Source organism: Setaria italica, chromosome II, assembly GCF_000263155.2.
Source record: "Setaria italica strain Yugu1 chromosome II, Setaria_italica_v2.0, whole genome shotgun sequence".
Lineage (NCBI taxonomy): Eukaryota > Viridiplantae > Streptophyta > Magnoliopsida > Poales > Poaceae > Setaria > Setaria italica.
In genome coordinates, this window is record NC_028451.1 from 37,327,373 (window position 1) to 37,380,146 (window position 52,774).

At 47.0% G+C, this 52,774-nt stretch overlaps 6 protein-coding genes across 9 annotated transcripts; 1 reads left to right on the forward strand and 5 right to left on the reverse strand.

Moving 5' to 3' along the window:
- Positions 1-261: 261 nt before the first annotated feature.
- Positions 262-948, reverse strand: LOC101761553. The gene has a single exon (XM_004957296.2). It carries the CDS (start codon positions 809-811, stop codon positions 557-559), a length of 255 nt encoding a protein of 84 aa, XP_004957353.1. The 5' UTR covers positions 812-948; the 3' UTR covers positions 262-556.
- Positions 949-16,729: 15,781 nt separating this feature from the next.
- LOC101761959 (transcription factor RF2a) lies at positions 16,730-21,093 on the forward strand. Of its 2 annotated transcripts, XM_004957298.3 has the most exons (5): positions 16,730-16,819; positions 16,924-17,597; positions 18,594-18,726; positions 20,246-20,330; positions 20,504-21,093. In XM_004957298.3, exons 2-5 carry the CDS (start codon positions 17,038-17,040, stop codon positions 20,860-20,862), a joined length of 1,137 nt encoding a protein of 378 aa, XP_004957355.1. In that variant the 5' UTR covers positions 16,730-16,819; positions 16,924-17,037; the 3' UTR covers positions 20,863-21,093. The 2 variants fall into 2 exon arrangements, with proteins under 2 accessions (XP_004957355.1, XP_004957354.1); XM_004957297.3 differs by lacking the exon at positions 16,730-16,819 and having other exon boundaries at positions 16,826-17,597.
- Positions 21,094-23,612: 2,519 nt separating this feature from the next.
- On the reverse strand, positions 23,613-29,681 carry LOC101762638 (flowering time control protein FPA). 2 transcript variants are annotated; one of them, XM_012844027.3, is made up of 7 exons: positions 29,222-29,679; positions 28,724-28,966; positions 28,544-28,621; positions 27,706-28,442; positions 26,980-27,613; positions 26,283-26,856; positions 23,613-24,022 (listed from the first exon to the last, which is right to left on the reverse strand). In XM_012844027.3, the coding sequence occupies exons 1-6, from the start codon at positions 29,552-29,554 to the stop codon at positions 26,302-26,304; spliced, it is 2,580 nt and encodes an 859-aa protein (XP_012699481.1). In that variant the 5' UTR covers positions 29,555-29,679; the 3' UTR covers positions 23,613-24,022; positions 26,283-26,301. The 2 variants fall into 2 exon arrangements, with proteins under 2 accessions (XP_012699481.1, XP_022679876.1); XM_022824141.1 differs by having other exon boundaries at positions 26,283-27,613; positions 29,222-29,681.
- Positions 29,682-30,863: 1,182 nt separating this feature from the next.
- Positions 30,864-35,259, reverse strand: LOC101762396 (3beta-hydroxysteroid-dehydrogenase/decarboxylase). Its single transcript, XM_004959548.2, has 10 exons — positions 34,752-35,259; positions 34,465-34,635; positions 33,570-33,686; positions 33,412-33,491; positions 33,127-33,325; positions 32,811-32,928; positions 32,433-32,607; positions 32,155-32,311; positions 31,343-31,409; positions 30,864-31,248 (listed from the first exon to the last, which is right to left on the reverse strand). The coding sequence occupies exons 1-10, from the start codon at positions 35,214-35,216 to the stop codon at positions 31,097-31,099; spliced, it is 1,701 nt and encodes a 566-aa protein (XP_004959605.1). The 5' UTR covers positions 35,217-35,259; the 3' UTR covers positions 30,864-31,096.
- A 1,267-nt stretch (positions 35,260-36,526) lies between these two features.
- LOC101763589 (probable hydroxyacylglutathione hydrolase 2, chloroplastic) lies at positions 36,527-40,513 on the reverse strand. The gene is made up of 7 exons (XM_004957302.3): positions 40,014-40,513; positions 39,157-39,360; positions 38,692-38,815; positions 37,947-38,047; positions 37,338-37,412; positions 37,162-37,260; positions 36,527-36,960 (listed from the first exon to the last, which is right to left on the reverse strand). The coding sequence occupies exons 1-7, from the start codon at positions 40,197-40,199 to the stop codon at positions 36,814-36,816; spliced, it is 936 nt and encodes a 311-aa protein (XP_004957359.1). The 5' UTR covers positions 40,200-40,513; the 3' UTR covers positions 36,527-36,813.
- Positions 40,514-42,870: 2,357 nt separating this feature from the next.
- On the reverse strand, positions 42,871-49,211 carry LOC101763990 (PHD finger protein rhinoceros). Of its 2 annotated transcripts, none has more exons than XM_004957303.4 (5): positions 48,591-49,211; positions 46,554-47,527; positions 46,016-46,288; positions 45,798-45,889; positions 42,871-44,149 (listed from the first exon to the last, which is right to left on the reverse strand). In XM_004957303.4, exons 2-5 carry the CDS (start codon positions 47,499-47,501, stop codon positions 43,225-43,227), a joined length of 2,238 nt encoding a protein of 745 aa, XP_004957360.1. In that variant the 5' UTR covers positions 47,502-47,527; positions 48,591-49,211; the 3' UTR covers positions 42,871-43,224. The 2 variants fall into 2 exon arrangements, with proteins under 2 accessions (XP_004957360.1, XP_022679893.1); XM_022824158.1 differs by lacking the exon at positions 48,591-49,211 and adding an exon at positions 48,197-48,584.
- Between the last annotated feature and the right edge of the window lie 3,563 nt (positions 49,212-52,774).

Consider the following 52,774-nt stretch of genomic DNA (forward strand, 5'->3'; position numbering starts at 1 on the left):
CAGTGTAATTGATCGTGCTTGTTTTTCTGTCTCTCTCTAAAAGATAATAGTCGTACTCGTGAGGCGCAAGGTGTTACGTTAGTGCTCAGCCTATTTCACTGACCAACTTTTGTGGCCCTTCCTTACCATGCATCAATCTCGTGGTCAGCTTTTGGTCATCGAAGTATATGTTACTCACGACTGAAAGAGACTTCTTCTGCTGATCGGATCAGCAGGTAGTTGTTGAGGAACGGAGTAGAGAAAGTTAGGCACGCCGCAGCACTTGTAACAATTCCACGTTGAATTTATAATCTCATTGGAACAGTAGTTGTGTGGTACAGAAATGGGCACTCTTCTGCAAAGCCTAATGCAATGCTAGTAATAACCAAGAAAATTAAAAGAAAGAAGTGTATGAAAGAATCTTGTAACCAAGACACCACCAAGTGCGTGCCTTGGCAGAGTATACAGTTTCGCATACCATCATCAACCTATGTGTATGCCACGCTCTCGCGTGGCCTCGATCTGTATACACGTCCTGCTTGCAATTGTAATCCACCCGGGTACGACCGTATCCGCGCTAGTGGCCGGGCCCCCTGGGGCTGGGCCCCGCCGGCAGCCTCGCCATGAGCATCTCCACCGTCTCCCTCGCCTTCTCCACCACCGCCGCCGCCGGGTCCACCACCAGGTACGCCGCCGCCGCGGCCTCCTCCCCTCCGCCCATCGCTGCCGGCGCCGGCCTCGCCGCTCCGGCGACGCCCGCGCACGCGAGGAAAACGACCGCGAGCACGGCGAGGACGACCGCGAGCAGCCGCCTCGACGACGAAGCCATCATCAGCCGGTGCCGATCGATCCCCCGAGTAGCCAAAAGCCGCCGCGAGCGCGCCTCGTCCTCAAGAGCCCAACAGCGGGTAGGTGCGTGTGATCTTTGCTGGATTGTACGCGAGTTCGCGCGGGTTTTTGCCGGTGCCCGGTCGGTGTGGCGCGCTACTTATAGAGGCCGTTGCTGGGGGCTCGGTCGGTGGCGGGGGTCGGTTGGATCGTGACGCGTTTGCTGATGCGAACTTATGCAAGCTAGCAGCTAGAGAGCGTGGGACGGTTGGTTGGTGCGGATCGGAGGCGCCCCGGTGGAAAGCGCAGGCCGGCCGTGTGAGCGCGTGGCTCTGCCGAGGCGAGACGAGCTACGAACGACGAGAGGAATGCCGCGTGGAGTAGGCTGGTCTGTGACTGTTGACCAAGGGAGGGGAGGGGAGACAGACGGCGAGCGGGTTTGGTGCGCGAGCGCGAGGAGTCAAGAACTGACGGGAGGTTGCAGTGGACTCGGCAGATACGTTCGCACGTACTCGTCGTTTCCAAATCCCAATTGGTCGGTCCCGTTCAAAATACAAAACCCAAACTAATGGTCGGGACTCGGGAGCATGCGTCTTTCGTTTCGATTTGCTAGCGAGGACGTGTCAAAATCTGGGGCTTTGCGATCGATGAATTCAAGATAGGGTCGGCGGGTTTAGCACGCAGGATGGATACTGTACGTTCGTTTTCAGTTCAGAGAATTGAATCGGAGGCTTCAACAGCTCTTTTCTTTGGCTTTGTGTGTCTTTTTTTTTGTGAGTATCTCTTTGGCTTTGTGTTTAGAATAACGTTCGTTCAGCTGGTTACTTTCCTGATTCCCCTGGAAAGACGAGGAGAAATAAAAGGGCGTGTGATCGCGCGCCTCGTCACGCGCCATTTCGTTCGGTGCTTCGGGTTTTTGCATATTCGTTATTCCTTTCTTTCTCATCGGCTCAAATTTGATCTTTGTAAAGTGGCCAGATCGGATCTAGCTAGCTTGGAACCGATTCGTTTTTACCTTTTAGCATCGACCGGTGAAGCAAGGACCGGCCGGAATGGACCAGGAAGATTTCGATGGAAATGCTTTTCTTCTGCTAAGATAGCACAGCACTCTTGCTGTCCTGCAGTTGCATATTCTAAGCTTACATAGAAGGTCTCTCGTAGAAGCCACTAGCCACGTCATCTGAAACAGGTCCGGTTGGCATTCGTTGAATTTCATCTTAGCGCACATTCCCGCAAAACAGACATATCGGGGATACCGGCATTCGGTTCAAAAACGCATCTCCTTGTAAACGTGGCCGCATGACTTATCTAGGCTGTCCATTCTTTTCACATAAAATTCATAATTCATCCAACCGTTGAATTTCTCACCTACCCAATATTCTATTACCTACTCATAATTCATCTGATTATTGATGTTAAGATGAATAGTCCAGGTAGATCATGTGATCACAAGTATATGTGAAAAAAAATCCATGTTTAGTTGGGTTCAGACAAACTTTATTCGAATTTGAAGAGATATAACTTTTTTTTGGGGGGGGGGGGTGTCAGGGTAAAATAGCATTTGTAGCACCTGCAATTACCGCTACTATAAGGTAGTGGACCCAAGATAGCATGTTTGGATTTAGCGGTCACTATTATCCATTGTTATTGCTCAAGTTTGCCTGCTGTTCTATATATCTATAATTCAAGTGACTTATGAATATGGAACAAATGACAATAGTAATGTTGAAAATGATTATTTAGCTATGAGGAAGAATGATGGAATGACAAATGATGTATTTATTTATTGATATAAGAATTTAATGTTAATATGTATCCATACATCTTCTATGTACATATTGATAGGTAATATCACATAGGGAGGGATGACCAAATAAGCTTCTTTGTGACTCTCACCACAAAATGTAATGGCTAACTTAAAATTTTTTAAAAAAATAAGTAAACTTGACGTTAGTATTTATATATGTTCTAAACTTTTGACTATTTTTTGAATTATGCTATTTGAACTTAACGTCAGCTATCCGTTATCCGCTACACCGAAACTAATCCGCTAGCATGCCACTAAACGCTATTTATTAGTTTGCAGGGGGTCTACTCTGCCACTAAACGCTATTTATTAGTTTGCAAGGGGTCTACTCATAGAGCATGCCCTGCTACGTACCGGAATTTCTAAATAAATAAATTCCTAAAATGTTTTAAATATTTTTGGATCAAATTCATATACTCCCTCCATCCCGTGAAAAATGCAATTCTAGCATTTGAAAAAAAATCCCACAAAAGAGTGGAATCTTAGGAATTGGATCTAACTAACTACCTAATTAAGTGGTCATATTGATTTGCAAACCAAAACTAACAACATGTGGACAACAAGTAAGAGTATGAGAGTCTTTTCATACCATTACTAATCTGTCTAAAAAATTAGGATTGCACTTTTCATAGGATGGAGTAAGTAGATAAAGTGGGACATTCAGAAACACTTTAAAAACATATATCTCATAACCACATATCTTACTCAAACTTAAATAGCTTACATTGTATAGAATAATACATAAATGTCATGACTAATTAAAGCATACAAAAGAGAAGAGCAAGTGCAATTACTTGCATTCTACTATTTCAAGATTGTGCAAAGGTGAAACCAAGTTACAAATTTGATATCTTAACATAGCCAATTTACACTTCTAAAAATCAATACCCCCTAAGGAAATTTCTAGAATGTAAATTGAATCAAATAGATATATAATTCTTATAGGATATATAAAGATCTTGCAGTGGTTGTTACTTTTAAAGATGCCTTTAGATAAAAAAAATAGTATACAAAGGTATCTTTATTGCTATATAAAAATGGTAGTGCATATGCTTTAAATTCAATTATACAAGGGCATTGCTAAATTTTGATACTTTTTGTGAGGACAACTACAATGTGACTGATTATATACTACAAAAATTAACAGGCTAACAAATTCCTCACCACTAAAATATCAACGACATATGTTAAGATGTTAAAATGATAACCTAAACTCTCACAACTTGCAACATGCTTGTATATGTTTAGAATTGCTAATTTATCTATGGATATTTAATAAAATTTAGTTTTATTTGAAAAACTTACAAGTTTAATTAAATAATATAGTGATATATAATTAGGAACAAAATATGATTATTATGTACAACTATTTCGAAAATATTAGGTTCACCACCTTGTCCGTGGCTGGCCACGCAGCTGACTCCCACAAGGTGCCCACGTCGTCGAGCACTCGCGGGTGGCTTCTTCGCTGACACCTGTGGAGGTCGTGGATGATGTGCAAGCGAAGGTTGATGGTTGTATATCTCTTCATCCAGCGAAAAATGAACTCGGAGCACAAATATTTTATCGTCGGGACGTGAACGCAGACTACTTCTGGAGGAGATTTGTGTGATCAGAGCTGCAGCGCGTATACCATTAGGTCATTAGCCGCTGCCATGATCGTCCGAGAGGTATTCTCGATGCTGACTTGTACAGGGAGATTTTCGCTACGACACCCAAGAATGAGGATTGTGGTGATGAGTAGTTCAGACAAACTCAACTTATTGTATGTATTTATTCCGTAGACTCCATATTATGCAAATTACGAGAGGAAATACTATGTGCGCAGGTAGCTAGAGATTCAGTTTTGTGTCATGCATAATGAGACTTAATTGGAGAGCCTCTCTACGACGTCTGCCCCGTCACGCAACGAGACTTGCTTTGACTGCTTCCATTTTTCATCTTGTGGAGTCTCTGGCTGAGTTTTTGTACCAACATTGCTCTTGCATCTCGTTGCTTTGACTGCTTCCATTTTTAATCTTGTCGAGTCTCTGGCTGAGTTTTTGTACCAACATTGCTCTTGCATGCTTCAAGAGGTAGTACTACTCCATATTGAGCTTTCAGTTCCGCTATTGTTTACAAGAAGTGGCCAAGACGATATATATAGTAGATGAATATCATTGTAATATATAATGCCTGCGCGTTCTCACATATCATGCAGAGGATGGTGGAGAACCATGCTCTAGCAGTCGTGCACTTGTACGTACGAGGTACTCTTGCACTTCTACGAGGTTCTCTCATCCGGCGAGCAAGCCGTTGATCTGAAGGAGACCAAGCAGATGCTGATGCGCTACGATTTTCTCTTTGTGCAAGATCTCGATCCTCGATCAGGTTCGTTACACGCAATACACCAACAGTACAATTTTCCAATTCATCCAGGTGAGCTAACTAAGGTCTCCGCGTCCGGGCAGGAGCTGCTGATGCCGCCGACCTGTTGCTGCTGCTGGAGACGCTGAAGCCTGAGGTCCGAGCCTTCGGCGGCGCATGGAACTAGGTGTTAGAGCCTAGCCTATGATCACTAGAGCACATCTAGTCGGGTTCAAGAGAGACATGAGAGGGCAAGGAGTTCCTGGTGAGTGCCTAGGGTGAGAGTGAGAGAATTGGGTTTACCTTCACCCCTAGAGGTGGGAGCAGCAGAGCTGCTGGCCATCGCGGGTTCTGTTGACGGAGTCTGCGCAAGGCAGCGACGCGCAGTGTCGAGCTTGGTCGCCGGCGAAGTGGCGGTGGTACTTCCCGCCGCTACTGCGCAACCTAGATCGGTAGGTGTGTCGGTGGGGGCGGCTGGCTTCGGCGAACCTCGTGAGCCGAGCCGGGTCCCCCACCCTGTTTATATAGCGCAGCGCGACAGGGGCCCACCACCCATTGATAGGGTGAGCGCCCCCGATCAGGGCGCAGATCAAGGTCCTGATTGGCCTTTGGGCCAATCGGGAAAGAGATCAATCTAACATTCTCCCCCTTGATCTCATCATTTACTTTTAGCTTTGCACTTTTCACTTTTATTCGTTTCATCGTAGATTAATATGTAGAGCATGTTTCATCGTCACAGCTTGATTGCCGATAGAATCAACAGCTACAACACACCTCTCTATTTTGAAACAATTCTGTTTCTTTTGGGCCTTATTCAATCCAGAAATCATAGGCTTTCCCTTAAACCCATGCCGGCTAAGTGTTCCCTGAACACATTGGGAGGTAAGCCTTTCGTAAGCGGATCCGCAAGCATATCTTTTGTTCTTATATGCTCGAGACTTATAGTGTGATCCTGGATTCTGTCTTTCACAACATAAAACTTTATCTCAATGGCTTTGGAAGCATTGCTTGATTTGTTGTTGTGAGCATAGAATACTGCTGGTTCATTGTCGCAGTACATCTTTAGTGGTCTGTGAATACAGTCAACCACTCTCAATCCGGGTATAAATTTCTTTAGCCACATTGCCTGCCCCGTGGCCTCATGACATGCTATGAATTCTGCGTGCATCGTCGATGACGCAGTTACTTTCTGTTTTGAGCTTCTCCATGAGATAGCTCCTCCTACGAGAGTGAATACGTATCCAGACGTGGATTTTCTATCATCTTTGTCTCCCGCAAAGTCTGCATCTGAATACCCTTTTATCTCTAGGGAATCAGATCTCTTATATGTAAGCATGAGTTCTTTTGTGCCTTGCGCGTAGCGCAACGCCTTCTTTACCATTTTCCAGTGTTCTATACCTGGATTACTTTGATATCTACCGAGAACCCCGGTGACAAAAGCTAAGTCAGGGCGAGTGCACACTTGGGCATACTGTAAGCTTCCGACAGCTGAAGCATATGGAACCGCTTTCATTTGATCGATCTCGTACTGGTTCCTGGGACATTGAAAATTCCCAAAACTGTCGCCCTTGACTATAGGAGCAGGTGTGGCCTTACTCGCATGCATATTGTACTTCTTTAGAACCTTTTCTAAATATGCCTTTTGCGATAACCCTAGGACCCCATTCAATCTATCTTGGTGAATTTCTATGCCCAAAACATATGTTGCTTCACCAAGATCCTTCATATCGAAGTTTGAGGACAAGAACTTCTTTGTCTCTTGCAGTAGACTGATATCACTGCTTGCAAGCAAAATATCATCCACATACAGAATTAGGAAAATGTATTTCCCATTTTTGAACTTTGCATAGACACAATTGTCCTCTATATTCTCTTGAAACCCAAATTTCTTTATTATATCATTAAACTTTAGATACCACTGTCTAGAGGCTTGCTTTAATCCGTAAATGGATTTCTTTAGACGACATCCCATATTCTCTTTGTCTTCCATGACAAAACCCTTTGGTTGTTTCATGTAGACATTTTCTTCCAAATCCCCATTTAGAAATGCCGTCTTTACATCCATCTAATGTAACTCTAAATCGAAATGCGCAACTAGTGCCATTATGATTCTGAAGGAGTCTTTACATGAGACAGGAGAAAAAGTCTCATTATAATCTATTCCTTCTCTTTGTGTAAAACCTTTTGCCACAAGTCTTGCCTTATACCTTTCTATGTTCCCTTTGGAGTCACGTTTAGTCTTGTAGACCCATTTACAGCCTACTGTTTTGGCTCTTTTAGGAATTTCCTCAAGTTCCCAAACATTGTTGGAACTCATCGATTTCATCTCATCTTCCATAGCTTCTAGCCACTTCGATGAGTGAACACTTTTCATGGCTTCTTCATATGAAGTGGGATCACCTTCTATATGAACTTCTTCTGTATTATAAACTTTATAACAATCAGGGATGGCTGATTTTCTGACCCTTTGAGACCTTCTAGGCCCCTCACTTTCAGGCATATTCTGTGCCTCTGCTTGTGGCACACTATTCTGAGGTGGCTGCTGCAACTCTTCCTCGTGTGCAATGATGGGTTCAGTTGGCTCCTGAAGGACAGGTTCCAAAACTTCACTCATCGTTTCCACGGGTGGAATCACAGCAGGTGCCTGCACCACAATATCAGGGACTGTAGCAGGTGCTTGCACCACGACCTCAGGAACTATCGGTGCGGGAATAATAGGTAGTGAGAAGTATGGTTCCTGAATCATCGGATTAGGTCCACACACCCGCTTCTCCTCAAGATCAATTTCTCGAGCTACCATGCTCCCCCTCACCATCTCATCCTCTAAGAAAATCGCCTGTCTCGTTTCTACAAACTTTGTGAATCTGTCTGGACAGTAGAAACGAAAACCCTTTGATTTTTCCGGGTAGCCAATGAAGTGGCAACTTACTGTTTTGGGATCTAGTTTCCCGATGTTTGGGTTAAACACTTTGGCCTCAGCTGGGCTCCCCCACACACGTAAGTGGTTTAGTGAGGGTACTCTTCCTGTCCATAGTTCGTACGGTGTTTTGGGCACCGACTTGCTTGGTACTCTATTAAGAATGTGAATGGCGGTCTTCAGCGCCTCCATCCACAGTCCCAATGGTAAGGTGGAATAGCTCATCATGCTGCGCACCATATCCATCAGTGTACGGTTACGCCTTTCAGCTACTCCATTTTGCTGAGGTTCGCCCGACATTGAATACTGGGCTACTATGCCATTTTCCTGCAAGAACCTTGCAAAAGGTCCAGGAACTTGGCCGAATGGGGTATGCCGACCATAGTACTCCCCCCCACGGTCGGATCTTACTATTTTGATTCTTTTGTTATGCTGATTTTCAACTTCAGCTTTAAATATCTTAAATTTATCCAACGCTTCTGATCTTTCTTTGATCGGATAAATATAACCATAACGGGAGTAATCATCTGTGAATGTTATGAACAAGTCATCGCCATCCACACTTTTCACAGGAAAAGGTCCACAAATATCAGTGTGGATTATCTCTAAAATTCCTGTGCTACGTTTAGCGCCTTTTTTAATTTGCTTTACAAATTTTCCTTTAATGCAATCAACGCATTGTTCTAAGTCTGAGAACTCTAATTGAGGAAGAATTTCATTCTTAACTAATCTTTCTATTCTCCCCCTCGAAATATGGCCTAAACGACAGTGCCATAATTTCGACGATATTTCATGAGTTCTCTTTCTTTTCTTTGTTTCTTTCTCTGACGAGGATACATTCATATTCACATCACACACAGAATTGACTTTTTCACGCAATGTTAATAAATACAACTCATTGTGAAGGATGGCAACACCAACACATACATTATCGAACCAAATGGCACACTTTCCATTACCAAAATGACATTCATAACCATCATGGTCCAAACGTGAAATACTTATTAAGTTTCTGTGTAATGAGGGAACATAAAGCACATCTTTAAGTACAAGCATGAAACCATCAACTAGCTCTAAAGAGACATCGCCAACAGCTTCAACTTCTGCTTGGACTCCATTTGCAACTTCAACGCATCTTTCGCTTCTTTGCGTAGTCCTCGTCGAATGGAATCCCTGTAAAGAGTTTGCAACATGAACAGTTGCACCTGAGTCAATCCACCAAGTAGATTTCGAATACTGTGTATACAAGGATTCATTTACAAAAGAAATAGTATTCTCACCTCTTTTTGCCATTATTGACTTTAACCAGTCGGGGCAGTCTTTCTTGAAGTGCCCCTTTTTCTTGCAATGTAGACATTGGTCTTTGTCTACTGGGAGAAGCTTTTGGTGATTCTGCTGCATAGGAGTTTTTCCACGTGCCTTGAAAGAGGGGTTAGCAATCTTTTTTCTGTTATCCTTCACATAGTGCAATGAGCCACCATGTGAGGATCTAAGTCTGTCCTCTTCCTGCACGCACATGGCGATCATTTTCTCCATGTCCCACTGTTCTGGCTGCATGTTGTAATTGACAACAAAAGTGTCAAACTCTTTAGGCAGAGAAGCAAAAACCAAATGCATAATGTGCCCAGGCTTGAGCTCAAGATCCATAGGCTTCAGCTGCGCTGCCAAGTTATACATCCTCATGATGTGATCTCTTATGCCAGTCCCTCCGCCATTGTACCTCTCTGTGGCCAGCTGCTTGAACAGCTGGGTAGCATATATCTTTGAGAAACCAGTGAACTGATTCCTTATCTTGTCGAGGTACTCTGAAACGGAGTCACACTCTGCGATCGAGCCCAAAATGGCAGGCTCAATCGTATTCTTTACCAAAGCCATACATTTCTTGTTGGCAGTGGTCCACTGTTTGTTTTCAAGGGTGTATGCCAACTCCAGTGGAGCATAGTCCCTTTCCTTTTGCTGCCATGCAGCATCATCATCACCATCAGCCCTCACTGGCTTCTGTGGGGCTTGTGGCTGCGGTGTGGTCAGCACCCAGTCAACTTCTCCACAAACGAAGGAGAACTCAATCTTCTTCCTCCATTCTGTGTAGTTGTTGCCTTTGAGAATGGGTATCTCTTTGAGACACGCCATTAAGTTGAATGATCCTGAAATTCACAATCCATAAGTGAGATCATAACGACAATTGCATGATTTATTTCCAACGTTGGTCAAAAAATAAAACATACAACTGTTGATGCAATTTAAAACTATATCACCGTTGGGCAGAGATAGAAATAAAAGCATCAAAATAACTTTTTAAATCATGATACAGTTATTAACAACGTTGGTCAGAAAATAACAGCACCATGACCTAATTAACTTTACCATGCTCTCACACAAATTTAATTATCCCGTTGGTTCAAAATTAAATTTAAATGGAGCAATAAATATGACTTTTGCAGCGGAAACTGTGAAATAAATCTATTTTCAGAAGCAAAACACTGTACAAAACTTTATTAATCTCTAATACAAATTATCCCGTTGGTTCAAATTAGATTAGAGACTAAAACTATGCACAAAACATCAATTAAATGCTTCTGGAAATAGAAAAAACAAAAAAAACCAGAAGTTACTGTGCAAATCGAAAAAACCGGCCCACGCGCGAAAACGGCCCACAGCCCGTTCCCGCGCGCGGCCCGCTCGCGCTACGCAGGCGGCCCGCTAACGCGCGACGCAGCCGGCCCATTAACGCGCGACGCAGCCGGCCCGCGAAAAACGGCCCGGCGCTCAGCCTCCCGCGCGGCGCGCGCCCGCAGGCCGCAACCTGGGCCTGGGCCGCGAAAGCGGCCTGCCGCCGCGTCCCGCCTGGGCCGTTTGCGGCCCAGTCTACCGCGGATCCCCGCCGGCCGCTGTGAGCCGTTGATTTTGATCGAACGGCCACGAGTGAAAATCGGCGGAACAAAAACCCGGCGGAGCGCCGGCTCCCCCGGAACCCTAGCCACTTTCCATCTTTCCTCCCGCGCGCTATCTCCTCGCGCTCTCGCCGCGGCGGCGGCGGCGGGGCTTTCTCTCCCGCGCCCGGCGATGGCCGGCGGCGGCGGTGGAGGGATGGCCCCGCCGGCGCACGGCCGCGGCAGCCCCCTCCTCCCCCTTTTGCTAGCCTCCCCCCTTCCTCCCTCCAGACCTCCAAGAAGTCGAGATCCAGAGGGCCATGGCGACCATGGAGAGGGGCCGGCGCCACCGCGGATCCCCTCGCCGGCGCGCGCGTCCACCCGAGGGTTGGGCGCGCCGCCGTCGAGCGGTTCTGTGGTGGTGCCTTTGCGCCCCCGGGCCCCGAGCAGATGCTCCGGCGGCTCGGGTGAGCCTTTTCTCCGGCGAGCCCGAGGCTCGTCCGGCCTTTGCCACTCGCCGGCGATGGCCGGCGGCGGTGAAGGCGACAGCAGGTAAGTGTTCCCGCGTCCCCCTTTCTTTAGATCTAGGGTTAGGGTTAGGGTTTCCAATTTCTGTTGCTTTTCTTTCTTCTTCTTTTTCTCGATCTGAGTCTTTTCCCGATCTAGAGTAGCTTCTAGGAGGTGTCTGATACCATTGTTAGAGCCTAGCCTAGGATCACTAGAGCACATCTAGTCGGGTTCAAGAGAGACATGAGAGGGCAAGGAGTTCCTGGTGAGTGCCTAGGGTGAGAGTGAGAGAATTGGGTTTACCTTCACCCCTAGAGGTGGGAGCAGCAGAGCTGCTGGCCATCGCGGGTTCTGTTGACGGAGTCTGCGCAAGGCAGCGACGCGCAGTGTCGAGCTTGGTCGCCGGCGAAGTGGCGGTGGTACTTCCCGCCGCTACTGCGCAACCTAGATCGGTAGGTGTGTCGGTGGGGGCGGCTGGCTTCGGCGAACCTCGTGAGCCGAGCCGGGTCCCCCACCCTGTTTATATAGCGCAGCGCGACAGGGGCCCACCACCCATTGATAGGGTGAGCGCCCCCGATCAGGGCGCAGATCAAGGTCCTGATTGGCCTTTGGGCCAATTGGGAAAGAGATCAATCTAACACTAGGATGTGGGCAGCGTCAGCGGACTCATTTTGGTCATGTTACCAGTTATCAGTAGTACTCTTATCTAAATGTCTGATCCCAAACTATCTGTCGTAGTACGTTCATGAATGGTTGATGAGACACATGGAACCAAGCTCTTGCATCGTTAGTGATGTTCGTTGATCTCCACTGTCAGAAATCTTTTTTGGTTACCACGTTCTTCAATTCCCTGCATAGTGAGCTAATCCCTCACAGCTTCGAGGAACAGCAACAGCAGCACACCAGCGTCAGTAGCAGCTCCAAACTGCAGCACACCGGCCTGAACCAATCAGTAATTTGGACACAAGAAGAATAGGACGTGGTGTTCACTGCTTGTTTAGTTTACCACGTCCCGAGATCAAGCCGCTTCGTAGGCGGCCGTCGAGGCGCCGGTTGTTGTTGTTGTCGGTGAATCTTGTCCACGGACAGGGCCGAGTGCAGCAGATTCGTGGGCTCCGAGCGCACCACCCGCAGCAGCAGCGGCGAGGAGCCGCCGGGCGGGGAGAAGGGCGGCGAGGGTGACGGGGACGGCGTGAAGGCGTACCTCTGGAGCCCCGGGCCGACGCTGACCGGCAGCGGCGACGGCGGCGTCGGGGGAGAGGAGGAAGCGGAGGCCGCGCTGCTGCTCACCATGATCAGTTGATCGCACCACGGTTCGTGTCGTGCACCGGTCGTGGCCGCGCGCGCAGATCGCAGGCTGACTCCGCGTGGTGCGCGTGGGAGTTGGGACGCTAGTGCGTTGGCAGGTCAAGAGTTTTTGGTGGTGCCGTGGTGGTTGTGTACGTGCACGTACTGCGAAACTGTAAGGCGTGTGTGCCTGCTGAGTTTGGCCAGCTACGAGTCAAGATCGCTCCTAGGCACGAGCTGCCACACGTGTAGAGCTAACTTTCTGACGCCCAAACTGACAGTGCTGGTTTCCTTGCTATCCTGGTCATGAAAACCTTGTTTGGTGGCAGTGTTCGCTCAGTGTAGCTGTGCGTTATCTGCAATGAGGTACGTACTGAGCAGTAGTATAGCAACAAGCTAAAGATGAGGTTGTCGTGTGGATTATGGCGGAAGCGAAACATCTTTTCGCTTTACTGGCGCGATGCTGATAGCGACTGAGCTCATAGGGTTGTTTTGTTTTCCTGGTTCAGTTTTTGCCTTATTTCATTTTTGATCAATTGTATTTATCCAGTCTGGATTTCTTCTTTTTAATATAATAGGCAGCTTTCTGTCAGGTTCGTTTAAAAAAATATGTCAAAGGGAAAGTGGTGCTCAATTTGTTTCAGTATGTGTGGTGGTTCTAATCGAAGGTGCGCTGCCTCCGCTCGATGCTGTGAAAGACGTCAGATAATTCTGCCGCTCCGGTCTCCAGTAGGCGTGGTAACATGCGTGCCGTGTGAATCCAGAGTGGCGTTCGATTTGGTTGATGGATTCCGTGACTCTGCATTAGTGTACGAATTGATGTGACGGGAGCATTATTTGAAGTATCGCACGGCAATGCATGGCAATGTGCCGGTTCGGCAACGAGCACTTCCAGTAGGTGGGTCGTAGCACAAGCTAGGTAAGAAACCAGTGCGACACCAAGACCTCTTACATCGTATACGTACAGTGGCACCGTCGCTGACAAATATATACTCAAACGTGATGCACTCATGTGCTACCACAAGGACACAGCGTATGTACACCACGCGTCCGCTCGATCGTATAGGTCGCCACTTAACGGGCCGTCACGCTGTTTAACTTCTCGCGGCATGGCGTAATCCATCACGCGTAGCCGCGCAGGTGGTACTTGTGGTGGTGCCCGGGTCCGAAGCAGCCGAGCAGGGGGTGATCAGCGCGCGGCCTCCACCACCCGCGCCACGCCCTGGCCAGCCCGGCGCCCACGCACCAGCGCGCGCGCCCGGCCGCCCGCGCCACGGCCCCGCCCGCCTCCCGCAGCCTCCGCAGCAGCCGCCCGCGCAGCCCCTCCGCCGTCGCCCGGCCACCGCCGTCGTCCACCGAGAACCGGTAGCTCTGCAGGAACAGCGCCCGCCGCTGCCGCTCCGCCGCGCCCAGCGCCACGTACCGCGCCGCCGCGGCGCCCTCCGCCGCAGGCATCGATCGTATCGAGAGGTCGTGCGCGCGCCGCGCCCGGTGAGCTAGGTAGGTGTGCGGGTGCACGAGTGGGTGGTGAGGTAAATGAGCGCGCGGTTATATGCTGGGTCGGGGGCCTCGGTGGACGGTGTGACAGGCTGATAGGACTAGTGGTTGAACCAGAAACGGTAAACAAGGGCTTGTTTGGTGCCGATGGGTGCACCCGGCCGCACCAACCCGCGCCAGGATATTCCGGCCGGTTGGTTGGTTCAGTTTGGTCGGCATCGGCAGCGAAGTGGTCCGGACCTTTTTTATTTTTGAACTTAAGTGGTCCGGACTTTGGGCTACCTGGGAACGTAGACACTAGACACGTCGTGGTTAGCACAGAGCAGGACGCGTCTCAGTGACTGGACCTATGTGTGTAGGTAGCGATGACTACACACTTAGCACAGCATCGTGCCAAAAAACTCAGCTCAGCTACCGCTGCTCCCGGACTTCCCACCGGCCCCACTGGCCCTGCTGAGCGCCCAGATGCATGCCCCCACTGGCCGCTTGCTGGTTGCTGGCGCCGCATCGAGTGCAGTGGCTGCTGGTACCGAGGCTGGGAGTGGAGGTGGAGCTGTTGTTGATGACTTATTGGGAGAGTGCAGTGGCTACTGTGTTTCGCGCGACGGAAGAAGGAAACCTTGCTCATAGTTGAATCATCGAAGGAACAATCGCATCTCACCCCATAGGTTGACTTGAAAACTTGGCATCTCAAACTATCACAAGGTCTGCATAAACAGATGAGGGGGCGTGATGGGGCAGCATGTCTAGTCGCGAGTGGTACCAGAAAATGACCACAATAACGTTCTCCATTCTTTTTCCCCATTCAATCCTCTCTGTCTCCCTCCCGCTGTCCCCCCTTCTCGCTCTCCCTCTCTCTCTGGAACCTTCAATCCTTTCTCAACTCAACTAGGAAGTTTTTCCTTTTCAGATTACATATATAATAGGAAGTTTGCTGACAGCTAAGAAACATGCTAATGCACCCCAACTGGAAATTTTGCTAATACAGCCTTTGAGTTGCTAACGATGAAATGTACACAGGCCCAGCCCTGGGGGGGGGTGGTCGAGCTGTGCAGGCGCCCTGGGCCTCGAAAACAAAGGGGCCCATCCCAATAAGTAGTATAGTAGGCAGCAGACTGTATGTAGATGTATTTGGGCAAGGCCTAAAGAACGATCGTTGCAGAGCAGGCCGCAAGCCACGTAACGTAAGTCCCCCTACTGAACCAACAAAGCGAATCGCCGATTCGCTTTGCCCTCTCTGTCCGAGTTGCGCACGTGTTGCGCACGTGCGACGTGTCGAGACGGACACCTCCTCTCCTCGTGGCGTGACGCCCTAATCCGATCGCACGAGGGACGCGCCGAAACGGCGGAAAACTCCGTTTTCCCGATACTGACGAACTTGCTGAGTTTATGATGTTGGTTTTGGATCCACTTTAAGTGTTTATAAATTATAAGTGCATTTCATACTTATATTGTTGCTGATAACCATTATTTTGATGTTCATATTAAGTGCCTCGGCTCGTTTTTTAGTCTCGATCAGGCCACGAAAACCTCAGGATCTAGAACTGTATGCCAAATAAAGAAAAAATTTGCTAAACTTTTATGAAGGAAGAATTTTTAAGATCAAAACCTGATAGTACCTTAATTTTTTTTGGCTTCCTTTAATCTCTTTCTTTAGTTCAAAATAGTCCCGAGCATTTTTAGCCCGGCCTGCGGGCCCGATCTGAGCGCGCTGGGATTTAGCCTGCCAATGCTTGCTATAGGGCTAGGCGTGATCAGTGAGAACCAAGTCTAAAAAAATTCAGGCCGATCCAAGCCCATCAGACAATTTATTTAATTTATTTTTCAACTGAAAAGATCGGGAAGCTCAAGCCCCATCCAAGCCTGGCCCAAAAAATCAGCACAACAACTCCTATAGGATGGTCGTGGGCACAAATTTTCGATCCGAAATGGATCATGCTTTTTTGACCCGAAATGAATCGAGCCTGGCTCAACCCGAAAAATGCTTAGGTTTAGTTGTCTTGTGCAACCCAAGCCGTGGTCTTCTTTCTCACTGATAATCATATTGTTACCAACCTTTTGTCATATATACTACCATGTATAAGTTCAAAGGCAAGTACACCTAGAATAAAAATCGTTGTTACCAAGCTCGTTATTTTTGCCGCAACATGCTCTCTCTATTAGATTTAACATTAAAACCTTTCATCCTAGAGCGTGTTCATCGTGTTTATTGCTTGAGCCATGTGGAACTATTTGGCCTATTCGGCTGGACTTATAAGCCGGCTGAAAGGCTGAAACGGCTGATTTATTGTGAGAAATAAATATTGTTCAGTGGCTGATAAGCTGAAGTGAACAGAGCAATTGTTATCATTATGACCATTATGGAGATCAAACTCAAGTGAGAAAAAAACATTGGATCAACATGCTCATTTTTTCATTTGAGAAAAAAACTAAAACGAAGAATATTTCGTGGACTTTTACTTTCTGACTTCTTATTTTGCGCCCATGTCCGATGGCTAAATACTCAATTATCATGCGGTTGCCTCAAAATCTGTTACAATTGCATTGGCATATTGCTTTTGAAAAAAAAATCGGCGTATCCTCATTCACACGAAATAAATGACCCAAATCTTTTCCCTTTTATCCTTTTCCCTAGAAGAAAACATGATATAAACTCTTCCTTTTTCATGTGTAGAGTTCTTCGCTTTGTTGCATTCCAGCATTCCATGTACATGTACCTCACGCAAAATTGCCGAAGGGATAAACTGACAGACTGGGGTCAGTGAAGCAGATCAACAAGAGGTAAGCAGTGCTCAAATCTCAGGCCAACGAGACCGGACCCTTGCTCTCCAATCCTTTCCTCATTTCCTCTTGCTTATACTCCGTTTCGTGTTCTGGCAACCCAGCGCGTAGATCTTGGACGAGAATTTCTCCGCAAGCTCTCTGATTTTTGTTCTCGCGCCGCTTAGCGCTTCAACCCCAAAATTCTTGCCTCCGAAACTTGGGCTGTAGCCAAGAAGATGAACAAGGACAAGGCTCCGATGCCGGGAGACGGCGGCTCCGGCGACGGCTTGCCGCCTCAGGCCGTGCGCCGTGCCGGAGCGCCGCCCTCGTCGTCGACCCCGCCGCCGGAGTACGACATCAGCCGCATGTCGGACTTCCCTACCCGGAACGCCGGCCACCGGCGCGCGCACTCCGAGATCCTGAGCCTGCCCGACGACCTCGACCTCAGCGCCCCCCGAGGCGGCGACGGGCCGTCTCTGTCGGACGAGAACGACGAGGAGCTCCTCTCCATGTTCCTTGACGTGGACAAGCTGAACTCGTCGTGCGGGGCGTCGTCGGAGGCCGAGGCTGAGTCGTCATCTGCCGCAGGTGGCGGGGGTGAGGGGGCTGAGCTGAGCCCCGCGCCGAGGCCAAGGCATCAGCACAGCCAGTCCATGGACGAGTCCATGTCGATCAAGGCGGAGCAGCTGGTGGGGGCGCCGGGGATGGAGGGGATGTCGTCCGCAGAGGCCAAGAAGGCAGTGTCTGCGGCGAAGCTGGCTGAGCTTGCTCTTGTTGACCCAAAGAGGGCAAAAAGGTCTGTTTTCTCAAAGAACACTATACTTGTTCTTGTGACATTTCATCTGTTATGTAAGCTTTTTTACATGCTACTTAGTTTGGTTGGGCAGGTTTATTTTTTGAAACAGGATTGGGTAGCTTTACTTGGAATTGACTTCATTGTTTGTTGCTAATTTTATAGTAAATGCTTGCATCTGTAAATTTGCCATTGGGAGGTTCTTAGCTAAATGGTGCAGTTGCTCTAGGTTTCAGGTTTGCTTCATAGAGTAGGCCGGGTGAGAGGCAAGATAGGTCCGTAGGTGAGACTGAGGGAAAAATTACACAGTGAACCTAAGAATCTGATTATTAGGTGCAAAGACAAATAGTATTGAGGGGCAAAAATGTCTGATTCTCAGACTTCTTGTGAAATATTTTCTATATATAGTCTTTTTACATACAAATCAGTTCAGTTGGCCAGGCTTACTTTGATTGACTGTATTATCTGTTGATCATTTCACATCAAATGGTTGCATCTGAAAGTTTTCCTGAGGAATATTTGGCCAAGGGAAAATTTACTACATCCTGTGGTATGGTGTGGAACTATGAATGAAGATAAATGATATAATTCTTCAAGGTTTGCTTCATAGAGTATTAGATCAGGGCACTTTAGGAGATACTCTCTCCGTCCCAAATTACTATTCGTTTTGGGTTTTCTAAATACGTAGTTTTTGCTATGCACCTAGATATATATTATGTATAGATACGTAGCAAAAGCTATGTATCTACAAAAAGCAAAACGAATAGTAATTTGGGACGGAGGGAGTAGATAGGTAATGGGCAGGTGAGACCATGAGAGTAAAAAGAAATAACATATGTGGTGAAACACCAAAAAGGTGCAAGTGGGATCTGTTCCCTCAGTTTCCATATCTTTCTATTGCCTTCTTTCAGGATTCATCATTCTTCAAGATAAAGTGAATTTTGCGTTGTGAATAAGCATGCTTACTCTGATTTATTGTTGTTATCTATCATTTGATAGGATTTGGGCTAATAGACAATCTGCTGCAAGATCGAAGGAAAGGAAGATGCGCTATATAGCTGAACTCGAGCGCAAGGTGCAAACCCTGCAAACAGAAGCCACAACATTGTCAGCTCAGCTGGCATTGCTGCAGGTGGGCGCTATTACTCTGGAACTCCCTTATGGATTTTGCTGGTTTGAAGTTAGACCTATCTGCTTGGCATATATGTGTTAGTCCAGCTATTGGGGTCCATCCTGAGATCATCAAGGTTTAGGAACTGATAGACAATTAATCCATATCGAAGAAGAATGATTTTAAAAAACTAAACTGGTCACGAGCTGCTCACACTCACAGGCAATTTTGTGGTTGAGCCACAGATAAAAATCGTGAGATGCCCTAATATATTTCCATACAATGCAGCCTAGCTCTCCCTCCCTGCAGCTGTGTGCTCGGGAACCCAGGACCCGCATTCTACTCCCATCAACACGTGTTTTTAGGGATCTTTTGACTGCAATCCACGTGAATGGTGTTTAGTCTATACTATATATTGCCTTGTCATAAGCATGATAAGCATATTCTGGGCTCTAGGCATGATCACTTGACTGCAAAATAATTAAATGGCATTCAACCCAAGGTGAAGTTTTAGCCTTTTCCTTGTCATAACCATAGTAAATGTTTCTTAGGTAGCAACTTGGGGGTTTTGGAGGAGAGGTCAGGGTTCGATCCACCAATCGTGCTTACCTGATGATTAGCAAAATAATAAGTACTGGCCAGTATATTTTCCTTTATGATGTAGGTGTCATTCCGGCTACCAGTTCCTTTTGGGTGTGCCAAGGTATAACCATCTATAAGTGCCTTTTGGTCTGCCTCATATACTGACCATGGTCATTTGCAGATGCTGTAGCAGTTTTTTGAGATCTTGTTTAATATCAAAGTAGTATTGAGTAAATTTGCTTTCGTTTTGAAACATAAAGGAAAGTCATTCCAGAAATGAATGATGCCTTATATTTGTGCAGTTTTGATTGAGATATGTCCGTGCATTTCAGAAGACAATATTACGTAAATGTAGTTTGAATACAGTACAGCCAAATGTGGTGATGCATTTCTTGGAACCATCATATTACAAGATGCAATATCTTATATTCCTATGGTGTGAAACTGTTGATCAAATTCAACTCCAATGCTATATCATCCTATTACCTCCCCTGTTGCCAGGGGTATAACCTTCTTCAACAAGTTGTTACACATTTATTAGGTCTTTATTCTATTGACATACTTAGAGAAGTAATAGGATGTGCTGTTTGGTGTCCCCTAGGTGGGGATAATGTTGAAAAAGAAAAATATTGCTAGAGTGGAAATATTGTATACTTTCTTATGTCACACACACAGTGACCTGTCATATGCTATGCGCAGAATGCATGCCATCATGGTTTCATACAAAAGATTTAGTGAACTGCTCGGTCCTTAATTTTAGTAATTTCTCAAATCAGCAGGAGCACTATCCCTCTTTGGATTTACCAATGAATTTGCAGAATCCTTGTGGAAGGCACCCTGATACTTGCATTTCACTATGACCATTTGATTACTTTTGTGTTAACAGTTATTCTGCTCATTTGCCTTGAATTGCTTCAGATAACTAATGGTTATTCTGTTCATTACATTGCTATTTTAGAGAGACACCACTGGGCTAACAACTGAGAATAGCGAATTGAAGATACGCCTGCAGACCATGGAGCAGCAAGTCCACTTACAAGATGGTAATATTCATTTTACCCTTGTCCATATTGTCATAGTTAGGTCTACTGCATTAAAAGTAGAACTTCTGTGCTAAGACATTCTCCTCTTCCTTGCACGCCAGATGCCACTGTGTGCAATCGAAGTATATATATATTGCTATCTCATTACTAATGTCTGGTTGTTCTTGGTGTAGCTTTGAATGACACTTTGAAAGCGGAGGTCCAGCGGCTGAAGGTAGCGACAGGACAGGTGGGCAATGGTGGTGGAGGGATGATGATGAACTTCGGCACCATGCCACGCCAGTTTGGAGGGAACCAGCAGATGTTCCACAACAACCAAGCGATGCAATCCATGATGGCGACACACCAGCTCCAGCAGCTCCAGCTCCATTCCCAGCCTCAGCAACAGACGCTGCACCCTCAGCACCAGCAGCCATTGCACTCGCTGCAGACGCAGCAGCTCCAGCAGGCGGCAAGGGACCTCAAGATGAAAGGGCATCTGGGTGCCCAGGGCCAGTGGGGCGATGGAAAGTCCGGCAGCAGCGGCAGCTGAACCCACTGGCACTGAAAGTTTGGTGTAAGCGGCGGTTAGCAGTGGGGATTGCTTGTTTTGGGGATGTCGCTGTGCAGGTGTAGTTATCGTTAGCTCAGTTGTTTTATCTATAGGCTCAACTTCAGTTTATCGTTAACTGCACACTTTTGTTTGTATCTCTTTGTGAGTTTAAGGGTTAAAAAATGGTTGGAATTAAGGGCTTCAGATGAAATCTCCCGTTTTGGTCGTGTACAGGTATCACAACACTAGATGTACGACATATTGACATTTAGATATGCCGTTTAATCACTCTTTCACATGCATGTAGAATTGTAGATCACCCGTGAACCCTACCATTATCTTGCAATCTTAGGAAGTGTGCAGAAAAGCACCCACGAACGGCTTGAGACCCATCTTCTCATTCGAAAATAGAACAGGTGGCCATGAAGATCTAGCAACGTAGCCTAAGTTTTACGCTTTCCTTCACGAAGATAACAACATAAGCATGGTTGACTCTGTATATTCAGATTAATCAACAATCAATTTATCCATTACCTAATTTGTTCACTCACAATAATTCCCCCAAATCTCAAGTGGGTAATTTGTCACGACCGAGTAATTAATGGGTGCTTCAGTCCACAGCCACTCCCACATTTCAAAGTATTCCATCGGCCGGCAGTGGCAAAGCCAAAAACTCAAATCTTATCTTGTTAGAGGACCAACATTATTTATATTTTCAAAATTTAGTTACAATTTAAATTTTTTTAAGGAAATTTTGCATTGCTCGGGGGCCTTGGCCCCCTAGCTGCCGGCGATGTTGGAGCGATCACTGCCACTGACCACGAGATGAAGATGCGGGAATATGTGACCTCGGTGAGTGACCACATGGGGTGCCTCGACGCAGAGGCAGCATCAACAGCCACCGCCGGAGGCGCCGCGACCATTGGCTGGGCCCCGACTGCCAGCAGCGCCGCCGGCCACATGCCGCTGCTAATGATGCGCCGCGAGCGTCGCGTGTTGCCGCTGATGCTGATGCTAATACACCCCGAGTGTCGTCGTCGCGTGCTGCTCATGCATCACGGCGGCCACTTGTTGCAAAAGCACCCCAAGGGCCGCCTGCACGCCGAGCACCACCCTGAGCGACGCATGCTGTTGATGCCCGGCATACCTAGTAAGTTGGGATCAAAAAAAGGAAAAATAGGTTCCCAGATCGCATGCTATGCTGCAAACAATAGGACACAATTGGAACAAAGAAAGAAGATGAGAAGAGAAAAACTAGGAAGGAAACAAGGAAGAATGGAAAAGAGGTCCACCTTAGGCCTGTTTGGATACAGGCTCATAAAGGTACCTGTCACATCGGATGTTTGATACTAATTAGGAGTATTAAATATAGTCTAATTACAAAACTAATTACGCGAATGGAGTCTAATTCGCGAGACGAATCTATTAAGCCTAATTAGTCCATGATTTGACAATGTGGTGCTACAGTAACCATTTGCTAATGATGGATTAATTAGGCTTAATAGATTCGTCTCGCGAATTAGTATAGGGGTTCTGCAGTTAGTTTTATAATTAGCTCATATTTAGTCCTCCTAATTAGCGTCCGAACATCCGATGTGACTCCTCCTAAAATTTATACCTCGTATCAGTGACAAGGCCCCGTTCTAAGGCTCGCTTGATGTGCAGTATGCGCGTAGCATAAGTGTCGGGTCAGGCCCATTTATTTCCTCGTAAAAAACGTGATTGCAAAAATAGTATCACCAAATTGACCGAACGGACGCGCACAAATTTGTTGGGATCGGAGTGCTTTTCCACGGTTGGGAATCTTGGGATAGTCACATCAAGACGTTCTCTTTTATCGGTAGATTTTATACGGTTGGGAATCTGCGAACGTATAAAGACACAAAATCTGAGATCCATGTGTTGTTATTCAAAATGTATTGTATTTTATGTTGGGTTCGAGAATTCAAATTGTTTTTGAAAACTAAAAATGTTTTGTACTCAAATTGTTTTGTGTGAAATTTTGTAGTGTTATGTAGTAAGTCCAAGGTATGTTTGTTTTTTTATTTGTTTGTATGTATCTGTTCGAAATGCAGTTGCAAGAACCACTTTCTTATGTGTTATTTGTCGTTATTTAAGACCTGACCGTTCTTGTAATACCTTTTTTTTATCTTCCTCTATCATATTTCTTATTAAGTGACGATCTTTCCTCTATTGTTGTTGTTAGGTAGTTTTCCTTCTGTTTGCTATTTACCATGAAAAAAAATGTGTTTTGTGCGCCAGTTGATTTTCCAAATAGCAAATCTTCTCTTTCAGGTGGCGCAGCTTGTCAATCAGTTTTCCTCGTGCGTGTGTGGATGATGAGCAAGCCCGGCTCAGTTCGCTACCCGCTGGTCATCTGCAGCTCCTGCCGTGCGTGGACGCTGCACCGAGGCCACAGCCACCAAGAGGACTGATCAAAGCCTTTGATATGTACTGAGCCGAGCCGAGCCTCACCGCGTCACATTTGTTCGGTTAATCCAATTTCACGTTTTCAGTCGAATTTTTCTTAGCAAGTTTGATGGGAAAATCGGTGTATTTTTGGATTCCTGTCACTCGATTTTCCCAACCGGCAATACTACGTGGCTTCATCCTATTGGCGTGAAAATTGATTGACGCCATCACACAGATTTCATCCTCTTTATTGAAGGCAAGCTCTAAGCCAACCTATCCAGCGACGCGAATGTTTCTTCGATGGTTCAGCTACGACAATCAGAGTACACAGTGCGGTAGAACACCAGGCCAAAAGAGTACACGCATATAATGATAAAAACATATGATCTGAGATAAGCATACAAAATAACACCAGGCCAGCCCAACAAGAGGCCATGCAAACATAAGGCTAGAAAGTCCAGGCTGAAACCTCTACTTGTCAAAATAGTGCATAAAAATAGAAAAGGAGAAAAACAAATTGTTTCTGGTGAAGCCTGTCTTCTTTAAAGAAAAGGCAGAACTGGGGATAACTGCGCTTATTCGGTCACCGTCCGGTAGGTAGGTACATCCGTATCGGGAAGGTAACGAGTAGCCACTGACATCATGGCCCGCTTCCGTTGTGCGCGCTGGAGAAGAGGAGACGAAACCGCCGAGTTGGTATTTGTTTTCCTGTTTGTTCGAGACAATCCGAGGTGGGATTCGAGGGTACCTACAAACAGACGCACGTTGCTGTCAGGCATACAGTGCTGAAAATCTGACTTGCTGATAAAGAGAAACGATTGTTCAACGCATAGTATATACTTGCTAATCACGCATGTACTCGGTTGCAGGAAACGCATCAAAAAAAAAACACAAGCATCAGACTAACGCAACTTAAGAGCCATTTTTCAAGTCGCGAGTTTAAAAGCCAGCTGAAGCATTAGCGTACGCCAAATCTATTTGCCTGAGCACAAGAAAAAGGTTGGAGCTAAGCCTAAAAAACCAGTCGTGTCAAGCAAGCGCTGCACTTGCCACACAGACAAAAAAAACATGTCAAGTACCGTATGATTTGAGGCATTCAGCCCAGCTTGACTTTGAGCCGCAAGGGCCAGTAGCACGAGCACGACTGGGATACCTTGCGACTTTGCATCGAAGATAGAAGAGGGCGAAAGCGAATAATCGACAAAAGCCTGCTGGCAAGGTTTTTACCAATTTACCCTTCGTAAAAACGTCGAGACAAGAAAATCGGATCAGGTCCGGGCGTCCGGCCATGAAACTTCGTACGCACATCTCACTCACCCACGCACGTGCTGACCAACGACGTGTCTACCCAGCGAACGATTGGCGGAAGCAGTGTGTTTCAGAGACTGCCGCGTGCGACTGTATTCGGCGAGAGGGAGCCAGAAGGGGACGCCAAGGATTACTGCAGCGCCAGCGTGCGCCGCACGTAGTGATTTGTTTAACCGGCATGCTCTGCGCAGGTACTCGCATACGATATTTTATGATTTCGTAGATCAGATCCTCCCGCCACCACAAGAGCCACAAGATGATCAGATGGTTCTACCGATTAGGAACGCAACACACCTCTGTCCAGGTCGGCGCACTGACGGATATCCCCACAACGAGCGAATAACGAGCCACACATGCAGATGTCCTACAGGACTGTGATTTTGTTTCGTTTGGCCGCTATTGTGGCTGCGGCACAAAAATCACACCTAGCCAGTACGAGTGCTGCATTCGCTTGTTTATGCACCGCTTGCACGGATGGGAACAAAAGGTTAAAATGCCCTAACAACGCACCCTTAGTCCTAGAAAAGCAAAAAGCCTCAGTACTGGGGTTGCACCCTTGCAGGTTAAATATACTGAGCCTGTGAGCCAACTGTGCGTGTGGCCTGTTTCTCCACTTCACTAAGCAACCAAAAACGCTGGTACGATGCAAATGATTGGAGAACAGAGAACGGCTAGCTTCTTAGCTAAATGGATATATAGCACCCATCGCTAGCTTTGGATGCAAGTTCGGTCAACGTCAAACTCGAACGCAGTCCACCCTTCGCTTTGCTTTGAAGTTTGAGAGTGAAGAAACTTAATGCCTTAACTGAACGTGGACAAGATATTCTACGATGGCTTTGTGGGTGATCTAGTAAGTACATACATTATCGTATAGGCACGCTGTTGGGTATAATGATTGTCTAAAGGTTAGCCCGGGTCAGATGGTCGATCCTATATAGCAAATGCGAGCTAAACTGAGTCCCACGAACGAACAGTGGGGTTAGCAGAGGGCGATGACGTGCTGTTGTATGGTTCCTCAACGTGGCATGAGAAATGTGCATTTCCGCTGTACCATGAGGACCAAAAAACGGCGTGTCAAGCTGTTGAAGAATGCTTTTTGTTTTGTTTTGTTTTGTTTCAATGTACCCCCAAGCTTCTCAAGTAATTGATATCACAAAGCCATTACATTAAAGATCTCCATACATTAACCAACTAAAGAACTAATATTGCCTCATAAGATATATGCAGTGTTTTAGCATGCCTCTGTCATGCTGTTTTACTGTAATGCTAAAACACTCACAAAAAAGATTATGCAGATATCAACATTTATGAAAGCATCCTCACAAAAAAGTAAATCTTACGCAAGAAATACTATTAAAAGCAAGTGTGCAAAAATAATCTAACTTAACAAGGATGTAACTGTCTGTTATTGCAACCAAAAGTTGCTCATAAGTGATACCCTTGCGTAACATTTCAGTGTGTTTGATGTGCCTTGTGCCTAATCAGCCAACTTAACATCTTTATTAGATGCCAAACAATGGTTATTTTCCTGTGATAGTTCTGTTATATTGTTTAGAAGTAACTATTTTGCATAAATTCATATTTTTAACTTAACAAATGCATGGTAGTTGTTAGGATTAAGTAAACAATGATTAGCTAACCCTTGCACATTAGCAGACATGATATAACAAAAAAAAAATCAGATGGAGAAGTGGACTTACCTGAAGCAACAATTAGGTCTCAGGGCTGATTTCCTGATTGACGCTGCTGTATCTGAAGTAGTAGGTTTTGAGCTAACTGGAGGGTCGCCTGGTACTTCTTGCTTTTATCTGCCTCGTCCGGAGCTTGTGCAGTACCAGGAGCAAAATGCTGTTGTTGTCCATGAGATGATGGCTGGAGCTGGGGCAAATTTCCCATCTGATTATTTGCTGGAGGTCCAGGGTAAACTTGCGGAAGGGGAGGGGCAGGGTTGTTAGCATTGCTGGCTTGAATGTTAGAATGGCTACCCATAGCTAATGGAACATAGTTGCTTTGGGGAACATAATACTGCTCTGGCAGCTGTTGGTTCGTCTGTGTAGGCAAACTGTGTCCACCTTGAGATGGTAAGGTAGTAGTAGAACTGTGTGTTGGTGTAGGAATTGGAGGAGGTGGTGGTAGGTTCAAAGCAACTTCAGGGTTGTAAGCAGTATGCTGCGTTGAGTGCTCCTGAGCACCCACCATGCTCCCATAGTTTGTCAAATGAGCAGCTGAAACTTGCCTGCTGAACTGCTGTCCTGGCTGCTGAAGATTAGCAATCTGCCCAAAGGATAAATTTGAAGTTGTAGATTGATTTTCAGGATTCCATACTTTAGAAAGCATTGACAGACCATGCATCTGCGATGGTCTGTCTGTGGAATTCACAGGTATCTGACCACTTACCAGAGGTGAAGATTGCACACTTGGCATAAGCTTTGCTAAAGTAGCCATAATATCAGGCTTGACTGAAGGTTGAACTTGCGCTGCAGCTGTTTGGTTTGTAGGAAAGCCTGCAAGAGCTGGCTGGACTGCTTGGCCTTCATCCACCCGAGGCCTTCCAGATAGTTGCCCCAAATGATGCATTGACTCCTCACGCAAAGATCCCCGATAATCAGCATCAGAATAGCCATTGTCACTGGGAGAAATGATACTATACTTTCTTTGTGAAGTAGGCAGAGCTTCCCTTTCATCATAGTAAGGTTGTAGTTCTGGCCCAGTCAATTGTGGCCTTAGTGCAGCAGCAGCAGACATTTGTGGAATATGCAATACTACACCATAAAGGCGCTCTGGACCGTCAACTTGTAACACATTTGTCAAGAAATCTGATGGTGGTACCAAAAATAAAGTAGTCCCTGCATCAACCTTTACAACCCCTGCCCGGCTTTTCGAGCCCAGGTAGCGCAAGAACTCAGTATAAGAAACAAAGTCATCTTCGCTATCTGGTAAGAAAAAGACAACATCAAATCCAGTAGCATCCGCATAGTGCTTTGCCAGCATATCCAGTCCCGTCCTAGCTGAACAATTAATGACATCAGGTCTGCAAAATTGAAAAATACCAGACAAAGATCAACAACATGCACAATCAACTTGATAAAACAATAACATTTGTGCAGTTATGCTTGGACTTACAGAGGTATGTCACTGCCCTTTGTTATAGGCAAACAACGAGCATGGCAAACAGGAGATCCACCTTTGGAAATACTGCCTCGCCAGAAATGCTCAAGGTATGACGTTCGATGCACTGTGCCTCGGACTCGAATAGCAGGACTTGAACTCCCCTCAGCATGCACGGAGCTGTCCCGATGGCGGATCCCAGCAGAATAAAGACTTGTGCTGCCTGCCCTTACTTCATAAGGGTCAGCACCAGCATCGAGCCTCATTCGTTTTGCTTCTCTTGGATCAAATGATTCAGGTGGTGGAAGGATTCCACCTGGAGTAGGTAAACCACCATAATCAAAATGTCTTGATCTTCCTCCTCTTGGAGGATCGTACCCTTGCAAAGTACCACTGCCAAGACCATGACGTCCATCACTGGAATACATTTCTGATCTAGGAAATCCAGAAAGCGATGTTGGATTATCCAATTTATTTGGTGCGAGCTCACTGTTCGAGAAAAGAATCTGAATCCTGGGATCATTGAACAGATGACCATCTAGATTCGTCTTAGCATTGTAAGCTTCCACAACACTTGAAAACTCAACAAAAGCATACTGCCTTGTCTGGAAAATTTTTATCTTTGTAACGACACCAAATGCTGACATAGCCTGCCTAAGCATCTCCTCATCAATAACTTTATATGAAGCTGGAAAAGCAACCCAGAGAACATTGGTAGGCTGTGCATCTCGCATCCGTGATCCAGCAGAACCCTGGCAGGCAAACAGACAATGATAATAAGCAACAGCAGATAAAATAGGAAAACAACCAACACAAAAGAGATGAGAACGATATAGATGTAAACAGAGCATACCTTGGGAGGGCCAGTGCCTCTCTTGTCAGCTGGTGGTCCTGATACCCTACCATTGAAGCCGCTTGCTTCTGACCATTCCTATACAAATCAGTAAAAAAAACAAGTTGTCATGAGAAAAACAAATCCTATCATAAACCTTTTATAGAGAAAATAGAAATCCAGTCAATAATGGATACACACCGCTCTTCCCTTGGACCTCTGGAAATCAACACATAATTCTTTGCCACCTAAAGTTCTTCCATTCAAAGATCTGTGAGCAGAAATTGCATCTTCGAGTTTCTCGAAATCAACGTACGCTGAAGTCTGATCTTGGGAGAATGCAACACCTTCAACTTTTCCAAACTTTTGGAACTCCTCCTCTAGCTCCTCCTTTGAAACTGACGGGCTAATGCCACCAACCCACAAATTCCTAACAGCTCTGGCCTGTAGAAACCAAAACAACAAACAAAATCCATAAGGATCAGTACCCTTTCCAGTTCCAACAAAACAATCATATCACCCTCATCAGCAGCTCTAGATTACAGATCAATCTCTACCAACACACATTAATTAGGTGGACCTTTCCTACCTAGCACGGCAATCACGCCGCGGAAACACAAATCGCAGCAAAGCAACGTGGGGAAATCTAGCGAGGCAGGGAGCAGATCCCAGCGTGGGGCAAAGCAAGAGAGGAATTACCGGCCGCGCGAACTCGGTGCGCATGGCGGCGCCCTTGACCTTTTCGCCCCGGGTGGCCTCGACGGCTGCGCGAGCCTCGGCGGGGGTGCGGAAGAGGACGAACGCGTAGCTGCGGGAGCCGGCTCGGGCGAGGGCGCAATCGAGCGCGCCGTGCGGCGCGAACAGCGCCATCAAGTCGCCCTCGCTCACATACGAGGGCAGGTTGCCTACCCAGAGCGTGTTCGTCTCCAGGAACCCAGCAGCGGCGCCGGCCCCGCTGGCAACAGCGTCCTTCGGAGGGGAGGCCGAGGCGCGCGCCTCCGGAGACCCCGCGGGCGGCGGTTCCGACGACATCGCCGGCGCGGCGGGGAGGGGATGGAGAGAGATTGCGGTTGCGGGAACCCTAGGCGAGGATGGGGAATTTCGGGTTCAGCTTTCACGCGAGCGAGAGCGGCCTCCGGGCCTGGGCTATGGACTTGGACGGCGGGTCTGGGGATTGGCTCGTACTTATGTGGATCGGGTCGCATATCATGCGTTCGAGTCGGACCAGGTTCGTGAACACCTTTTCGCTGGCACACTTGCTTTGTGAAAATCGACGTCGACTTGTTTCTGATTAAACACAAAATTCTGGTTTTACAAGGAACAAGTTTTTTACGCGGGTGGCTATTGCCTTATTGGAGTATCCAAACAAGATTTTAGTGGCAGTGGAGTAAAACCCGATCTTAGTAAATCAGGTTTCCACAAAATCGATAATCCTAACAAACCTTTGGTACTTAGGCCTAAAAGGTATTTTGCGTAAGTCACGTATATCTTTGTGTGTGGCAGTGTGTCTGTCCCGCGCATCTAAGTGGTACATATATCTATCTCTCCATTTTATTGAATGTTAAGGTTGATTAAATTTATCCGTAAAATACCTATCTCGTACTTTGCCATGCCTTATCTAATAGATTTTCTATTTATCCTATAGATTTTCTATGTATGCATATGTATATCTCGCATGGTATGTTATCTATATGGTCTATCTACACTACTGGGAAAACGACCATTTGTACCGATCTCTAACCCTGTTTCTTTTAAGTGTCCATACTTTAATCAACGTATACTCTGGGGTCCATATGATCCTGAGTTGTGCTTGCTGGTCATATACAATACTGTAATGTGTTATGCTGTAGAGACCGATGATAGATTACATCATTCTATAACATTTAAATTCGTGTGTGATACGTATGGTTCGTATTTTGCTTTACTGTCTGTTTTACGTGAGCGCGCTTCACTAGTGTGTGTTGGCAACGGACATAGCAGTTTCTCTCCACCATTACTTTTTTTATTGCAATTGACACATAAATTATAGTATCTCTTGACTTCTTGAGGCATGTTATGGAACAATGCTCGATGTGGCCAGTGGCCACGCTATTGGGAGAGGAAGACAGCTGGACGATACAGGTGGCGTGACAGGAAGAACGGAAGATAAAGCAAGGCTTGGTAGAACTATCTACACACGGCCAATCTTTGCACCACAATCCCTCCCTGCCGCACCACCTGAAAGCCCAAACTTTATTCAGTACAGAATACACAAAATATTTGATCGTTTGGTACGGGCACACCATGCGTGAGCATGAAACACAGGCAGCTGCGCAGCTAGCCAACATTGTGAAACCGCATACCAAATGGAACGACGCTTACACCAGCCATAAACTTTGCATAGAATCTTGCTGTATGTCAACTCACAGATTCTAAACAGCAGTAAGCAAATTCGGGTAAATTGTACAAAGCATGTTAGCATAAAGGAACTAAGGCCAATTTACAGACAGAAGCGCAATGGTAACAACAGCTTCAAGTATGTGAAATGTGTTCTAGCAACAAAGCATAACTAGGTCATGTTCATGGATGTCTGCTCTAGGATATATATGCCTTCAAAGATGCCGGCATGCGTTCGACTACTCTGTCCATTAGCCACTTGATTTTGAAAGAAGCATTTGACACCAAGCTGTCAATTTCTTCCTCGCATTGTTCATAGACTATGAAGACAATGAACAAGGATGCCAATACTGCATACAGGAGAAGAGAATCTGATGATAAATTTGTTCTGCAACAGTAAATGAGCAGTTGAGCACAACTTAGTGGCAAAATATAATCCCTTACCAAGACCCATCAGAAATCTGAATTGAAAGTTCAACAATAGCTTGATGCTGTACAAAAATGCAAATACCTGCAATATAGCGAAGAAACCATGGATCATTTATAACACAGGAACCTTTTTTCATAATTGTACCATTCCTACAACAAAACAGCTACATTCTCCCTGTCATGTAGTATTGATTTGCAGTGACTTTCTTCAATAAAGCCTATCTTTTTGTTGAGGAAAACCTGTCGCTATTTTATTGATCCTTCTAAACACCATTAATCAAGAAGGATTATTTAGACAGGGTGAGTTATTAACTGATTGAGATATAGAACGAATGGCTGCTTCTAACAACTAATAAACTGAGTAGTTCACAAACATCAACTAAACATGATGAAAGAAACAGTGTATTTTAGATACAGGAAGGCAGTTTACCCCCATATATATATATTATTTCTGGCTGAATAGAAGCCAAAAGCATATCAAGCTAACCGAAGGCTTAAATCACTTAACATGACTTCACAGATATCTTTTTTAAGACAAACTGCAGAAACATCTAGAATAGTAAAAGTGCATATATATTAAAATTTATTCAAGACAACTCAATCTAATCATGTAACTGTCAGAAAAAGAAAAGATGGCTTATGAATATGCTAGAGATAATACACCTACTGGACCTCAATCCCCAAAACAAATAAAATTCAAATGCCATGTGTGGGCTCAAGAGCCCAAACTTGATAGGTGGTACCTAATGGAAAAGGACACATCACATAGGGTATTCTAACAAAATATAGCTTCCAGGAGATGATTCTCAACAAAGCTGAACACCAACCTTTAAAAGGGTACTCCAGTCTTCGCCTTCTGCTAGAACCCTCAGTTTATGAATGCCCCCATTCCATGCAGAAGCCAGGCACATCAGTGAATTCCTCAATGCTGAGTGTGATACTTCAAAATGATCAGAAGTAACTTTCTCAACTGTAAAACCAAACCTGCAACAGGAGTTCAACTTCAGTACTCAGACATCATATACAAAATTCTTCTGCGTTGACTGGGGAACACCCACATCAAATTAGTGTACTCAAAAGACAGCTGAACAACCAAAATACATACACTTGTGACGGCAGCACACCATGGATGAAAAGAGCAAGGGAGGTCACTAGAAGAAATTTGGCAGCTGACGAAACAAAAGTTCTGTCTGAAAGCAGGAACCAGTAGAAAAGCAGAAACAATACTGTCACAAATGAAAAGGTTCTCTTTTCATCCCTCCAAAGAAGAATATCAGCAGCTGCAGTAGAAACGTAACATGTCAACAGGGGAAAACATATATAAATCACAATGAAGTGACCGGTACTTAAATAAAAATGAAAAGAGTTCTACACAACTGCATCAGAAAATTTTGGTATCCAAGGCTCTTGTTCATTCAATTTGGCGGAAAGCAAAAAATACCAGAGGGCTATTTTTTTTTTTGAAGAAAAAGGGCTGTGTCACCTGTTCCACTTCCTAACAGCTTATCTGCTTTCGATGATCCACAGGAGCGCTGTTTCCTCGAGAAACCCAAATTATCTGATAGTTCTGAAAATGACCTGACAGTTCTCATAATTCCATCCTGATACATATTAAACATTGAAATGTATTAGCTATTAGCATCTGCATTGCAAGAAACAGAAAGCCTTTGTAGAGGCCTCATGTGTCTTTTATGAGAAATATATTAAGCAATACAGATGCAGAATGATTGCAGAGTACCAAAGATGATCAAAGGGAATGTTCGTGATTGCAATACAGCATGGTAAGAAAACAAGCTCACCTCCAATGATACAATTGGGTAGTACCCAAGTAATCTTCTAGCTTTTGAAGTGTTAAAAGTTCTTGTGCATGACAAGAAGTATATTGTATCTGGATGCAGAAGAGGAGTGGAAAACATTTGAAAACCAAGCCTGTGACGAATCATATTGGAGAACAAGGCCGCAGACAATAACATCTTGGCAGGAAGATTAATCCTGGGCCTAAATGGATGAGAAACAACATCACATGTTAACTTCACGAGTTGACTTCAAAGAGTAGAGAGGGGCAAAGAGGGAGGGAGAAATACCTCTGACAGCCCATAGCTTCCATTATGCAATTCATAAACTCCCATGTTTCCATAGGTTCATCATTGGTAACAAAAAATGGCTGTAAAAGTTCAGTGCACAGAATTAACCATAAAAGTAATATCACTGAAACATAGCACTTTTATCTGTAAAAATGTACCTTCCCAGCAACAGAAGCTGCATTTGAACACAAGGCTTGCTCAGCACAAATATTGGCATGGGCCACATTTTCCACATAGGTAAAGTCAGACATGTTACTGCCACCACCTATTACAAACTGAAAAGAACTGCTTAAGAAAACCAGTATTTCATAGTTCAAAGAGGCTTGGGTAAAGTTTGTAGTTCATGTTTTTAAAATAGCAAATCCTAGATTGGGTTCAAGGAAGTGACAGATATGCAATTTTCTCTTCAGAAGATGCACAAGCAGCAACTGCGTCAGCTAAAAGGAGCCTAATAATTGAAAAGGGAAAATGAATAGAAATCCATATTGCATCTCCCAAACAGAAGCCCAGACTGCTCTAGGTCCAGTTCCAATCGTGAAATATTATACCTACCGAATCATCTGCTTAATGAACAGTAGCAATTCACTCAAAAATTAGACATAACCAACTGGGAGAGTAATGCTCTCTCTACCAGATCCATTAATTCAAATAGCAATCAAGAATCCGTGATCTGGAATCACTACTGACCGCCAAAACAGAGGAATGCTAGCAGAGTTACCACCAACCAGGTATTAACACACTGTACATGCTTTTCTAACATCCTATTGTCACCACAGAAACGCAAGATGAATTGTAACACAATTCTTAATCACATATTGAAATGGAAAATCTATAGGTCTACAGCAACAGCAGAGCTCTATGCATATTTACCAAATCATCATTTTATGGCACATTAAGCTCCATGCTATAAATAATATGTGTTGCGTCCATGTATCATTAGCTCCCCTCAGTTCACTAATCATGTTAATACGGAATCAATCGCTATGTAGTTCTTCCACATAAGAAATTGAGGTGCAAACATCTGAATGTGGAGACAATTTCAGTTTGGAATACCTTGCCCAAGGGAGACCTTGCATATCCAGCAACAAACCTCAGCAGGCTCGAATCGCCAGGCCCGAACATATTGCTCGGGCGCAGCACGCATGTCCGCATCCCGTCCACCCCGTCCGCACCCAGCACCATCATCTCCACCTGCGCCCTCAGCTCGCTCACCGCGTTCCCAAACTGCGCCGACAAGCAAAAACCAAGCAGCCATCACTCCACGGCACTACCTCCAAAACCAAGGATCCCAAAGCCGAGCAGATCACGCCGAGGAAATGCAATGTCGCGAGCCACCACACCTTGTCAGGGTAGGGCGCGGAGTCCTCGTCGGCATTGACCACATCCCGGGCGCCGGCGGCCACCACGTCGGCCGAGCCTGTGTACACCACCCTCCCCACGCCGGACGCGCGGCAGGCCGCGAGGAGCCGCCTCGTGCCCTCGGCGGCGAGGCGGTGGAGGGAGAGGAAGGACCCGTCGCTCCCGGAGGCGGCGGCGGTGGTCGCGTCCACATGGAAGACGGCCGCGGCTCCGGCGAGCGCGGAGGCGAGGCCCGCGGGGTCGGAGAGGTCGACGGCGTGGTGGCGGACGAGGGGGGAGGCCGGCGGTGGGGGCGGGGAAGGGGAGGGGTCGACGACGGCGACGGCCGACCAGCGGCCCGAGGCGGCGAGCGCGGCGGCGAGGTGGCGGCCGAGGAGGGTGGAGCGGCCGAAGGTGACGGCGCAGGCGGGCTTGCCCGTGGTCGGGCCGGCCTCGGCGGTCGCCATCGCGGGTGGGGTGGGAGTGGGACGGAGGTGGGGGACAAGGCGAAATGGGGAGGGAGCAAAAGGGGTTTTCGTTCGTATCTTTTTCAGCTGATTTTGTTTTTGTTTCCGAAAAATATTTTTATTTGCCACCGTGAAAACTAGAGCATGCACAATTGTACATCAGGTTCGATACAGGCTGGGGACCATGGATTCGTGCTTAACCGAACAGCTCATGGAATCAAAGCTTTTCTTTCGACAACCAAAGAGCAATCTGCCTCATGCTTTCCGCGAAAACAATAGCTAAGCTCATGTAACTTTTGGCTGCTTCGGGATGAACGGTCAAGGGGGTGTTTGGTTTCACCTTGCTTGCTAAAGTTTAGCAATTTTTAGTTGCTAAACTGCTAAACACCCTTGCTAAAACTTGCTAAAGTTGAGTTGCTAAAGTTTAGCATTTTAGCAAATTTTTGGTTGCTAAAACTTGCTAAAAGGTGGGCTGGACAACCTATACCTCTCATTTATTGCTCGTCTCCCCCCTCCTGCGCACCTTTAATAAGGTTAGATAAATCTTTTTACAGCTCATTAAATACCTTTTACCAAGAGTATCCAAACAGCTTTTGCTAAAGTTTAGCAACTTTTAGCAACTAAAATTTAGCAAGAGGAACCAAACAAGTCCTTGGACAATTTGGTCGGGGTACAGCTTCCAAACTATGACGGACCGACAGTTCAGCTTGCCAGAATCATGACGCTTCGTTTTATGCTTCCTTTTTCGGCACGGTTGATGATTGAACACCACTTTTATCAAAGGGAAAAGCTAACGAGTGCTCGGGTGTTTCAGAGCTTCCCAGCACTCGATTTTTTCTGCTGCTGCCACAGTGCATGATTGGAGACTCCGGCGGCTATCTTCCTCAACCAAGGCGAGGCTCCGGCCATCTTCCTCAACCAAGGCGAGTGTGCAGCGAACCAACGACCTAGTTAGTGTTCTGGGGTTTGGGGTGGGGAATTTCTATGGAGCAGCGGCTGTAAAGGAAGGTCGCCGGCGGCAGGTTTATCCGGCGGCGGTTGCGGGCGCGGGGGTACTCGAGTGTACTATAGACACTCCCTTATCAAAATGTGACGTGAAATCCAAGCCTGGTATTCATATGCCATCAACCAAAGGACACATTGCATGTACCTTACGTACAAGGCAGCTAGAAGTACACTAACAAGCATTGCAATGTTGATCCCGGATTCGTGCGGCTTCAAAAATACATTTGATTCGTGCAATGTCACAGCGTCAGAACATTCGGTGAGCATTCTCCATTGTCTAATAGACCATCAAGACAACACGAACGTATTGAAGAGCAAGAACTGAGATTAAACTATCGAACAGCTGACTCACGTTCTTTTTACAGAGTAGATGATGGCAGAACATGCTTATTTGTAGTAGACAAAAGAATCACTGGCTGCTATAGACAAGCACTGCCCAAGCTACATACACTCGACACAATTTTGCCGAAGCATTTCAAAATCTAGCCCAAACTTATATACCTTTCTTTCCTACATTTCTTGTGTCTTAGGGGTTTCTTTGTCCGAACTTTAACAAGATAGTTGTCATGTCACGAGAATTTCCTTTTGTTAGTCAGAAGTTATCTTTTGCTCGACGGACAACTTCAAGCACACGGTCTTCATCAAAATGATCTGGAATGGACAGAGTACTCTTAATTTCTGGATTGGAGGTCCGCAGGAAAGGATTGCACTGTTTCTCTCTCCCAATTGTTGTTGGCACCTGGTAAACATGAAACTTGGATTAAAGTCAGAGAAGGGGTGGAAATATAGTCCACTTAAGTATTTGATCAACCCATCAGTGGTATATCTTACACATCATGCATTCAGAAATGTTCATAAGAATGGGAAAGTAAACAATGCATGATATTGCGTCTAAGAAACATTAGTTTATCAAGCAAAGACTGGGAACAAGTCATATTACCGTGGGTATATTTTTATTGCGCAACTCAGCTGCATTTGCAGCGTATTCCTGTAATTCTTTATTTCCTGGTTCTACACTCAGGGCAAATTTTGAATTACTCTGCAGGGAGGAACATTAAGCATTAAATAGCGGGTCAATGCAGGAAAGTTTTTGACCTGAAATGAAAAATTACTGACCAAAGTATATTCATGTCCACAGTATACTTTCGTCTCATCAGGCAGAGCTATAATTTTCTGGAGTGAGGAATACATCTGCAGTAAGGATAAAATGGTCAAAAATCTATGCAAAAGGAAAAAAATGCACTGAGCCATTGACGATCAATAAAACTACCAAGAGTTCACAACCTTATAAATTCATATTAAATCGTCAAAGTCCAAAGTGCCAGTAGTTGGATTTGATCACGATTGTCCCATTTGATGTTCAAATAAATGTAAGTACAATACTGAACATAATGTGCAAAGGACTCGGTGATTAAAGTTCGTACCTTTTTTTTTGATATTTCAGTTTCATATAATGTATTTTACTTACTCATTGTTTACAAGTTATAATAGTTGCATTTAAGACATAATTTAAATCATATAAAACATCAGAAGCTCCAACATTATGTGTATTAATCACAATTAAAGGACTTATTTGCTGAAGTAAAAGCACAACAAAGGAACTAGCTTGTTACAAAGTTGAGTAGAAAAAATAAACCAGACATACAAGAATTTTAAGTATCTTATTACAATTTACATGAAAACTTAGATGAAAACAGAAGAGTTTGCAAGCCAGTAAAAGCAAACCTGCTGTGGAGTCCCTTCAAAAAGCTTTCCACATGATAGATTGAACAACGTGTCACCTGTAAATATGGCTCCAGAACCAGCAAAATAATAGCACACATGACCTGATAGAAATACATGAAAAATCAATGAAGTGAACCAAATTGCGCTAGTAACTTCTTTTGCCAAAAAAAGAAACATAAGATGTATTCTCTGTTTGCTTTTTCTAAGAAATACAACGACTTTGATTGCTTCGAACATGTTTTGTAACAAGCACTGCCAGTCTGCCACAACTCACATATTTTATCATAGCAACAAGAGAAAAGCAGTGTTTAGAACAACTTATAAATTTTAAAATAAGTTCTATAGAAAACAGTCACACAGATGTGATAAGGCAAACATCTGGTGGGCAACGTAGTGTGAAACTTTTAGTGCGCTCCTAATGTGAAAACAAGGGGAGAAGAAGAGGGCGGGCATCCCTCAGCTTCCATGAACAGAACTATATTGTTCTCCTCATGTTGATGCAAAAATATATCTCCAATGTAACAACTGATGAGAAGTCCCTTGTGTTTCCTTTTTTGTTTTTTCATATTTTATTAAATTTTCCTTTTAGCTGGCGGCTTATATGAGTTTTTCCTTTAGCTTACCCTTTTGTTGTTGATGATGTAATGTGAAGCCTTTGTGTACATAGCAGGACTTACACTTACAATATTCAAATTGAACATAAGAGAAGACATAAGATGAGTTAGAAGAAATTTCTAATAACAACCTGAAGTATGCCCAGGAGTTTCCAGTACAAGAACTTGATGACCAGCAAACATCCATGTGTCACCCTCCTTAAGAGTGATGTCAATGCCAGGAATTCTATCCCTGTCCTTTTCAGAACCAATAACCTAAGAATAATGTCTACGACTGTTAGAAGATGAAAGCAGACAACATATCTATCAACTTCACATTAGATATTTGACTACTTGAGAAACAATCATCATTATCTTCTGGATTTTAAACTTCAGCTACCTTGAAAATTACTAAACATCTTGAATTTGACAGATACATTACTGATAAGTGTAATGAATGGCAATGTAAAATGTTCATTGTAAGCCCAGCCTTGAGTATAGACCTATATAATTCAGTTCAGTTCATAATAATATACATTTTGATTGTGTCACACACTGTCTCAGAGTTGCTAAACAATGAAAGAAAAGAAAAGAGAGGAAAGAGCCCAAATCTATACCTTTGCACCATATTTCGCCTTCAGTTCCAAGTTTCCACCAGTATGGTCGTAGTGATGATGAGTGTTCAGTATATAGGTCAAGTTCTGATTTCTCTTTTCCAATGCATTTATAATAGGCATAGCCTCAGAAGGGTCCACCACTCCAACTGTTCCAGTATCAACATCATGCAGGATATATGCATAGTTATCTCGAAGGCATGGTACCTGCACAGAAACAACAATATTTGCTGATGAATACTTAGGATGCTCAGAAATATGATTGAATGACAAGAAATCTACAGGCAGTAGGAAGAGTAATATATTGATAATCAAAGTCTTTTGGAAAATGAATTAATTCTGGTTCTTTAATAGTTTTCCCTATTTGTAACAATGCCTGCAATTTCTTTATGCTTCCATCTTATGAAGGGTAGCCAATCTGTCTGGAAGACACTACGAACAAATGATTAGACAATTATGTGGCCCACCAATGCATGCTTGAAAATGTCAGTCGTAAAGACAGTCTAAGGTGTCCTGTCCATATCATTGTAGGTAGAGGATAGATGAAAAGCCAGGCATGATTGAAGGAATAACTCATGGAATGGAAGAAGAATAAGACTATAAGAGAGACTTCTTTTCAGGAACAAGCGCTCTTTCCTGATAAAAATGGCCTTATGACCTTGTCTTTCTTGCTACAAAGCCATGCCATCCAATTCTAAGAAGCACATCACAACTAGTTTCAACTGCTGATTGCCTACTACAGAGCACTCCTATGTCAATACTCAATACAGCATCGAGGCACTTACATTGACAAGTGTTAATCAAACAATCAACAACATTAAGTCTGAATAACAACACATTGGTTAGCTAGGAGCGCTTACAAGCTCAATTTGCAAGGAAGATGAGACGCTGGTCATGTTGCAGAGGAAGCGCCCTGCGCCAAACACACGCCCTACTCCATGCAGCGTCCTCAGCGGCATGACCAACAGGGAGCCGATTCCGTACAGCAGAGGCTTCCCGAGCCATTGCTTCCGCACGCTCGGCAGCAAGGACGGCTGCCCTCTCATCTGCAAGACAAGTAGACAACAGAACGAGACCGAAATTTCTCAAAACTGAAATTCGCAGAGAACTACACACGCAGCGAAATTACGGTGACTAAACACCAATCCCATCTCCACACCGCGCAAATTCACACAAAAACTAGTAGCTAGAGTAAAGGAATAAGTACAGAAACGATAAACAACTGGCATTCCTCGATTACGCGAGAACCCAGGGACCGGTGCGCGAAACAGACAAGTTCCGTTGGCTGGAACCGAGGCAGTTAAAGTCCGCGGCAACGCGCCCCGACGGAAATCCCCGACCCCCAGATCCAAACCCCCGACGAGAACCACCGCGAAGAAGGAAGAGACGGGGGGGGGGGGGGGGGGGGGGAAAGGGAACCGGGGGGGGGGAGGGGGAGAGACACCCGGGGGGGGGGGGGGCCCAATTTAAAACCCCTTTTAAAAAATTTTTTTTCCCGCTCCCTCCCTCCCTTCCTTCCCGTGCTCGCGGGGCGCTGCCGCCTTCCGAGGAGACGAGGCGATGCGTGGCGTGGGGAGCGAGGAGAGAGGGAGGGGGAGGAGGGGGGACGGCACGGCGAGTAGGGGGAAAGGAGACGGAGAGGTTGGCCGGCTGTGATGGCGCTGGCTCGCCCGCGCCGGGTCCACACGGCCCCTCGGGGATGTCTTCCCCTGTTGGTCTGGACGGTCCGTCGGGCGATCGACGGTGCCGATGGGGCCGCGAAGCGGTGCGTGGCGTGGGGCCGACGTCAGGCGCTCGTGATCGCTCCCCGGTTGGGACAGATGGACTTGGACGGAGCCGCGTGTTCTCTCCAAAGGTGCGGTGCACGGCCGGCGCGTGCCACACTTCTTCTGGGAAATTCCGTGCGTCCCGGCCGCCTCGCGCTCGTAACCAGACCAAGCATTTCCACACGATTTTGTGGCGATTCGCTTTGAATTTTCTATGCGCAAAGCTCAGGCGAACTCGGGCCTTTTTTGTCTTTTATAGGATGCTAGGCCATATGGCTCCACACCATACACACAAAATTTATCGGTGCTTGGTTTGGTAAAAAGAAATTGCAAATGCCTTTTGCTGTGGTAAACTGTTTGTTTGTTGATAGTAGCGCGATGCTTGACCTCTTTGAATACGAGAAAAATTTAGATAAGATATAGTAATGCTAAAAGTCAAAAGTACTCCTAATAATTCTTCTTAATCGGATGGATTACCGATTAAAATTAATTATGCATACACGCTTGCAGGAATTGTAACTCGAGCATCGATGGTGGTAGTAAATGATCGATTTGCTAACTGAGCCAGAAGGTAGCATGAGGGCAGAGCTGAGCCCATGCATATGCAAGAGGTTCAATGGAACAGGGTCCCCAAAATTGCAGGGGCCTACCAACCTGCTGACTTCTATATGGTATAGCCGTATGCCCGTGTAGGCCCTGGACCCTGGTGGCCTGGTTCTAGCCTTCTAGGCGGTAGGCGCAGCGCCGCGCAGGTGCCAGACTGCCAGGTCGCGGACTCACAGGAGTTCATCTGTCGTGCATGACGCGTCGCTCGTCGGTCACGTCGGCCGTGCAGTGTGCAGTCACGTCGGCACGTCGTTGGTGGCGCACTGGCGCAGCACGTTTCCCCGTGTCAACTCTGGTCACGGTGCTCTGCGTGTGGCCCTGCTTCCTTTAAAATGCTTTTCGCCGATCGCCAATTCGCCGGTTAGGGTGCCGGCGGTGCGCAGCGTGTCCGCGGCGTCGGGTCGGGTCGGGAATCAGGATCGGCACCAATACAGCTGTAGAAGACTTTCTTTTCACCAATCGATCTGTCAATTGTGATCGATCGCTCCAGGTATACTAATCTGGTTCAATTAATTTTCAATATTTTAATCAATGTTGATGGGTGATGACTAATATAATATTGATCCATTTAGGTGTTCAATAATCTTTGTTCTAGTTCTAGATAATCTAGTGTTCCAATCCAAGATTGTAGTCATGTCTTCTGCAAACCGGTCTAGAAAGTATGAATCTGGTTAAAAAACGTAAGAAAAAACAAAAATGTAAGAAAAAATAAAGAATAGTGGATTTAACTCAATCTCAAAAGAGTGCTATGGATAAATTTGTTAGAAAAGAGTCACAAGAATGAAGCAATTCAATTAAAGATTATGAAAGCAAAAGTCGAATAAGTACGGTTTTTGATATATCTTATTGTGATATATATCATATATCTTATTTATAGTCATATTTTTTGGGGAGGTAGGCCTCATTTTAGAGTTTAGTATAGGGCCTCGATTTTTGCCGGCTCAGCTCTGCATGAGGGTCTTTATTAGGTTGTCCGAAAGTTACATGAATACTCTTCATGGAATAAGTTTTGAAGATTAATGAACAGCCTTCCTTCGTTGGATAGAGAGTAGTACTTCGTTGATCTTCAATTATTAACGGCACGGCCGATTTAATTAAGCATGTTCCGTGCGAGTGGGTGACACTTTGACTACACAGACCAGCACGTGACAGCGCAAGAGATTTTCCTCGGTTACTCCGAAGGTCAAAGATGTTTATTAAGCCATTTTTAATGTCATCACGCAAACTAGGTAACTATAGGTTTATAGGTTTCATGGGATGAAACTCCTCTCATTCCATGAAACTACATCCTCCCTCTCCTCGTAAAGACCCTCAAATCAGCAAAATTGTTAATATGGTATAGAAATTAATGCGGATAAAACTCTCTATAAAACTTCCACTGATGGATGGAAAAGAACATGGATGAGGTGGGCAGATAATATTCAGGCAAAGAATCACTTTCCAGCCCGAAAAAATCAGAACAAACCCATCCAATCGAGCAATATAATTATTTCGGAGCCACCCAGTCGTCATCAGTGATAAATACAGGTCAATTTTTCATCACCTTTTCTTTTTCCTGTAATAAACCCTCGAAGAAAGAACGGAAACAAGAGAAAATCACAAAAGCCCAGTAAAGAAACAAGAGAAAGCCTAGATTAGCTAGCCAAGTCCATTTTTTGGCCCAATCAAATTTCACACTGCTACCGGCCCAATCCACGTGTCAGCCCTTCTTCCCGTTTGTCGGCGCGGTCGGCCCGCCGCCGCCGCCGAGCATTGCGGCGGCGGAGTCGACGTTGGTGAGGAGATACTCGTAGATCTTCTTCCTTAGCCGCTCGATCGTCTCCTCGGGCACGCCTAGGCCGCCGTTCGCGGCGACGGGGGCGGTGCTTGCGGCTGCCGCCTCACCGTCCGCGTCCGGCAGCGTCGGTGGAGGAGCCTCGCTGCGCTTCCCGATCTCGCCGAGCCAGTCATTGACGCGCTTCAGCTGCGGGAGCATCCTGGCCGCGCGCTCCCGGTCCCATGGCGCGGCCGCCGCCACGTCCGCGTCCAGGAACCGCTCCACGAAGCCGAGGAACCAGCCCCTCGACTCCTCCCCGAGCCGCCTCGCCAGCTCGCCCCTCTCGTCCGCGCCTCCTCCCCTCTCCCACTCCGGCGGCGCGGGCGTCGTCGTCAGCGCCGCTGCGGCCGCCGTAGCGCCAGGGCCCGTCCTCGCCTTGCCCTTCGCGGGGGACATCCGCGACTTAGGCGACGGCGATGATTTCGTAACCGTGGCCGCGGCCGCAGCCGGCTTCGAGGACTCGTCGACGACCACCACGGCCAACGGCGAGGAGACCGTGGCGGGGACTGGTTTGAGGTTGTAGAGGCCGAAGGCGGACAGGTCTGTGGCCAGAGCGGCGCTCACCCATGACGTTGCTCGTCTCCGGCGCTCGGCCGCGACTGCCGCGGCCTCCTCGTCGGTGGTGGAGGCCACCGTCCCCACGTCGCTGGCCGCCGACCGGTCCGGTGAAGCCACAGAGGCGGTAGGCTTGGTGAGGGTGTCGGTGATCACTGTTGCCCGCGAGAGCGCGGCGTGGAGGGTGAGAAACTGCTCCACGGCCGGCTGCGGGTTCTGCTCCTCCGCCGTGGAGCTCACCTCGGCGTACGAGCTGCTCCAGCCAACATAAGGCAGACGAGGTCAGTAACTAACTACTAAATAGTACAAGAAAAGAAAAAAGAAATACAGCAAAAAATGGCATTATGCTGCAGGTCTTGCTGTAGAATTTCCCGACATTTATATATCACGAGACAGTAATTTTTTCAGCATCGAGTTGCAATCTAGACATTTTACAGAGAATTTAACACTAGCAATCATATGATTGACGTGAGAACATACTGGAGCTAGCAATGTAAATAAACAGGTGCTTTTAGTAGAAGACAACAGCAGGCAGCTCCTCCAAGTACAGCAGGAGAAACTTCCTGTTTGTCCAGTGCAACATCTTAAGCATCATTATACAGTGCAATAGCATGGTTCGCGGAGACAGTTCACAGACATGTCGATCCATGTCCTGGACTGGACCATGTAGATGCCAACAAGCAAAACTAACACACAGTACACGCCAAGGCAAGGACTGTGTGCAAACCTGTATACCACAATACAAGATCATTTTTTGTTCTCTGGGTTGTACCATCTGCAAGTTTGTACTTTCTAGCATGTCCAAATTGGGGCTTCACAAATGTTAAACAGATAGTAGTAACTCAGAATGCCGACTATGTTTCAACTTCAGATCTTCTGGTAAAGTCAAAACCTAGGTTAAGTTATGTAAGTTAATCTCCATGTGTAAAAAGTAAAAACATTCACAGCTAATAACTGCCCTCAGATCAGAAAAAAGTTGATGGGAAACAGGGACCACCTCAGAATGGGTGTCGAGCTCCAAAAGGGAGCAACCGAGCTGGTTGATAGCATTATTGCAACATGCTGGACAGCTCGAACTGAGACATTTGGACCATGAGACCAACGGGTTGTTCATGACCTTGCCCCAGTGAGGTGCAAGCACAAACCAACCATGTGACCATGAGCAGCAGGCTTTGCTAAAAGCACAGCTGATACCACCTGTCCTAGCGCCGGATCACAAGTCCTGTATCTAGCATGTTCATCAACACAGGAACAGGCAATCAAGGCTGTCTATGGCTAGATGCATGTGAAACCCTTGAAGGCTTCGTAAGACTTTGCCCTTGATGCATAGTTGACTCATTCCTATGAAAGGATTTCCAGAATACCGAAATAGTAGAAGATGCAGCATTTGAACTACAAGAGCACAGGAGTGCAAGTCCAACTTGGAAATTCATTAGAAGATTGATTCATACCGAGAACTTTTCTAGTTTGAATTAAATGGAGGCAGAGTATGCTGCCATTACTAGGTGCCATATCTTTGCGTAATTGGATAGAAGCTAGCAAAATATGCCAGAATTCCCAATCAAATCACAAGATTCTCTTCTATTATAATTTAATAGACAGATCATCAAAGCATGTGATGCCATCTAAGTGTCAAACATATGTCTATAATTATCTATAAGCTAGGGATGCTGTGCCCAAATTTAAGTACAGAATAAAGTCGCAGTTTGAAAAGAACGCGTGCATTAGGAGCTACAAGATAGGATAAAGGAATGGATCGGATAGCAAAACAACTCAGAGTCATGGGGAATATATCAAATGGTATGTCGCAGTCTACCAATAAAAAAAATGTGCCTAGAACTAGTTAGAAAGCATACAAAATTGCCATGATTGCAGGGCTTGTGTCCAGAAGAAAAAAGTACCTTAAACATCTGAGCAAGCTCTCCGCAGCAGAAGCTTCTTGCATGGCTTCAACAGCAGCCATTTGTGCTGATTCCCTGTACTTCAGAAGCTCCTGTCACAGAGTCAACATGGTATGCCAATTTAAAATCAAAACGCTCAGCAATGCTTGATCTTTCACACTATTGTGCAAGCAAAAGTTTAAAACCAAATCAATTGCGTCAATGAACTATAGCCATACCTTTCCTAGTTTGGCAAGAGATGGAGGGAGTGATGTCCATGAAGTGCTTGTATCTGTTAGCTTTTTGCTATTGGGAGGAATCTTGACTAAATTTGTAGCATTCGAGTTGCCCAAAACCCCAGAAGTTCTCTTTACAGTAGGAGTATGCTTCTTAACTGCTTTGTCGGCATCATCTGAAGGAGCACTTGCGGTGCTCTTCCTAGCAGCTTTCTGAATCACACTATCATCTTTGCGTGACACTTTCTCATCCACTGGTGTTTTTCGTCTAGGAGTCTGCATATTAAGAATGTACAATGGTTCATGCAAATGGGGGAAAAAGAACGACATCACATTTCCTTGCTACACACGATGTCATGGACGAGACAATAATAAACAGATATGATGAGATACAGGTTCCATTATCTATTGTCACTGGAAATCCTAAAAGTTGAACCAGCCTCAAGAGAAAGCGGTGGATATCGCTGATCACTAATCACATAAATTAAATGCATCAAGTGCAGTTATCTATCATAACCAATAGAGTCAATACATTACATACCACAGGGATCTTGTTATCAGACTTCCTGTCAGGTTTCGTTGTCTTTGATTCTGAATTGCCTTTTCCTTTAATATCCACGTTTCCTTCCCAGCTTCTTCTTAAGGCCTTTGGCCCTGATCCAATACTCAACACAGAGCTACTGATCGGATTACTGGCAGAGGACTTCCTCCCGGCAGTAGTAACCTTCAAAACAGAAGCTGCCTTTTCTAACAAGGAAAGCCTAGAAGATGATGCTTTCTCAGCTCCTTTTACTTTATTTCTCTGTTTCAGATCATTAGAGAATCTGTCGAATGATGCAGGTAGAGAATAGACACTTGTTGGAGACGAAGGTGTTGACCTCGTAATAGCTGGTTTCACCTTTGATTTAACTGATTCCTTCTTACCACCAATCCCATTCAAAGCTTGTTTCGACAGTGAAGAGTTTGATTTGGTGAGCATTGGCTTCTTATTTTCGGCTCCAGTAGGCTTGCGTGAAGCATTTATTTTCTCCAATTTGCTCGTTTCCTTTTCTAGAGACAAGCTGCTGGCATCCTTCAATCCATTTGTTGGTTGTGCCTTCTTGCTGCCATGAAAATTTGAGGAGCTGGTTACCACAAGATCCTCGGGTGTGCCAACACAAGCATGGCGACCAGGAACTGGCCGGACTCCTCTAAGGATGGGAACAGGAGTGGCTGCCTCCAGGCGGTCCACATGGATGAACTGGCCCAGCTGAATCTTGTCGCTCAAGATGAGATCATGCTGCTCCTCCGGAAGGGAAACATAGGTCGCATGGGATGAATCAGACACCTTAAGGTAGAATCCTTGGTTGGTAAAAAGATCGCTACCGGCAAGTGCTGGAACAATGCTGACAACCTGAAGGAGCGAGGACCGATGCTCGCCGGCGACCTTAACATCGGTGTTCATATGCTGCAGGAGCTTCACAAGGACACCAGGCACCAATGAAGCCATTGTCGTAACTCCTTAAGCGCATCACTCTACACAATCGAACAAAAGGGATTATCAAAATAAAGGCATGGAGAAAATTAGAAGTAAACCTGGCAGGCAGCCTGGCTATTCCTAACAAAAGTGAAACCCAACACCCCTGAATGCAATAAAGGTAACAACTTTTTGTGGATATAATGTGCAGAAACCTGGCTCATAAGTCACTGGGGATATAGCATTTACTCATACTAAGAATCACAGGGCGATGCGAGTACGGGATGGAATCTTAAGAATGCACGGCGGCGGACAATAATTTTAGAAAGGATACGAAGAAGAAAATTGAGCAAGAAATGTACGGCGGCAAACAATAATTTCAGAAAGAATACGAGGAAGAAAATCGAGCAGACCAATCCAACGTGAGTGATTGAAGCTCCGAGAATCGTCCTGAAACGCGCGCACAGGTGAAAAATGCAAGAAATGTTGCTGCTAGAAATGCAAGTTACGGAGGAGATACGTCTGGGGAATATATGTCTTTGCTTGTAAGGAATTGAATTGAATTCGGTCCGAACCGAAACATGCTCAACAAACACCGGAAGTCATCATGGCATCAAATTCAATGTGCGCGGCGGTGGTCCTGTCGTCCCCAAACCAGCTTTTTTTCACGACAAGAAAATCATGAAAAGGGAGGGCAGTGAGAAAGAGAGTGGAAGAACATCACCAACCAAATCTTGCGCAGAGAGCACTACAACTGGTTGCGCTATCAATTCCTGCAGCCTTAAACAACCGCTGAATTCGAAGCGAAGCAATTAGCAGGGGGGCTTAACAAGGAACGCAGATACTTCGCAATCAACCGTCCACTTCAGTTCAGGCTCCAACCAACCCCGTGGTTGTCCTGAACGAATGTGTTCTCCTGGATGGAGAAAAATGTGGGGAAAGAGTTGCTTGTGTGCAAACGCAAAGGCAAACGCAAAGCGAAATCGTCGTCAGGAATTCGGTCCCTGGCGTGGCAAGCGCTCGAAGTCGAAGAGGAAAGGGGGAAGGGAGAAATCTTGGAGGAACGCGGGGGAGGAGACGGAAACCACTGATTAGCAGCACGAGGAATCGGAGGGGGCGAACCTCTCGGCGGAAATCCGGGCGGGGCGCCAAGCGGTCTCTTCCCCGCCGCTTTCCTCCTCCTCCGGCTCTCTGTGGGGCGCGCGGAAGGAGGAAAGGCTGGGGGAAACCGGGCCGCCGGGCGGGCTCCTTCCGCCGACCACCACTCGTGGGACACCAGTGCGCAGCTCCGCCCTGCTGCTTCACTGACGGACCTCGAACCGGAAGGGAAAGAGGAGCAGGCCCGGTCAGAGGAGGGAGGGGGGCGCGGCTGCCCCGCGTCACATCCAACAAGTCAAGGATTCTCCCGCGCTCCGGACCTCCGGTCTCCGCCTCTCCTTCCTCTCGCTTGCCTTTGGCTGCCTCCGTCCGGCCCTGGACCGCTGCGTTGGTCGCGCCTGCTCGCTCGAGAGAGCGAGGACGAGACGAATCTCCCCCTTTCGGCCTTTCCCTCCCCCGCCCCTTCTCTCTCTCTCTTCTTGGCTGGGATGGAGTGGCCGAGTTGGGAGATTGCGGAGGGGAGTGGGGGGCCAGCGAGCAGTAGTAACCGTAGCGAGCTGACACACGCAAGCCAGGCAGCCAGGCAGCGGGCGCGTCGTCGTCCACTGTGCTGCGCTGCGCGCGGAACAGCACGGCAGGGCAGTCACCCGTCGTGGGCGCGTGCAGGCGTTGCCTACTTGCCTCGCGTGGTGTGCAGGAGCGAGGCTGCGAGAGGGCACGGTGGTAGTGGGTGGGTGGGGTGGTGCCGTGGTGGTAACTGTTGCGGTGAGCCGTTGCTTTCCTCGGGGCCAAGGAGGGGGACAAGCTGGGGAGACGGGAGAGCGCCTTCCATTCTTTATTCACCAACAGCTTTGTTATCCGCTCGAAAAAGAAAGGAACAAACTCGCGCTCGATTCGCCCAACTTCAACCAGGACAGCCGAATCCGGAATCCAATTATCCAAATCCCCGCGTTGCCTTACGTAAAGGTCCTGGCAGTACGCGTCCGTAACCTTAACGGCCGTCCTCCGGGGAAGGGGATCGCAGTACGGTGCCCGGAGCGAGCATCGGCAACGGCCGGCGCTGCCTCCGGCCGGTCGAATTGATTAGCGGCGGCGACCGACGATGAGGAAGCCGGCGAGTGATTGGCACCCCGTAACCACCCCGCGGGCGTAGTGCCGAGCCGGCCGGTGGATTATACGTAGTAATCAGTCGGTACTGAATACTGAAAATTGACACGGAACAGTTTTCCTGTGCGGGGGCGCTCTCCACCTGCCGTCATCGTGCGCTGGAGCCGGCCCTGCCTGCCATTTCTTTCTTTCTTTTTTTCTTCTACCAACCGCTGCGGCTGCTCGTGCTGCAACGGTGGAGCCATGTGCTTCAGGGAAGTGGAGCTGCTCTCGGGCAGCCATGTGGCAGCACGTAGTACTCGTACTTGCGGCGTTGCCACTTGTTCCCTCCAGACTCCCTTCCCCTACGAATAGAGTCTTCTCTTGTCTCTCTTTTTTCGGTACTAGCAGTAGCAGATTGAGGCAAAACTTATGACGCATAAAATTTCCAAAATGGTTCATTTTATTTATTACATTAGAAACATGCTCTCTGATACTATCCTCCGTTTCTTAATACTGGTCAATATTGCCGAAACATAATTGCCAAGGCACCCCTTTTTAAGAATGATCAGTGAAGTTGCCAAAATGAACTCTATAAAGCTGTCTTACAATGTTTCTTAAATATCCCTACAATATTTTTTTTTGAAGCGAAATCCCTACAATATTTTTATGTAAGGACAAAATGGAAAAGCGTATTTTGGAAAACTTGTCAAGTATTTTTAAAACAAACAGATAATGTGGTCAAAAGTGGAAAGTGTATTTGAAAATGGAGGTCGGCCGCTGCTCTGACTAGAGTCGCTCTGGTCCGGCGTAGTAAATGAAATCGGATGGAGCGAGCGAGAGAAGCCGGGGAGAAAGAAAGTGAGAAATTAAACTCGTGCAGCCGACGACAGCCGGGGACCCTCCTCAGGCCGACGAAAGAAAGCTGTGCTCCAGCTGCATGGACCTGCCGAAGGGGACAGACAGCAACTGGACCGAGCGAGTGAAGCCGTAGCTGGTGAGGATACGCCTTTCGGGGGTCGTTCGTGCAAACGCCTACAACACATGGACCTGGACGTCTCCCTCCCCGGTCGTCGTCGGTCGACTTCGTGTATCATCGATGGCAGCCCGTACCCGTTCGTAAACTGCGCGCGCACGCGACGATCGCCGTCGCCGCCCGGCGTCGGTGCGGTGCCTGCCGACTGCCGCCGATCAGCGCGCGGCCGCGCCCATCGTGTAACGAGGGAGCGACCGCCGACCGGGCTGCAACCGCCGGCGCGCGCGCGGAGGTCCACCGATGATCAAGCCGGGCCGGCGGAGTCGCCGTCGGACGGACCGGCGGAGTCGCCGTCGGACGGACCGACGGAAACGGTGCGGGGGTTTGCATTGCCGTTTCAGTTTCAGCTGGTGGGGCACTGGTGGTGCGCGTGGCGTGGCCGCGGACCGCGGGCCGCGTGGGGCTCGCTCGCGCGCTCCGGCGAGAGCGCCACGCCATCCGACCGGGGCCCGGAGTGAGACCAGGACGAGGCGGTTGGTTACGTGTGCGTCAGAATGCGTGAGGTCGCATTCTGGAAAACCGGTCTGCAGCCAGCAGCAGTAGCTAGCGCTACTGGTAGAATCATGTGACGTTGGATGGCCACACGCCGCGCCAAGGAGTCGCTAGTCGCTATATGCTAGTACAAAGAAGAGCAAATTCCCTATGTACCATTGGAAATTTAACTCATCCATCAAAATTTAGGTCATCCCTAGCCACTGCCGCCGTTCCTGGTGGGAGGACTGGCGGAGGGGGCGCGACGGGCGGGAATAGGCCGTGCGAGCGGTCTAGACGGGCGCATAGGCCGGGAGGAAGCGCGCGTGCGGGCCGTCTTGGGGGAGCGTCGCTCGAGCGACTCCGCGGCCGCCCGACCGAGCCTCCTGCGATGCGGCGTGCATCGATTGAGGAATGGTGGCGGTGGCTAGGGTTTGGCTACTGTCGATTTGGGGAAAGAAACAGAGAAGAACGATGTGTGCCGACGGTGTGGGATACAGGACGTGGAAGGGCAAAATGGAATAATGATCGACGATGGAAACGATTTAACGGCGTTAAGGTGCTTTTCAGGGATAAAGATAGCGGTAACGGCACGTAGGGGCTGAGGGGATGGCCTAAATTTTGATGGCACATAAGGGATGAGTTAAACTTCCATGACATACATGGAATTTGCTCTACAAAGAACAAGACAAGATCCGAGCCCTGTTACCGAGCGAGTTCGTCGTTTAGCATGCATCTGGCGCCGGCAAATCTGAACACCAACGAACGAGGGTCGAGGGGAGGGAATCAGATCCTCTAACGTCGATGTCTTCGACTGTACTCAGCAGTCAGCATCTGTACCGTCCGCACTGATCCAACGTCGACTAGCTCCCAGGCGCTTCACCCCTCCTCCACGCGCTGGGCCTCGGCCCAACTGAAGCATGGCCTGTTTCGCCACCGCGGCGGCCATGGCCCCAGCGCTTCCTGTGCTCCACCTGTGGCTGTGAGCTCCACCGGCACGGGCGAGGTGCGATCCACATGCAAGGCTCCGCAGCAGGCTGCTCGTCGGAGGAGAAGGATCGGAGGAGCGCGGCCAAGCTCTGCCGCAGCCAAGCCTAGGTGAAGAGCGCAGGCGGTCGCAACCTGCCCCCGGCTTGCTTCTCGTGCTCCACCACGGTCGGTGCCCTGCAGCTGGTGTTGCAGACGCGCTCTACAGCTGGAGCAGCGGGAGGCCCGCGAGGTGGGACTGCCTGTGAAGCACGTCAGCGGGGTAAGGGAAGAGCCGAAGAGTAGTAGGTGACGCCGCGCCGTCATTGTCGAGGATGAGCAAGGGAGACGGATTGCCGCTGCCACCGACGCATCGCTCGCCTGCTTGCACATGGCGAAGTCCCCTAGCGACGGCTTGAGCGCGAGTGAGAAGGAGTTGGCGCCCGTGGCCGTGACCTCGACGGCCGCGGCTCCTGCGTGTCCACGGCCACAGCGTCCATGGCGGCGTGGCGGATGCGCGGAGGACGAGCGCGGCCGGGGGATGCCTTCGGCGAGGCCGGAACGTGCCGCGGCGCGTGTCAAGGCGGTGTTTGAGAGGTGGGCCAAGCGGATGGGCATCCCGGCGGGGGCAGCGCGCCGCGGCGGCCTG

Bases quoted from the DNA above. Each gene is read 5' to 3' on its own strand.
- LOC101761553 (XM_004957296.2), bottom strand. From the start codon at position 811: ATGATGGCTTCGTCGTCGAGGCGGCTGCTCGCGGTCGTCCTCGCCGTG.
- LOC101761959 (XM_004957298.3), top strand. From the start codon at position 17,038: ATGAACAAGGACAAGGCTCCGATGCCGGGAGACGGCGGCTCCGGCGAC. The intron at 17,598-18,593 runs GTCTGTTTTCTC...ATCATTTGATAG, and splicing joins GACCCAAAGAGGGCAAAAAG to GATTTGGGCTAATAGACAAT. The intron at 20,331-20,503 runs GTAATATTCATT...TTCTTGGTGTAG, and splicing joins GCAAGTCCACTTACAAGATG to CTTTGAATGACACTTTGAAA.
- LOC101762638 (XM_022824141.1), bottom strand. From the start codon at position 29,554: ATGTCGTCGGAACCGCCGCCCGCGGGGTCTCCGGAGGCGCGCGCCTCG. The intron at 28,622-28,723 runs GTGTGTATCCAT...TGATTTGTATAG, and splicing joins AGAGGTCCAAGGGAAGAGCG to GAATGGTCAGAAGCAAGCGG. The intron at 27,614-27,705 runs GTAAGTCCAAGC...TCAATTTTGCAG, and splicing joins AAGGGCAGTGACATACCTCT to ACCTGATGTCATTAATTGTT.
- LOC101762396 (XM_004959548.2), bottom strand. From the start codon at position 35,216: ATGGCGACCGCCGAGGCCGGCCCGACCACGGGCAAGCCCGCCTGCGCC. The intron at 34,636-34,751 runs GTGTGGTGGCTC...TTGTCGGCGCAG, and splicing joins CCGCGCCCTACCCTGACAAG to TTTGGGAACGCGGTGAGCGA. The intron at 33,492-33,569 runs GTACATTTTTAC...GAACTTTTACAG, and splicing joins CAGCTTCTGTTGCTGGGAAG to CCATTTTTTGTTACCAATGA.
- LOC101763589 (XM_004957302.3), bottom strand. From the start codon at position 40,199: ATGAGAGGGCAGCCGTCCTTGCTGCCGAGCGTGCGGAAGCAATGGCTC. The intron at 39,361-40,013 runs GTAAGCGCTCCT...GTTTCTGTGCAG, and splicing joins CTTCCTTGCAAATTGAGCTT to GTACCATGCCTTCGAGATAA. The intron at 37,413-37,946 runs GTTTGCTTTTAC...TCCTTACTGCAG, and splicing joins TTGAAGGGACTCCACAGCAG to ATGTATTCCTCACTCCAGAA.
- LOC101763990 (XM_004957303.4), bottom strand. From the start codon at position 47,501: ATGGCTTCATTGGTGCCTGGTGTCCTTGTGAAGCTCCTGCAGCATATG. The intron at 46,289-46,553 runs GTATGTAATGTA...CTTAATATGCAG, and splicing joins CTGATAACAAGATCCCTGTG to ACTCCTAGACGAAAAACACC. The intron at 44,150-45,797 runs GTACTTTTTTCT...TGGCTGGAGCAG, and splicing joins AGCTTGCTCAGATGTTTAAG to CTCGTACGCCGAGGTGAGCT.